General features: G+C 39.7%; 1 protein-coding gene across 5 annotated transcripts; it reads left to right on the top strand.

Annotated features, from left to right (window-relative positions):
- Positions 1 to 1,781: 1,781 nt before the first annotated feature.
- On the top strand, positions 1,782 to 58,965 carry LOC124139825 (protocadherin beta-6-like). Of its 5 annotated transcripts, XM_046507188.2 has the most exons (6): positions 1,782 to 1,848; positions 24,904 to 24,954; positions 46,195 to 48,917; positions 53,481 to 53,603; positions 54,715 to 54,850; positions 56,502 to 58,965. In XM_046507188.2, the coding sequence occupies exons 3-6, from the start codon at positions 46,221 to 46,223 to the stop codon at positions 57,041 to 57,043; spliced, it is 3,498 nt and encodes a 1,165-aa protein (XP_046363144.2). In that variant the 5' UTR covers positions 1,782 to 1,848; positions 24,904 to 24,954; positions 46,195 to 46,220; the 3' UTR covers positions 57,044 to 58,965. The 5 variants fall into 5 exon arrangements, with proteins under 5 accessions (XP_046363144.2, XP_046363147.2, XP_046363143.2 ...); XM_046507191.2 differs by lacking the exons at positions 1,782 to 1,848; positions 24,904 to 24,954 and adding an exon at positions 30,291 to 30,480 and having other exon boundaries at positions 53,484 to 53,603; XM_046507187.2 differs by lacking the exons at positions 1,782 to 1,848; positions 24,904 to 24,954 and adding an exon at positions 30,292 to 30,480.
- Positions 58,966 to 72,089: the final 13,124 nt, after the last annotated feature.

Consider the following 72,089-nt stretch of genomic DNA (forward strand, 5'->3'; position numbering starts at 1 on the left):
CGCACAGCATACGCGGAGAGACATAAACAAAACCAATCAACGCCTTTGATGCGAATTAAGATAACTTTACGATAGGCGACTGGCGGTTTGATAAGCCAGCTTGGAAAACGGCTTCTAATTGCCTCAAATTGCACCATAAAACTGGAGGCTGTGTGTAACACGGAGCGACAACAGACCTCAGTTACACTTTACAGTCTTCAGTGTTGATTGGGAAAGATATAAATTACATGAAAGCAGTAAGGGTGAAGCCATAAAGAATGGCGTGACAATTTCCATGTTGGGAGTTACCGGACCTTATATTTACAGTTATCGTCCTTGATTACATGTGGGCTTTCTTCCGTGCTGGTTATCTGTCCTGACAGCGGTGGGGCTGCTGTAGTTTCAGGCTTAGAGAGAACGACTGAAATTATTTCAGGTTTTATGATTTTCCTCAGATAAAAGGGCATTTTCTTTCTTAGGAGTGAGCAATAAATGTCATGACATATCGAGTGAGAAAGAAAGTTACAAGTGAGAAACATTTGATTGCCGTGTCTAAATCTGATAACCGTGGAGTAATTAGAAGAGGATTTGGGTCTGGTGAAATTAAACAAAACTAAACGTTCTTTGAACGTGCGTTAATGCACTTTAAGCACAATGAGTGCATTGAATATGACGGGCTTGTGACTGGAGGTGAATACCTATTTTGTCCTTCCATCACTTTGGATGCAGCGTATCCAAGGGATACCGACACTGAAGTACTTCAGGCTTATACATTGTAAAATGTATGACGACATTTATGTTGGACTGCAGGATGAATCAAGCAATATACAATATACTGTATCTACTGTATTTACACGTAATGTCTGGGTTAGTTACTTCCTATTTCTATGCAGTTGTGTGGACTGAAGTCATTCATTCGTTCTTAATAAGTTCCAAAACAGTATTTATATCGGAGGGAGGTGTTTCACAGCGGAGAATCCGGTAATGCTGCTTGCCTCCAAGTAAACAAAGGCGACAGTGCTGCGTGTATCACAAACGTGTATACAATTGTTGGTCGCGCAACATCATCGTCAGCAGCTGGTGTTCCTCATCACAAAAACATACATCAACCAACAAAGCCATTCATTCATCCATTCCTCTGTCTGGGTGAACGAACGTGAGTAAACGCTGCCTAGTTACAAAGGCCTCCTGCAATCCTGCAGCTCTACATCTAATCACTAATCAGTGAATTGTGAAATATATGACATACAATACACAGGTTAAAGAGTATTGAGAGAACAATATGTTTTCATTAATGTGAGTAAATCTAAGAACATGTATGTATTAACTCTGGTCTGTTTTGTCGGGGCGGTCGGGTAGCCTGGTGGTTAAAGCGTTGGCTCGTCACGCCGAAGACCCGGGTTCGATTCCCGACATGAGTACAATGTGTGAAGCCCATTTCTGGTGTCCCCCGCCGTGATATTGCTGGAATATTGCTAAAAGCGGCGTAAAACCATACTCACTCACTCACTCACTCTGTTTTGTCATGTCCATGTGAAGACCTAGATTTTAAGATGATTGACAGATTGTGCCTTTGACACAATCTGCAAATCCACCTTTGCACGCACACTTTAAGCCTTGGACATATATGAGACTATGCCGACATTTATCAGTTGAAGCCTGTATACCACGTGCCGTTTGCTTTTCCGTACATTGGTAGCGCAGTGCTGTCGATTTTCCTGCTCGTCAATTCGCGTTGCGTGACAGGAGGCGGGGCTATACCGGGCACGAGGCGAGGATCAAACACGCTCGTAAAGCCATAGCTTGAAATCCACATCTTCGCCGGCTCGTGCATGAGGATAGGAATACGTTCGCTGCTTGCTGATTCAGGTAAGATACACTTGTTGATTTTCAGATTATATGAAATGTACACGCAAGACTTGTGTGATATTCAATCGCCACCTGCGTGGGCCGAGTTGCCTCTGGAGAAATATACACGTTCTCCCAAGAACTTTGGAACCCTTTTAAACTACGTCATATTACAGACTACGGATTTCCTGCGTTAGTTAATTCGATAAATAACAGTTTCGTGTTTTTAATTGGTGTGGTATGAAAAATGCAAATATGATTGTACTCATTCCAGATATCGGTATATGCATATATTTCTTCGTGTGGTTGTACATGTAAATCTATCATGCATTTTGGGATACGTATTTATGACGTACGGAGGAACAATGTTGCCGTCATGTTAAACGTTTGACGTTATTATTTTCTATCTCATATATTATCGTTAAACGTTAATTTCCTACGACTCCGTGAGAGAAAGGGGCTTCATTGTATTTCGTGTCGAGGTCCTGTCACAAGTACAACACCTATACCTGCCTCTAAACATTTGTTGATTTTCTCGTTTTCTGTTTCTTCGAAAAATAATTAACTCTAGCAAATCGTTCCTCCCGGAAACCAGCTGTGTGTCGAATATTGACGAGATAACATGTCACCTCACAGTGGATTTCCAAATCAATTGTAGAAACTGCCAGCCCATTACCTGCTGCCAACCAGTGCGTGGCCAGTTTATCGAGCTGCCATGAATTTCAAAACTGAACTTAAACGAACTCCGATCATACATTTAATCCAAACCACTGCATGCATGGCTTGCACACGCTGGCAACATTTGGGTCTAATAGTCGTACTAATGTTTACATTACAATGCCGGCTAGTATTCCCAACGGGTAAAATACGTTTGCATTGCTCACGGTCGGTTATGTTTCATTATACTCCATGTTTGTATTTTGCCATTGTTTTCTGAAACGCCAGGCCCCTAAATGGATAATTGCGATTAAACAGAAACAACTGTCGTTGCATTGCCAGGACTTTTAATGGGAATATTGGATGTGTAGGCAGACACTGGGGGTAGTTGACGGATACAGCAACAGGAAGGACATGGAAGTTGACAAAGACTTCTCCTTAGGAGCGGATTTATCACTAGTTTCATTCATTCTGTAGCGGGCACCAAAGAAGTAAGAACCAATTTTGTCATATGAATCAAGCTTAGATGCATCAATTTAAACATTCAGACTGACACAGTGTAAAATGGTATGGTAGATTGACGTTGCAGTATTGCACGTTAACATGAAATGGAGATGTACATGTCGGTATACACCTTCGAGTGAAGACCAATGCGTTGTTTCATATTCATGCCATTGTAGATGGGCGTGTGTTTGTATACTACAGCCTTACGTCAATGTCCATCCATCAAGACGAAACTGTCGTCCCGATATGTTGGGACATTTACAGCTCAGTGGCAGCGATACTGTTCACGTTTAGGTAGAGCAGTAGTGAATGAATCGAGTTTTAGGCCGCCTTCCACAACATTCCAGCAACGTCACGGGGACGGACACCCAGTATTCACACAGTGTACATATGTGGAGAATCGGTTCCTGGTGTCGGCGTGACGGGCGAACGCTTTAGCCACTGGGCTACCCTCCGTGTCAACATATCAAACGGTTGCGTGTATGTAAATCCGACTCGAACCCAGTGCCATGTAAACAATTAAATAGACATTAAACAGAATGTCGACACGCGTGAAGATATATTAATATTGGCAATGATTAAGTCGTTTAACGTCCTTTCGATTATGATGTGTGGAGTAAGTAGACTGCATTACTATGTGATGCAAGAACGGCGAGAGACAACGTATTTGTAATGTCAAAGACGGCTAACCCACGAGGAGGTTACTGGTGAGAGTCCCTGCCGCTGTACGTATCTGGTAAAACTATCAAACAAGCCTGTTATTTCAGTATAATTGCGTCCGTAGGTTGTAAGTCTGAGTATTCCATCAATCATCGATGTCAAGTACACGTGTACATTGCTGTCACTCATATACACGGTAGATACAGATTTCGCCTCGACCATGTGCTTTTTCTATATTTTCTCTGCTACGACGATCGCTGTTTTTAAATCAGTCAAGCACATCTGAATACACAAGGGAATTTTGGGGTGACGTGAAAAAAAGACGCTGTAACACGCTTGCTTCAAAACCTCGATGACTGATTGTTTATGTTAACAAAAGAAATTCTAAACAAACATACACATGAACATCTATAGCCTCATCAGTTGTGAAATTAAGCAGCCGGAAGAAAAATCAAGCACCGGAAAAATCTTTAAAGGACTCATTATGTCAGCATAAAATTTGAAAAAGCCTTGTTTAATCGACGCTGGAATGGAAACAATGTGTAGTCTCCGATTAAGATCTCGAGAAAGAAATGTTTGGTGTTGTTACTCATAGACAGATATGTTTATGTAGTCGTCTACAACTGATAAAATATTGTTTTTGTTATACATTGCAAAAGTCGTTGTGGTGTGTTGTACTTTTTTAGAAGGCGATATATACCAATATGGTGACGATTTAGTTCTCTTCAGTCGCGTTCCATTCATTCCAGTGGGAGTATCGTGCACACGTTCATTCTCTTTCCTGGTTGTTACACTTCAAGACATATCATCATATGCGTTGAACGTTGAAACAGTTCAAGCTGAATACAAAACGAAGTAACCTTAAGATAGTTCTCCCAATATCTCAAACTGCCTATTCAATGACACATTTACTGATATTTCATTAAGTATTCATATTACAGTACTAGAGTATTGCTGTGTATTACGTCTTTGAAAAGTCTCAGTATGTGTATAACGTATTTACCAGTATGTCACGAAGATAGGTGCAACCAACGCACGTGCTCTACAGTTATATCAAATAAACAATAAATTTAGCATGAATAAGTCTTCGACATACAAAGCTATTCCTCACAACAGATAGACAATTTAATGACACATATTGTGAATATTCTCACAAAATATCTTAGCCCCTATTGCCACAAACACTCTGAATCTTGTGATGCACCGCAGTGCCACAGTCAACCTGAGCTGACATACCTGCCGACTCCGGCTCGTCCGGCCTTTAACCCTTCCTCTATTCAAAACCATCAACTGCCACCAACACCAAATGCGTAGATCGATGCTCATGATGTTTATCACTGGATTGTCTGGTCCAGACTCGATTATTTACAGACCGCCGTCATATAGCTATATAGCACGAGTGTACCCATCCCCTCCTCAAAACATGAAATAAATAAATACAGGTGATTAAGTTTTCCAAACGAAAACAAAATGTTGGAACAAAAGAAATGAAATTATCCTTTTCTTTTGAAATGTTGATCAAGATTGTAATCTGTTTGTATCAGTGTTATCCTCTTCTGTTTCCAGCACGTCGTCGTTGATCTTGCCTGTATTTAGACGCATCTACCAACACATGCTAGTCTGCCGTGTGGTAAAAAAAGACTACAATAAAACATATCCCTGATTGGATATTAGTGACATTTTAGACGAATTATTAAAAACAAATATTATGTTAATGTTCCGCATGGTGGTGTGTACAGTTACACGCATCCAACTTTCTTCTCTGTGTAAAGACGCCTGTAATGAAAGTGTTTAAATGTACATAACACGAATTCAAATACGTCTTGCGTACGGTGTCGTGTACCTATCACTTGATGAATATTTGATATAACATTCTACCTGTTTCCTCTCTTGTTCACACTGTCTCGATACCTGAGTCAATCGACTTCTATTTAATCTCTGTCGCATTTTATTATTCTGGAAATAAGCGATTAAAAGTACAAATAGACAACGCTCAAATCGGTCTTAGAAGCGAAGTCAAAACATATTTGCTTGATCCCCTCAGTACTCAGGTCACCCACCAGCTCCCGTTTGTAACCCGAGGGTGTAGAATTAAACAACAGATGTATCAAGCTCAACAGATAGTCCGAATTCATCACCGTGATGCGCTGACGCTACGTTATAAATCTCACGTGATAATGACGGAGAATTAAAGGTTTAAGTGGGCTACAAAAGACATGACAAATCAATCAGAAAGAGAGGGAAGGAGAAAGTGCCCTTGTTGTACTCAGTTTTCAAGGGTTAAGCTTTTGGGGTTTGCATCCGCTTTGTGTATACATTCCTTCGTGTCATGAACTTATATCAGTGACAAAAGAATTTAATATTCCGCCACTGTTCAGAATTGATATTATTAATAATTTCAATATTGATCTGACAATGAAGCAAACACCTCTATGTGTTAAGAATAATATATAAGATTATGAATTATTTTGATTTTGAGGATATTGGAAACCTTCGTTGCCTGATAACAAACTGGATAGGGATATAAGACATGTTGTCAGGATTGTCTATCAATGAAATTAGATAATCAGGTAAACATTCAGTTAACCTCATTCACAGATGCGATATCGTATTATTTGACAAATCAGTTAAGTGGCTGACTCACATGTATAGGTACACCAGGATGCAAAGATTCCATATAGCACTGATCCTGATTTCGACTTTTTGGGAGATATAAAAGAAAGTGTATATACTAATAGTATGAAGATGCGTGTAGCTATGGACAATGAGAGCGTTACATTGTAAGGTGTATTGTGGTCTCATTAGACTAACATCTAGTCTCTGATATGAAGATATGTTACAGAAACGAACCAGTTTTTTAAGTACAGTTATAAAATTGAATAAAAAGGACCCCGGAGACTTTCTTCATTTTCAGATACTGCAGTCATCTAAACTTACCAAACAATATAGACTTGCATGGGCTAATTGGCTTTATTTGTTTCCGGGTCTGTATGACAGACTCTGGTCTCATGTACATTATGTTTTGTTCAGTGTTTACGCATATATTTAAAACATGCACCTCGAGGAAATGTTTGACTCGCCTATGTGACGTCTACCATCAGCTGGGACCTCTGTTCCACTTTGTGACGGAGTAAATATGTTTCACACACTCCCACACCTCGCAGGGTGACGGTAAGAAAACATTGCCCGCAAATAATGTATCATCCGGGGATCTTTCTCACGTAAAACTCAATTTCCGATTGCTATCAGATTCCTCTGAAGCAAATGTAAAACAAACATAGTTGATTTTACAGCCATGTACCTCTAATAAGCGGCAACGAAACAGGGGTTTTAACGTCGTTATCATTAGCTCACGTTTCTTTGGGGAGCTATCATTATCTAACACAAATATACACCCTGTTCAAAACAAATAGCTAAGCAGCGTAATTAGAGACCACGTTATGTCACATGTGAAATGTACAAGATGCCCCCTGTGATGCCCAAACAAAGAGGCCTGGGAGTGATGTATGGTGGCCTGTTGGGGCTATAAACTAGACTTATGTGTACCCCTGACATGCACACGTCATGTCATCAGCATAAATAATACCAGTCCTGATGAGTTCATCTTGTAATTATAAATGGACGGAAGGGTCGCGACCTGTTTGAAATAAATTACACTTCTCTTTGGTGTGAACGCAGGCAACATATGGCTGGCCATGAAATAAACATCGGTCGGAATGAAATGGGTGTCGGTTGGAGTGAGATACGTACCAGTTGAGAGGAAATGGGCATGTGGTCATGGCAAATTGATTTATGTGATGTGGATTTCCATGAACCTCCATATAGGGCAGTTGGAAATTGGCTTTACATCATTTGACCTGCCTGTGGAGAGGTGTAATCTCCATAATGGACAAAGGTATTAAACTGTCATAGTAATGGGCGCAGAGTGTTTAGTGCAGTCGATCTGTAATGGCAGCAGTAGGTGACAGCAGGATGCATTAAAATCCATCTGTAAACGATGATCCTCCTACTGTTGAGGTGCATGTAGCTGATCCTTGCTTCGTGTAGGTGGCAACTCCCGGCATGCGGACGGCCCGCGGGGTGCGTTCGTTACCTGGTCATACCACGGGCGCTGAATGCTACGTTGATTCACGGACCTATATAACCGTTATACAAGCCCGTGATTGAATCCATGCGTTAGGTAAACTAAGATTTCCATTACGAGCGCCTGTTTGTGGATCGTGAATGAATAAAATGATGCCGAAGACATCTTTAAATGAAATTGACATCGAAACCGAATGTTACTCAACTTTGTATTGTTTTTTTTCTTGTTTAACGCCGCATTCGGCAATATTCCAGCTATATGACGGCGGTCTGTAAAAAATAATCGAGTCAGTCCAGTGATTGACATCATGAGCATTGGTCTACGCAATTGGGATCGATGACATGTATCAACCAAGTCAGCGAGCATGACCACCCGATCGCGTTAGTCGCCTTTTACGACAAGCATAGTCGCCTTTTACGGCAAGCATGGGTTGCTGAAGACCTATTCTACCCCGGAATCTCCACTGGTCCTCAACTTTGTAAGTCAGTGACAGGAGTGTCAACTATAGATCCACCTGGATATCAGAGTGACGGTCGCTGTCATGGGACCTTAATCAACACAATTCAGAGTGACCGTCATTCCGTGATATCTCCAAATGGATGTTAACTGACTTTGTGAAACATATTACTTTCCCGAGGAGTGTGTCAACATTAGGCGCTTGTGAGTTTTAGGGTTTTAGCGTAAAGATATTTCTTACATTCCATGTTTTATACGAAGTAGGTTGAGAAGGTTGGCGCAACGACATAGATAGCTGTTCATGTAGTAAATCACCACTTTGCGTCGTCCGAACTTAATTGCTTGCACGATCCCGTGAAATAGTTGGTATGTTTGGGCCCGTGGTGTTGAACAACATTCACTCACTCACAAATTTATCACGTTTTTATTTAGTATCTTTGATTAACACATTTTGTATACAGACTAAACTAGAAATGTCGTATTTCCATATTCAGGGTGCGCATCAGGGATGCTAATTGTCATCAGTTAACCAACCTACACTTAGCGTGACAGCCCCTGACCCAGCTACACACACGGCTGAGTTTACTCTGGATGTAATTCTAAAAGCATATGGGTATAAACCTCCTACACATAAGTACCCAAATTGAGTCAATTGAACTTCAACCGCTTGTTGTCACCTCTCTGTAGGACAAAGTGGTGCTTACAGAAGCTTAGATGCCCAGTGGTCAAGCAAAGCGCTGACCATCAAACACAAAGTGGATCCCTTACCTAAACATTGTTCCAGCAGGCGTAAAGAGGGCCAATATTTGATGCTATTATATACAGTGGAGGGACCGGGCTTGTCATGTGATATACGCGTGAGAGAGGCTTATGTCAGTCTGCACAGACTGATGCAGGATAGTCCATGTACCGGCAGCTCGGCTACAGGTAAGTTTATAATCTCTCATTTAAAGTGAAAATACCATATGGTCAAATGCAACGAATGTGGAAGTTGTGATCCATGCCTACAGGAATGCACAGAGTGACATTTAAACTGGTTTGCTGACTATAATTGTGCTTGTCTTCAAATGTGAATGGGGAGATGCCGTTGGAGTTTTGTTTCTAGGGTAGAGGACTTTCAAACCAACATCACTGTATCTCTTCATCATCAATCTCATTCGGTTTATGTCTGACGCTAGTACACGTAGTGCGGTTAGTCACCCCGATGGTGTAGGTGACGGCAGGTTAGATTATGGGCGGTTGATACGATAACTGTACCTCCAACATTGACCTCATCCTGTATTGCATTGCGGAGTTTAAAGTTTAAAAAATAACTTAATTAATTCCCATGTACCTATAGTAGTATATAGTATATACTATCCCTAAATTTAAAAAAAACCAAACTAATTAATATGCATGTACATATTGTAGTATATAGTATATCCTATCCCTAAGTTAAACAAATTGAACTAAATTAATACGCATGTACTTGTATTTCTACAAGATAAGTTCACGAAAAGGCATTTTCATTGTACATGTATATTGACGCTTGCATTTGGCTGAAACATAACACTACCTTATAAAGGTGTGGATAGAATCCTGTAACATTAAAATTCAAATCAATGGCAAATGTCTCTGAATTAACCACATATATGATATTTAGATGTAAGTCATTCTCCGCCAACTATCCGCGAGGATAGGCGGAGTTTCCTGACTAGCCAGGTTGCTGGTGTACAGGTAAACGCATGATCAACTGTAACATGGAAACGTACTCACTGACGATCATACATCGGGTACAGCCATCTGATGTTCTTCTTCTTTATTTTCGGACTGAATCCAATACACTCTCATTTCCTTGACAATGTTGAAAAGGAAGGGGTGAAAACTGTGACATAAACGAAGTTTGAAATTGTCGGAATTATATGAAAAAACTAATAGCGATTTGGACCGAATAAAATAAGTAACATTGAAATGATCTTTAAAGTGTAAATGTGGTTATCTTCAAAGTGGACCTTGACATCGTAAATGTGGACATATTAAAATGGATCTTGACATCGTAAATGTCGACCTCGTCAAAATGATCCTTTAAATTGTAAATGTGGATATCTTCAGAATGGTCCTTTAAATTTAAATGTCAAGATGGTCCATGAAAACTTGAATGCGACCTTCTTTAAAATGTCCACAAAAGTTGGAAATGGACGTAAGTGCTGCCAGAATGACATTGCATCCCGAGACTCTATGTCCACACATAGGTATTATCCGTGATCAAAGCCGGGCCATCTCAGTCTGTGGCACCATTAACAACACTTTGACAACAAACAAACACGACATGACCAATCTCAAGTCAAACATGGTGTCCACGACAGCCTCAATGGACATGTTTGTTCCAAATATTTGAATGTTGTATTTCTCATCGTCAATCAGTGAAAGATGATAATGGGCCAGGGTCATATAGACATATTATGCCATCAAGTGACGTATTAACAAAGGGCGATAATGATCTTTTCGGAAGATTACGACTTGCTTGTATATGTCGGCGTCTTGCGGATGTCAAACGACGGATTAAGCTGCTCTCTCGGGCTGAGGTGGAACACGTACAAACGGGTCTTCGAGTGACGTCCAACACAGGGTATAGTTTACTATAGTATGAGCAGGGGTAGAAGACAGGCGGGGTTGTGGCATTGTGCCTGGGGGTTAGTCTGTTATACAGACCCTGAAACAAATATATCCAATACAGCCCATTCAAGTCTATCATGTTTGGCAAGTCTAGATTACTGCAGTATCAGGAAAATGAAGAGAGTCTCTGGGCTTTTTTTCATATGTTTTATAACTATAATTCAACAACTGTATTTTTCTGTAAAATATGTTCATTTCAGAGACTAGATGTTAGTCTACCTGGGACTGTTGAGTTCACGCAGTGGCTTTGTCGTCCATTTGACATCCAAATAAACAGATACAATGTATGATGATTATAACAGAGTTTATGCGTATTTCACGAAGAGCCCACACTAACCTGTCCGTTGTATCAACGTCAATAAAATTCTATATTTACTGTACACTTGAGATCACACAAGTATAATTTTTGCAATGCAATTAGGAGTAATTAAGTGTAGTGATGGTGTGTCGTGTGGTTATGTCGTTACATGGGTGGTCAAGATGTGACATTCAGATCACAAAACTGTCATATTGAGTCTTCTCTGACAATTCCATTTTAAGACCATATCCAATAAGGATGTCATTTGTAGAACATCTAACATGTCGAATAAGGGACGAACGAAAGGTGTTTAGATCAATGTGTACTGTGTACTGAGATACATTACTGTGCTTCTTTAACTAACATTTACACGTGTTACTACTGCCACTTCTACTACTTTTACAACCGAACTATCAACACTGCCTATAATCCCAATAATACCACTACTACCACTTTTGCCACCACTGCCACAACATCTTCTACTAGTATTAGTACTGGTAATACTGCTTCTATGACTCCTCCCTACTACTTCGACATCTGCTACTGTAGAACCGAGAGAATCAATCACAAAAGGTCCAACTCAAGTCAAGAATGATTTGACAAGTGTAGATTGCCTCAGATCAGCGCAGCCCCGAAATAAGGGATTGCTCTGGGCTCAATTTGGATTGCACTTTTTTATTTTGTAGATATACTTTAATTTCTGGAACTAAATGTTAGTGTACTGCTTCTGCTAGGCTTGTCACTGCTCACAATAGTTTCACATAATACGCTCAGACAGATTTCTTAAAACCAGAAGCCGTTGACTAGAACTGAAATTGTTATTTCAATAACTTTAATGTACAACTTCCGTTGACTGCACAGCCCATGATGTTCAGTGTCTAGCTGACCCCTCGCCACATGCAGTACTGTAATGTTGTATTACGCTAACTGTATGATATACTGACCATTTCTAGGACATCGGACACATCCCTATGTCCACCAGACCGTGCAACAACTGGACACAGTGCCCTAATGTCCGGCTGCTGGTCATATATCAGGCGGCCAGTGATGGACATTTGTTTGGCCGGAGACAGCACTCCGGCAGTGGCCACAGAAAACAAATGTCCGTGCAACATCTTGACTCGATTTGTGGGCTTACTGATGACCCTTGGTCAAGTTCATTGCTTTTAGTGGTCAGCAATAGAAAATCTCTCTTGTTTAATTTGGTCATTTGTAAGCACTGATGTAGTTTTCAGCTTATAATGCTGAAGCTTGGTGGTATTTATTCACTTGTTTCTGGTCATCAGTATAAACACACCTGGCTATTCTGTGGGGATCTGTCAGAGAGGTAGGTCGTATGTTAATACTCTATCTGAGCACAATAAACCTCAATCTCAGGTGATGCCAATCATAATGTTCAAACAAAATACAGATAAGACATCCATCAACTTATATTTTATTATTGTCGTTATATTATGGCGGATTTATTGTGCATGTCATTAATTTCAGATAAGTTAAATAAATATATCTGTACCATAAACCCGTCGTACTGACTCACCTTCATAAATAACTTCAGAGGTAGGGAATGTATTAGTAGCAGTCAACTAATAAAGAAAGAATATATCCATAAGTCTAGTAAAAGAAACGAATATCACACATGAACTTGGGGGACATTCTCAAGACATAACTTGAAATGTACCATATCATTACATCTGCTACAGAAAAGGGGCAGGGTGGCAATTTAATGTGTTTCATTTATAGCGTCTTTGTAGCAAATGTGATTTTAAATAAGTTTTGATCAGTTTTACAGGGTACATTTAGTTAGGTTTTTAGTATATATTTTCTGTGTCTATATTGGGAACGACACGTTCACTTGTTTACATCAGACATAGTTTTCTGAACAGAAACCTTACTGAGAACTTCGAATTACTGCCCGTCCAGGATAAATACTCTATGCAAATAACCGCTTCTGTTGTATAGATCTCGACATGGTTTCTATTTCACAAAAAAACCTAGGAAAACTATAAAGACAAACGTGGTTTTAACATCTGCACAATTAACTCTCGTTACTTCGGATAAACAGATTCTGATTTAAGCAACATCAATTATCAACAATAATTAACGTGTTCCCACTGTGTCGGTGCGGAATGTTAGTTGCCCGGATTAACAATGGTCTGGATTGACGAGGGTCTTGTTTCCCTTAGTGTTCCCCTCAAATATATGACGGACATTTCCCTTTACCCATTACCACAGTAGATGACATCCATTCCGTTTGTCCGACCCACCATGGCTCCAAATTACAGGGAGCACTCTCTACAAACACCAATCTCATATAAAGGACAATCCCCCCTTCACATCAAAGTTCTAAAAGGGGGGATTTACCATACCAGAGACTTGTTTCATAAATCAATTATTTTATTTGCTCCTAACATTCTCGAACTACTGAAGTAGATCTAATGCTGACCCCCTGTTCCATCACTGCCCAGGATGAGCAGTTGCTGACTATACTCCCAAGTTAACCTCGTGTAGGGTAGGAATATTTGGCTAATGACAAGCTTAACACTTCAGTGAGAGTGGAGTCCCACTACTGTCAGGGACAATATGATCCCGTCTTCAAATCTTTAGCATAAACATAACTGCTTTGAAATTGACCCTGGGAGACCTCGAGAAAATTAAAAAAGCATTTTAAAGCGCCATGGCTCTTTGCCTACCACAATGCAAACAAATCACGCCTTTCTCCTTGCGAGCGGAACAAAAGACATCTCGCGATGCTTTTTTCTCTGATCAGTCGTTTGTAGTAAGGTTTGATAGATTCCTGTTCCGAAAGATTGAGTCTGTTTGCATTTGATGTGACGCTCCATGAAATTTACGAGTGGTCGTGTCACCATCACTGTCTCTTCCTCACCTATCTGGCCGGTCCGTGTGGACCATCCACCGTCAACGCAAGTGTACTGCCGTAGTTGAATACTGCCGTAGTATAGCCCACCTCAAACATATGGCAGATAGCTGGGAGCAGGGTCGACGTGAACATGAAAAGAACGCTTCATCACTCAAATCGACTCAAAAATATGTTAATTGGAGTTACTCTTTTCAAGAATTTGAATTAAAGTTTGAAAAAGTCGTTGGATGATTCTATACTTGAAAGGGGTGTTTGGTATCATGTCATTGACTTTATATGTATCAATACACCCTTTTTGAATTTATCTGATCGACAATGTATGTGATCTGATATACACTAAGAATATTTACGTTGGCATTGTTATTATTCTAGAATGAAATATATGATTGAACGAAAGTGTCACCTGCAGGCTACAGCATACTCCAGTGAACAAAGGTATGACATATTTATCTTATAACTTGGATTATTACTACAAATGATATCGTGCTATATATGTGACGTGTGATCCAGTGACATCGTCGTGAGTTCATGAGGCTGGTTGAACCAGATTTGATTTCATAATAGTTTAAAGGGAAAACATAGTCAATATTATTCCCCCTTCCCCGTTTGTGCCTGTTAAGACATACATGTATTTGTAATGGTTAGAGGAACACGAGCCTGATAATATTCGATTAAGAAAGAACACAAACATGTGAGTGTGAGGTGTAGAGGCCATACAACGCAAGTACAATGTTGGTGATATTCGTGTCAAAATCACGTATTACCAATAACACATCACCCTTCCCAACATCTGTCCTCAAAGTACACCCGAAAACACGTATCTAAAGTGTCACATTGCATTAAAAAGCGAAATTGATCCATATTCAAACGACATAAACACGCCACCTATTGGAGTGCGACAGAGAGGCGACTGAATACCCTGTATTTACACGTGTGATGTGTTGAACTATGACAAGACATCAAACATCAACACAAACACCATTTGAAGTACAAGCGTTGTTTCTGATACAGTCTTAAAACTGCATAAAATATATTTATTTTTAAATAAAGTCAAATCAGGTGTCAAAGTAAGACGTTTTATACCTGATGTTTTTATAAAGGACTATTTCAAAATTTTAAATTAAATCAATCATCATAATTTAGTTTTTACATATTTGTTTATATTCGTATAATTACTCGGCATTTGCTTCAAACTGTGATATTACTATCATTCCGTATTTTTAAATTACAACATAATTTTTATTGCATCTGGAAAGACCAGGGACGTATGGCACAAATACCATTAAAAAAAACAAAAGAAGATATGTTTGTGTACTCTATACTGAAGGGTGTGACTTAATAGCGTTATTTAAAAATCTAAATGGCCATTAAATATATCTTGATAACATTAATCATGAGTCAACATATTACCTCAACCGTTCAATAATGAGGTCAGGACTTAAAAGCTGAATAGTTAATAGTCTTGAAAATTAGTCGCTTACAATTAATGGGAAATTAAGTTGACCAAAGTCAAGCCACAAGGTGTGAAAACAAATTACTGAGTTGAATTAATGTACATGGGTATATAAGTATAGCTTAATTCATAAAAAAAGTCATAGAATACGAGATTGAATTTCACGGTCATATTTTGTATTTTGCTGAAAACAGTATGGGTCAGTGATACTAAACAGAGGCCCTATATTGGGACTTAGCCGCTCAATAAAGGGAATTCCGGGGATATTACTTTAACATCATAACCATAAAACAGGTAATACAATCTTCACTGTTTGAAATCTGAAATAGACACGTCAAGCTGTGATATGTACAACAACATCCAGGTAGACGAGTGCTCAGCATATTTTGACTGTGAGGAATAAAAAGCTAGTTGATCCATATAGAATATGATCCATATACACCTAGTTACCGTCTTAGTGCTGTCGTCATGTGACTCAGCTTTCACTGCACATGCGTAGATGCCCGGGTGAGATAGACGAGGTTCGGGAGGGCGTTCCGGTACGGGACAAGCTAATGGCCAATATTACTTCTCGCTTCATGGTCTGTGTGGGCTTTCATACAACCGTGTCCAAGTCAGACACTGACAGTGGGGATTTCTGACAAAGGGTATATTTGTTGTGGTATTAAGACTTGTTAACGAAACCATCACCTGGAAGCAATTTCCGTGTTTTTGATAGACGTGTGATATGTGCAGTGCCCGTGTGTCGTGAAATCAGATCGTGCGTTTGACCGCATGGAAATCTCGTATGGACACTCGGCACGGTCTTTTAAACGCGATAGATCTGATTTCCTCGGCCAGCTAGTCGGACTTGATAGTCTGCTCGTATTTATGTCATGCCTTTTGTGAAATGGGCGCCTTGATGGACAGATATAGGTGTGCTCTTTGATTTCCTGAGCAGGGTCATTAAGCCAGAGAATAGATTCAAAATCGTCTTTCAGCACCTGCAATAGACACTGATTGAAAACCAGTGATAGATTGTTCTGGTAACGGACATAACAGGGCCCAGAACTAGTTTAGGGTAAACGTACAATCGCTGTCACATTCTCAATAACAAGCGTTACAACTTAAACCCAACTCAGAGACAAAATAGTACATATCGCCAAGTAGACTGACATCGAGTCTCTGAAATGAACATATCTTACAGAAAAAAAACAGTTGTTAAATTAGAATATAAAAATATAATAAAAAGGAGCCCAGAGACTCTCTTCATTTACAGATACTGCAGTAATCTAGACTTGCCAAACATTATAGACTTGCATGGGCTGTATTGGATATATTTGTATCAGGGTCTGCAAGACAGACTAATCGCCAAAGTGTAACCGAACTGTAAGTAGAGCGTACCTAAGTATACCTGAAAGGTAAGTAGAGTGTATCTGAAGTATAAACGATGTGTACCTGAAAGGTAAGTAGAGTGTATCTGAAGTATAAACAATGTGTACCTGAAAGGTAAGTAGAGTGTACCTAAAGTATAAACAATGTGTACCTGAAAGGTAAGTAGAGGGTACCTAAAGAATAAACAGTGTGTACCTGAAAGGTAAGTAGAGTGTATCTGAAGTATAAACGATGTGTACCTGAAAGGTAAGTAGAGTGTACCTAAAGTATAAACAGTGTGTACCTAAAAGGTAAGTAGAGTGTACCTAAAGTATAAACAATGTGTACCTGAAAGGTAAGTAGAGGGTACCTAAAGTATAAACAGTGTGTACCTAAAAGGTAAATAGAGTGTACCTAAAGTATAAACAATGTGTACATGAAGGGTAAGTAGAGTGTATCTAAAGTATAAACAGTGTGTACCTGAAAAGTAAGTAGAGTGTATCTAAAGTATAAACAATGTGTACCTGAAAAGTAAGTAGGGTGTATCTAAAGTATAAACAGTGTGTACCTGAAAGGTAAGTAGAGTGTGTCTGCAGTGTAAGCTAGGTGTATTTTGTCAGCTGTATAAATGACAGGTAAAGAAACAGCGGTAAGGACAACATACGTCAACACCAATCTGTATGTCCAGAATCCTCACCAAATACACGCGCTAGTTGCAGGGAGGGAGTCAGTTTGAACGCAGCTTTGAACTGTATTTCGGTGTCGGTGACCATAAACCCTTACCGGTGAAACCCAATAGCACTGTGGGTGCTAACAAATTTGGTAATCTGGACGAATCTAGGATTCGAACCCCCGACTAGCAGATCCTATTACGACTTAAGGCTCAACGATTTGAGACCACTAGGCCACCTGTTCACCCCCGCCACACCCCTCACCACCCCACCCATACGTTACGGATACAGATTCCTGTTAAATGATACCCGACAGCCAAGCAACGCCAAGCTAGTGTGCTGTCGGTGGCCACACATGTGTTTATGGCAGACACACACGTAGTTACAGACAACTTGCTGGTGGGTCACAAACAGTAATGGGTAATAACTAGCTATGCTTGACTTATCTCGGGGGGTGCTTTGACATCATCGCCACACCAGGCACACGGGCACACTTGGCACCCTGTTATAATGCAATGTAGAAGAGTTATACCCCGTTTATTCATGAGTGAGTTAAACGCCGCTTTGAACAGGATTTTAGTTCTTGAATTTATCTTCGTTCCCAATCATCAAAATGGGGCACAGGTGGCCCAATCGTCTGAGGCGCCGCACTTCGCTGTGCAGAGTTGCGTCCCTTGGGCACGCCAGAAACCTGGGATCGAGGGTTAGAATCGGTTCGCCTCAATTATATTTTCTTGGTTTCTCAGCACCATACCCGTGCGCGTGGGTTTCACCAAAGTGGTAAGAGACCTGCTTTCTTCCTACCACACCAAGCTATCACGACGGATTATAACCGGAATACTGCTAAAAGCGGCGTTACAAACAACTCACTTTCATCAATATGAGTTGAGATGATGCTAATGTATTTGTATTCGTTACATCTTTGTCTGTGGCCAGGAAATATGTATGTTGTTACTATTCCGTGTTTTCTGTTTAAATAAGCCTGCTGACAAATATTCGCATTCAACAATGAGTTATGAATGATGATGAATGTATACACCCCAAAGTGAGATTGTTTCTGAGAATCAGCAACATATTCACTATTTTTCATATAAAATGTTGTCAGGCTTTCCAAATATACAATCATGATTTTAATGAGGAAATATCCAAATCGGTCCGAAGATATCCTGCTTGACGTCTATTAATCAGTCAAAGCAGTTGAAATATATTGCAACATATCGTATTTCGTACATCTCGGATAATGTGTATGTTGTTATCAATTACTGATGTTTCTGCGGGAAAGTACTACAAGGTTAGACAAACAGGACCAGTTTTCCGTCCGTCCATATCTCACGTTCTGCCTGAATGGCAAGCTTAGCTAAGCCTGGCGTTGTTTGAACACATGGCACAGGTGATCGTCCGTCAATAACCTGTCTCCATCCATCATAATCTATAACAGAGACAGGGGTGTCAATATCGGGGAGAGCACTCAAGTCTTCCCCCGTAGTTGCACGTTGTACGCGTGTGTATGATAGTGTATGCCGATAGACCGAGGAACTGATATGTTTCTGGGCTGTTTTGTGAAATATATGTTCTTGCTTCGAAATACACCTTCACCTTTTATGTTTACTTACTGAATCAATAGAATGAATACATTGTTTTCTTTATTCTTTTGTTTAACAAATATGGCTTTGTATGATGGTAATTTGATTTGAACATGTGATTTACATGCACCGTTTTCTGTAAAAAGTGCATACATAAATGATCTGCATCTAAACTAAAATAAATATACATATAGCATATCAAATTTCAGCAAGTAAAGTTTTAAAATTATTCGAGTGCGTTAGTTCGTCAGTAAAACGGTCAGTGTTGACACTAGGGATCTCGATGTCCGCTACGATTGATTGTTTTTGGCTTTAAGTCTTAAATCAATGATGAACTTCCCCAAGAATTCCCCCAAGTTTGGGGGAACGGATTAACGCGGCAGGTAAAGGTCACCTGTATGTGTTGACTAAACTTGACATTAGGCGCAGAGCCCATCCCTGCAAACACTGGGGTAAGGCAGGAGGAGTCTCGGGGGACGGGAAACATCACCCGAGGGTCTGGCGTTGAGAACGGACCGGGGGATAAGTAAAAGAACACTAGTATATTACACATGGGGTAACTAAATAACTCAAGATCCAAAGAAAAGTTATCGTATGGAAACGTTATTCATCCATATCATAAATACAGTTCTTACTTTTACAATGGTCTGAGCTCTGGAACTAGTTTCATGAACAGTAGTCTTCACTCATGTTCGTGTTGCGACCACCCGACAGTGTTTTATACGTACTAGATATCAGACGTGTTGCGACAACCCGACAGTGTTTGATACGTACTAGATATCAGACGTGTTGCGACCACCCGACAGTGTTTTATACGTACTAGATATCAGACGTGTTGCGACCACCCGACAGTGTTTTATACGTACTAGATATCAGACGTGTTGCGACCACCCGACAGTGTTTTATACGTACTAGATATCAGACGTGTTGCGACCACCCGACAGTGTTTTATACGTACTAGATATCAGACGTGTTGGAGTACACCACTCGGTAGGTGGAAAGGGATGGCACTATCACGGTAAAGGTTGTTGTACGGGATGTCACTGTCACTGTGACGTCGCAGACAGCGCTGATCTGCCAGACTGCTGGTGTAGTGACTTGTCTCCTTCAACCGGGATGTTTTCATATGTTCGGGTTAACATCTAGATGTTAGTGGGCCATCTTCGGCCATAAAGCCCTCTAAATCGCGACAATATGTATGCTGTTTAAATTTTGTGATCGTATCTTGATCCTAAATCAAATATCATCGCAATAGATACGTGTGGTCTATAGCCTCATACTATATACAGTTCATCTCCGACACAAAGGTATCTCAGTACAGACACAGGCCTCTCCGTCGTGTGTAGTTCCGTCCCTGATTCCCCTGTTTCTAGCGCCTGGCAGAGGGGGAATGTTCCTCATCGGTGGGTCATTACCCGTGTATATTGCCACCCTAGATTACACCGCTACAGATAGTGCAGGATACACTGTGGGCATGGTCATGTCATCACGGTATGGCCAAACAAGGCACAGATACCGCCGTCATTTACAACGTTTTTATCAGGCAAGATGTATCACACATTTCACTAATTGTGTTTGCAAGAATGAAATATCACTTCCCCCTGTCGCCCTTTCCCATTATAGTGCGATGTACAAATTAGCTTGTCTCTATAATGTGGATCTTACCCTTATATATATCATACACAGTTGCGGGTGTATTTACAAACATGGGTAGCTCGGGTACCAGATGACGTCGGCCGTTCGGTAGTAAATTGTCACGCGTTGAGTTCATCAGATTCATGGCAAATAGAGTAATCTCCCCTTGGAGGGTGGAGCTAAAGAGAAAGCCGAGATAGATGCTTTCAGTACTTCGGGTTGAGCACCCTGGGTAGAATGAAGGTATTAACTCGGGTGGCCGGGACGTTCATTTAGGTTTATGGGAAACAATGGCGACACGGGCTTGGAGACAAGGTGTTATATTATAGAGGACCCCTAGAATTTACCCCATTATGAGATTCCACCCGGAATATAACGCGACTCGGGGCTGTTTTATGGGGTCATGTCTATTTCATGTTGAGATTCTGAATACATTGAAAGTTAAACACAGTCACGTGCCCCTACATTAATCGGCAATAAATACCGTGTGATGGGGGAATGTTACAACAGTCTCAAACAACAAACACTTTAAAGGGAAGAGCTTGGTACGTGGTTAGAACAGTTGTGTGATTTTCATTTGACATGCGCAGTAGGGCATTGTTTATTTCTCTAATGACCCATGTCACGATGTAGACAAGAATTTGTCAATTTCTAGTTACCAAACGCCCTGCAGTGTATGCGGTTATTGCAGTCCTTGTGGGTAGATAATGAAACGGCAATGAGGCCGTGTTAATATCAATCAATCAAAATGTCAAACACTGAAATCAAACACGAAGTTCTGAGGAGATGGGCTGGGATATTTCAATTTATGAAGTATTGAAGTTTTAATAGATTTCTAGTGTAATATTTTCAGCATTAATGGTATTTAGCGACACAATCTGTTTGAAATTTACATGGTATTGGGAATGTCAATGACTTGAGTGGCAGTTTGTGGTCTGGAGTGGGGTAAAGTCTGTGTGACTGAGTGTGGTTGAGACACTGGAAGGATTAGCCAGCGAACGCAAAATCAGGTAAGACGCTTTAGGGATTAGCTTCCAGGTTTGTCCGTATCAATATGTCGTCAGTTCAACTTGGAACAAGAAGCGATCAGCTGTTCTTGATTGACCAAATTATTGCATCACGTACCATTTAGTAAGCAAAAAGACATGAAAATATCACCAAACTATGTGCTTATGTGAAATAGCTGGAGAGTTATGTCCAGGACGTCACCAGGTGTCCCACAGCTTGTGTTGATATCGGAACAATTATTGTCACTGAAGGGCTCGCTTTAATATTGTGTAAAAAAGGAGGAAGAATTCTGGATATGCCCTTCATTCACAGGTAAAACAGATTTATGTTATAATTTCTTACTTCTTTTTAAAAACATCTTTATTTAGATGGGGGAAAATACAACTATAAGCTTGAGTAGCGAAACGTGTAAATATATTTTCCCTTCTCGAAATGTCTAACTTTCCAACTATGCATATATTATCCGTTAAATCTTCCATTGTTACTAATGGTAGCTATACGTATTCAACACAATGTGTTATTGCGCGACTACCTTCAAGTTGCACCTACTTACCTGTTGCCCACATATCTGTATGTTATGTTATCTGTCACAGACTCTATGAAGACTAGTTTACGGTTATCTTGAATATAACCAACATCATATTATAAAAGACAACAATTGTAAAATATTTTCCGAGAATGATTACAGCAGATATACGATGTTGTTTGTCGGTAGTATTGTCGCCTTGTCTTACACATTAACTTGACACGTGGCAATTTAGAAGTGAAAATACGTGAAGATATTGAATATTCCATCAATCTGCAGTTGAAAGTGTTTAATACCCACCATGGGTCGACAATGATAGTACCTACCTGACTGATTGCTCGGAATCTTGTGTGAAATATACATGCGTCTACCCGGAGGTCTGACGGTGTGTGACACATGAACCACAATGACGGGTCTGTGTCACTAGAACCTACACTGACGAGGAGCTCAAGTATAACACGACACTATACTTAGTATATCCGAACATTTAGCTTTCCCCTGGTAGTATAGGTGATGCAAACCTAGCGTATGGTATAGGCGGATCGGTGACAGACAAATAGTTTAGAGGAAAGATCTACCGTTGATGAAATTGACATGTGTAGATTGCAAAACCTGATGCACATCAGGGAAAAGTTTGTTTGCTTTGAAACCGACCATGTCAATTGCAGTGGTGATCGTGAAATGCATGCCTGTCCGTCAGCTGAGTGAGTGTAATTAACAAGGTCCATTGGCATTCCTTGTGTAATTAGATGCAGTGACGGGGCGCTAACTACCACTACGTAATTAGTGAGCGACTCACGATGTGTTCTGTAGATGAAATGTACAAACGAAATTGACATGCGGAGGCAGGTTGCTACCCACTGGAGACGTCGCATTCTTGGTATGTTCTACTTGCTGCAGTTTACAAGACTCGTTTATACAGAGCGAGGCATCGTCCGTAAAAGTTATCAAGCAGCGTTGGGGGTTAAGTAAACGTGCACGTTATAACATCCCAGTGTTATGTGTTCTGTATGTCCAGGGGGAAAAACCTGTATCGTATGTTCTTAACATCAAAGTGGATTTCAGTCTTTACATCGTCAGTACTGCTTATTTTGTATTTTGTTTTGGCCTTTTAGTGCAGCATGTGAAGGATATGACGCTGGGGACATCCAAAATCAACTTTACGATTTGTAGCCGTCGTCGGATTCGAACCACAGTGTTCTTAGAGAAGGGCGAACACTATAATTTAAGCAGTAGACCAGTAGATATACCCAACCGCATTGTTAGTCGAGGTAATCTAACATAAGTGACGCCAGGTCACCTGACAATATACACACGTTTCTGCATCATCACTTGCAAATATGGATAGTCAATGGCCTCAGTTACATTGCGATTTTGTGAAAGTACGAATCCCTGCGACTCCACTGCCCAGTTACCATGCTGGTAATTTATGCATCTTCCACTCTGACCTTGACAGGAGCACCATATGGTTGTGAATACATAGGCGAGAGAAGACACGATTATACCCGTGTTAATTATCTGCACTAGTTTCAGACCATACACCTGATATTTAATGTTGCTTGACAATCGGGGGTTTATAGATGCAATTACTGCCAACAATTGGTGTACTTTCTTCAGATTTCTCTATTGCGGATTAACAGCCTTTGATGTTGGCCACTACCCGTCTCTGCGGGTAACCGTAAGCGGGGAAGGATGTGCGTTTCACCAGCTGGGGATATTCAATAGCAGCAATTATTGAAATTAGTTTCTAAAACGTGCATGAAAATATTCTACCCGGGTGGTACTTTTCACAAACGAGTTTGTTTTCATATCTAATTTACTGTTCATATTTCTCACTCTATAAGTTCGCCTTTCCGATGACTGAAGCCCTATTTCTACCAAAGTCGATCTAATAAGCATTTCGGTGGTTGATTTCTGACAATGTGTCTATTTCACGCCAATCCGTGCCGCCGGGGAGACAGACTGTACATTTCATCTTGTTCATTTCCTCTTATCATAGCGTCATAGAGAATCTACAATGGGACGCGCGCCTGGTTTAACACGATGAGTACTGAAATAATTTTAGTAACAAATCTCAAAGTCGGTCTCTACGGATAGACACGAGTAGACACAGGCAGTCTGATCGGTACCCCCGAGTAAATCAGCTGGAATAACGCGGAAATCAGGTGGAAAGATAGAAATCTTTGCCGTCGTCATTCCAAATAATGATTTCAGGGTAGGGATCAATGGCATTACTTGCTTGGGGAAACGTTTTGTCCCGCCTTGTTCACTTTCACCTCAGCTCTGTCCCGGGAATGAAAGAAGTTCCATTTGAGGTGAAAAAATCTTGCCTTGCTGTTGTTTATTTCATCAGCTGGCTGATTGGCAGGTGGTCACTTTCAGGTGCTGTAGATGTCTAACTCGCGAGTAATTACTCCGGACAGGGTAGCTCAGGTGGAAGGGTTCTCTCTTTGTGTCAACCCCGTCCCGACTTTGTCCAGTCGGACAGTATAGGGCTACCCGGGAAACATGCCAATCAATGCGATACTGCATTATTTTACTGGCCAGTTAGAAACTGACCCATTAGAGTGTTACTCCCTAGCCTGTCATTGTACCAATATGCCGCCGTTACCAGTGCTCATTTACAGAGATTAAAATGTCCTGCACTTTTCTCAGATTTCGGATTGGAGAAGATTTGTTGCTTTGAAGATACTTTTGAGGAAATCGGTAAGTTTTATTTTAAAGAAATGAACCATATGTTTTACGAAATACGAACCATACTCAAAAAGGTTTAATAGTGAAAGAAAAGTAAGAACGGACGCGACGTTTAACTCTCTGTGGGTTATGTAGGATAACATGTGTTGGTGTTTTGTAACCAAACATAAGATTTCTTCCCAAAGTTCAATATAGGTTTCCAACTGGATAACTCATTATGTTTAATTAATAGCCAAAAAATATGTCTAGAATCGTCTAAGTGATGACATTCCTCCAGAGATTTCTGAAAAATAGACATACATCTATTATTTGCTCAGGACTTGGTACAGTGTGGGTGATGTTCATCGCATTACCGTCAATATCTCCTACACGTCAAAGGCGAACATGGGAGATATACTCTATCGTGCGTAGCCTTTGTGTGCAGGTTTGTATAACGCTCCCCGTGTGACGTGCGTCCGTGGTACATCCTCTAACTTAATGAGGTTACGTCGTTCTCAACTCTGATTTTTACACCACACCAGAGACAGAACAGAGTGCTCGACACACTTAGAAACACCAGATGTTGATTTAATTGGCTTCTTATAACACAAGTACTTGGATCGTGCATATGCTTGTTTCAAAGCTCGAATATTTTTTGAAAATGCTACGTTTGAACCCAAAGAATTCTATGTTCACTCCATTATCTATATCTAACGAATATTGATCTTTTATCTTGCTTCTTTATGCTAATTGAAAAACATTCCCTGGATCTTCCTCGTCGACGCTGGATTTCGGTAGAGATTATTTTACGGTATTTGTTGCTAACAACTGTTGGAATAACTTAGTGAACATCCTTTGATGAGGGACAATCTTGCGAGTTTCCAATTCTTTTTGGAGATAATTAGCATTAGAGTATTTAAGAAAAACTACCATTCTTGGATTTGGATTTAGAACAAGTTTAAAAACAACAGGTTTTAAATCCTCAGACATATCCGATTGAGCTGACGTTCTTCCCAACACCACCTCCGTGTGAGATAAGAGACGTGTTATATGGCGGGGTGATTTATATGCAAGTAGACAGTCGTGTCGCGTGAAACTTTACAATGCAAATCTATATCTACCCAGAGAATCCAGTTCTGAAATAGACAATAGTCAGTTTCGTCCGTCCGTTGTTTGCTGTGCAATAAAGGACAGCGGAACGTGTTTGGCTGTCAGTGCCAGTTTCACATAGGTCAGGCTCGGGGGTTTATTACATACAGTCTTTATTCTCGGGCCAGGTGGACACTTCGCCCAACTTTGTTGTTCATTTCAGGTGTGAGCTTGTCAACTTGCTACAGAGCGTTGTCTCTGTGATAAAGACCCGTGTGCTGGGGCGACTTTTGTGTGTGGAGTGGTATGGCTACGTTATGGGATTTTTATAAGGTTTTCATTTCATGCCACCATCGGGCCTTCTAATTACCCAAGGCAAAGCTGACCCTAGTTGGTCGGATGACCGACCCGGACCTCACAGTCCCCTTCTGACCTCTAGCTCTAATTGGATTAGTTTACAAATTTGCAACATGCTGGACTAAACTTTGTAGTCAGATGTGGCAATAAAATAGGTTTTATTTGTAAAAGAGTCTCATATTTCTCACGACAACACCCAGTCGAGGTACTGCCACGGAGGTTCACCGTAGCCAGATATGGATGTGAAAAAAAATGATTAAGATCCAAGAATCAAAAATTCACTATTACGAAAAAAAACTATACGATACAAAATAAGTACTAACTCTTGCCCCAGTTGTTGACGTGGGAAGTGGCCTACCACGGTGCCCGCCCTGGGAGTCATGTTTCTGACACTAGAGCCTGTTCATGTTTCAGTTGTCGATTTCATGTTAATGTCACTTGCTGATGCCTATTTAAGCCTGTATCACAGTCGGGTGTCGGTATTGTTTCAGCAAGGGGTTGTAACTGGCTACTTGTAGCTTCAACAGTATCGGGTTCTGGGGGGCATCAGCCAGAAGGGTGGATGTAGTCACTGCGTGTCGGGGTGTTCCTCTACTAGGTACTACAGCCAGAGGATTCGGCGTGATTGGCAGCTAATGGTGGAGATTTCTGTTGTCCATTTCAGTAGCATCCGCAACCGATTCTGAATTAACTGAGTATGTGTTGTTGGGTGGTCCTGTTTCAACCTGCCTGTTGTCACGCATACAGTAGCTGATCTGTCGACTTCATAACTACACATTTGTAGGCATGTTGAGAGTCGACTCCGGTCTGATCTGCCATAGCGAACACATGACCCACGTCCCCAACAGCAGAACGTAACAGAGGTGGAACACAGGTGTACACCTTCGCAGATATGATATAAAATTCAGAAATACCCGGATGAGAAGAGCTGAATTAGGAACAGCATGTTTGAGTTTATACCGTCTGTAACATGACCTTTTCTTTTGTGTTCTTAATGCGAATATTGCGATAACAGTGATGAACAGCTCGTATGGGACAATTGTCTGCGAGCATGTCGGGTAATTAATCATGTCTCATTTACCGCCAGGTGAACATAGGAAATATACATGACATGGATGATGACTTGACAGCAATACATGCTAGCTGTCACTCAAACACTGGCTAATAAATTCACCGAGTCTTATGATTGATGTAATGGTAGCATGTTTGAAGACCAACACCACGCATATCTGATCAACTTGCAATGCTTTGATTGGAATTGATTAAGAGATTTTCTTGGACAATGACATTGACAAAAAAACACACATTAACCATGGTTTTAGGAGATGAAAGGATTGAAGTTGTCGATTCTGCTCCTGATCATATGGACTTCATGTAGCCGATCGTTCGTGTTTTTCACGATTCTTTGATTGACAGTTGATACACCACAGACCTGTTACACATGACCTGATAATCTTTGACCATTTTGAAATATATTTCTGGGTCATTTGGCAGCAAACTAGGCACACAGACGAACGGAATTATCACCAAATTGTGATCAATTTCAACAGCAGAAGATCGTTAGGATGTGAGTTTCGTTATTGTAATTGACGCCAGTGTTATACAAGACGTGAAAGGGAAGTGCAGGGATTTTCTAACTTAACAAACACATCAAAGGTCGTTCATGGTTTGCTTGCTTCAGTCATACGCCGGGTGACTTCGGGACCCCATGGGAGCTGTGCTGTTATATACCGAATCACAGTTAACCGATTCATTATCCCGAATCAGAGTGTCACATGACTGATTTCCAATATCTTTATCATATATCGATTAGAGTCGTGGGGTGTCTGTGTCGTGGTATGAAACCTGTCTGAACTCTCAATTTGTACACTATAGACATATCGAGAACGTTTGTCTGACGGAGTATTCATAAACAAAACACATTCTCTATGCTTAGCGCCGTAAAGCGAGACCACATACCTGAAGGCAGATACCTTTGTGGAGAGACCCTTTCATCTTGGCCGACCTGACAGTCAACGAGCCAGTGACATGTGCTGCTTACACTAAAGTAGTATTAAACACTCTTGGTGTGTTTTTCGTAAATATTGTAAGAATATTATTTGTAGAAATGCACTTGACATTGGCCGTAGAGTGTTCAAGAGTTTATGACAGCTGATGGCTATGACTAACGGTAGGGTCCGCTTATGACCTGACGACCACCAGTGTGTAGGGTTGTGACGGGTGTTGGGGAGGACAAAATGGACAAAGTTATGTATTGCCGCCACTGAATACAGGGAGGGACCAGTTGTTTGATGCTAACTGGCGACTTGACAGCAAGTGACATGTGTTTTGTGCCAAATATTTTAATGAAAAATTCCAATTACATTATTGCGGTGGGGCAGTTTAGTGTGGGTCGTACCCTCGGGTCTCGGGTTCAGTTTCCAAACACACAGTAAATACAATACAATATGTGAAGGCCATTCTGCCTCTCTCTGTTACCTCACTCACTGTGTTGTAGAGCATATTTGACCATCCCAAACAGATAAAGATGACTCCATATACTTTTCTTGCTTCGCTTACTAAACCTGACATAACTGTTGTACAGGATATGTTTCAACCACAGTAAAGTGGGATTCCTGTGTGACGTGAAATATTGTGCTACATGTCAACGTGACGGTTATACAGATATGGACATCCCTGACACCAATTTAAATCTGGTATGCTGAGCTACCGGTCTGCTATAGTACCAGGAAAATGTACCTCTACCTTAACAGCAATATATCAAATAACAGTGACAAAAAATCACAAGGACTGCCACTTTAAATGGCTCCATTTCTTTCAAAGTAGCTCTGGGTAACCTTGGCCTATTTAATAATTGGCAATCCCAAAATACTCTTTCACCTACATGGTTTAAACATGTTGATCATTTACGAATGTCGGACCAGTCTATGAATGACAACGTGGTATTTTCCTCTGAAGGTTTCACTTATAAGTATATACAACTTCCAACTATAACTTATCAATTCAAACTGACCGCTGGGAAAATATTCCTCATAACCAAATATATTAGCAATTCGGTAACGAATTCCACTACATGTTTTAATGTAATAATTTTAAGAATGAAAGAAATGTGTATTTGAAAAGATATTTTGTTACCATTGCGGATATATACTACTCAAAAGAAGTTATGGATCACCCGATTCATTCATAATGGTAAAGTTAATCTGTCATGACATGAGAGATTAACTATAGTAATATGAAAGAATCAGGTGTCAACTATGCCAATCCAATGAAATATAGTAGGAATAACAAGATATATACACACACACATTCACAGGCTGGACTGTAACCGTTGACTGCCCGTGCCTCTCCACTCCTTATCTCTACATGTATTTCCATAATGTAAATATAAGATGTATATGTAAACTTATGTGTAATAAAAACGATTGATTTTGGCCACTTTGACACAGACGCGTTATATTCAATTCCAGACAAACATAACAGTGTAGGGCTTTTGTATCAATCAGTGTTTTACACTCGCACCGTGGTGAATAAGATGTCACACAATGAGTTGAAGTGGGATTAGCTAGGCAGTTATAGGAAAATAGAAACACACTTCCGTGACCGCACAGAGAGCTCCACCCCAAAACACTCCCTCACCTCATTTCCAGGCGACCCAACATTATATACGTACGGTGGATACGTCGTTTTTTATGGCTTGTCGATTTCATTCAAAGGAGTTTCTATTCAGTGTCCTATCCCGACTATATTGAACAAAATTATGCCATTCCATGAATATGACGAACACTATAGAATAGCACCATGTGTTGAGCTTTTGTCTATGTTATGGCCGGCATACCACGTTCTCGCTGTCTGACATAGTGTCGTTACTGGGATTTTATGCTTTGGCTTCATGTGGTCAGTAGAGCGTGAAAACTGTTCACGACCAGCAATCCGGCTTCTGAAGAGTCGTTTAGGCGTACCAAGTCAGGCCGTGGTGTTTTGCAGGCCTTCCTTGGCGTGGACTGACGTTTCACGGTTACTGATCGGATGTACGCAGTGAGCGTGTTTATACAGTGAAATATACATGTGTGTCATCGGCGTGACTGAAACGGACCTGCCTAGTACAACATGGTGAGTAGATACATACAGTCTATATTGTATATTTCCCTTGACATAACTGCCCGTGGAAATGGTGCTCTTTAAGTGTATACAAACTTAAAGGTACTCTATCATTGTTTACGATGTTATTCTGAATATCCTATCTTTTAGATACGTATGCATGAAACAGACACGCGATGTACAAGGTGGTGTGGATGTACGTGTAGTTCCTAAACATTGAACTGTGGATATATACACATTTATCCAACCAGTCACCTTACTTTTTGTCTGTGCAAGTGACAGTATTTTGTCAAAATTGCTATTATCGCGTCTGATTTATAACAGGTTGCAAATATCAACTGTGATTGACATATTGACTTGCAAAATGGTGTGAGCGTAATGTGGTGTATTGAATATGCCTGTATCGAGCGACGTCAATATGCGATCTCACCTACGCCATAAACATTTCATCGCGCAACGATACTAGAGAACTATAGAGCATGGCTTTGCTTTTGTAAGTTGTTTGTTTCAAAACGGTATACATCATTTCATGCAATTAAAACATCAACATTTTGACGGTAGTCCATGACAAGTCGATATTCCTCTTTAAAGTCTATACAGGGAAACTACAATGCGGAAGTGTTTTTTTTCTTTTGAATGCCCCAATACAATTACTTAATCATCCAAAACAGAAGTTGATAAACGTATTTATGATATTTCAGCCCCTGTATTGAGGGCGACTCGTAATAGTTAGGAAGGCCGTTGAGCGTGACAATTATTTTCCTCGCTTTGATTTATGGTGCATAATTGATTCGTTGCGCCAATACATCTTTATTTCAGGCTGCAATTCTCAAGTACAAAACTGTCATTAATATCTGTTATGGCTGAATTCTATTCAGGCTGAATATTGATTAAGTTATAAATAATAAAAAAGCTTTCATAATTACTTAGATTAAAACATGAGCATTCTTTCAATCTTGACTTTTTCTGCACTTGAAATGTTGTTTTTTTCCATACTGTTATCATCTATATTCAGATGCGGCAAGCGAATCGCCAGTGGATCATGACAGAGTTCAGACTAAATACACATTATATCCCAGACGTAGTATTAATGCTTGGCATAGAACAGGACAAAACGTATCAATTTCTTTTCCGATGAAATCGACATATTTTGCGATGCATATCAGAATCTACAATGCTTGGCGAATAGGTGTCTGTCACTGGGTACTCGTGCTTATTTCAGTCAGTAATGATAACGGGAACTAGCACGTGTTCCATTGTGACAATTGTCAATGAAATGTACAAGACATTGTGTAAATTTCAGTTGTCGTATATTGGTGGATACATAGTTATTAGCTTTCTCCTACACTAAAGAATACAATTAATTTGAAGCTTGACTGATATTACCACGGTAACAAAAGGTCCAGTCGATACAATTCATGAAAATATGTCAATCACTTTTCAAAACTAACAAATTGTTGAGATCGGATATGACAAGCAGTCGTTCAGCACATACATATTGCGTTCTCCATACTCTCATGCTCTATATATGTCACCGACAAGATTGATTCCGAAATGATTCGACAAAATGATGCAGCATTTTATTTCAAATCTGTGTACAAAGAAGACGAAACCATGTGTATTTTATTTACAAAACGGACACATTAAGTATCATCGCTTCTTTAACTAAACTGACAAAACCCACACGCAGTGAAGCGGGAGCTGTTCTTCGAGAGCTATGAGTCATCTAACTCACTTTGTGGATTTCGAAGCTGTATATTTTTGTACAGAGTGTCTTGAACGTGCTTCGTCTTCCTATTCAATATGATGACAAAAAGTAAAATAGTTCACAATGATGTTCTCCATGCTATCAAAATAGGAGTAATTTTGTTGCTATATATATATATGAATACATCTTTAGAATGATTGAATTCCTGGCGCTCTAGTCATCACGTGAGATCAAGCTGATTATAGGTTTTGGGGTTATTCGTCCCAAGGCTTCAGAAGCTGAGTCCCGCCATTGAATTCTACAAGCTTGACAGTTTCATGTGTGTGTTTGTGATCATCCTCGCGTGTCGGGGCTTTGTAGGGATGGGTGGGGTACAACATGTGTTTCGCTGCACATCAGTGTTTGACATATGCACCTTTTGAAAGGTATTTTGCAACAGATGCAATAAATATAATTGGTCGTGACATTTTTATATTAGATACGCTATTGCTTTGACTGCATGAGTAAGTACTATTAGTTTAGTCGACTGCATTATGTCACGACGGTATTAACCACATATTACCTGTAAGGAATATATTTTCTGTAAATTTACTTATTAAAATATTCATAAACTACGTTCTCTCTTTCCTATGAGTCAACAAAAAGACACATTATCGGCCAAGTAACACCAATCATTAAAGGTTTTATTTAATTAATATTTTTTGTACTGGGACATCTCGCTTCCACAGAGTGCTGTACTAAACCTCATTTGGGGCTCCCCACACATAAGTAGATTAATGGAATAATTGCATAGTATTTCCCAGTGTAGGTGCTGACTAGATGGTGAGGTGGGGTGACAGCTTGCTATGCGGTTACTGTTATCACAAAGCCAAGTCATGGAGTTGCGTCAGAGAAGCATGACATGTTCATGTCATGCCTGCAAATCAAACATTTTGCACATGATAAACGTCGTGCAAACGTGCTCTACCGGCATACGTGTAAATATGGATTAACCATTATCACAAATGGTATTTCCGACTTTTTTCTGTGAATACGAACTGAGTTCATGGACAAGGCGGTGCTCAACATGACATTTGTCTTCGATGTAATTATCAACAGTGTGGTACTCTTGCTTTCCACCCTTTTAACATAATCATCGTTCCGCTGCCTCGTCGGGTGATTGACAGCATCAGTGTCGCTGTTGAGACTTCTACGATTATGAAATAATCTTGGTCGCGTCAGAGTGTACAGGATTATCAATTAGTTACCTCAGTAACCGAGTCAATAATAATCTATACCAGATTTCTCTGAGTTTGAATCAAATAGAATTAATTGAAAACAGACAGTTGTATTTTGAAATGTCTGGTGTGAGATTACAATCAGTAAACCAATCTATTTGTAGACTGGTGAATTACGACGACAACAGCAAATCCTGTTTCTGTCTGGTGGTGGAATTAATCTTTTAGCAATGGCTCAAACGGTTCCCGATCAGTGAGCAAGGTCGGTTGATTAATTTCAGTATTTCACCTGTAATCTTGAAATGCACAGGCTTATTGACCAAACCAACATAGAGAAGGCTCGTTAACCCACTGTATTTAGTTGTGTCTACATTGCGATAGAGATTAGGATTAAGTGGTTAATCTCAGGTAAGCCTGGATAAAAAAATCACTCCTGCGTTATCAGCGTCGAATATGGCACCGAGGTTTAACAGACGTTCTTTCCGCGAAGGGGAAGCGTGGGGTGTAAGAGGATAAATGTCATCGGTGTGTCAAAATGCATTCCATGCTGAAATGTAGAAAATGTGTCAAAAGTTGAATAACAGGAATTAGGAATTTCATAATGAACTCGATGAGGCAATGGTAAATCATCAGCAAGAAAATATACCATACACACAGTTCGTATCACAATATATTCAATCAGTAAGAAAAAGACTAATTTCATCTGTTTCACATATACTTATGCTGATAATTTATTTCCTGTTTGTTTCCGTTTGTTTAAAAGTCACCCACATTAACCATATGCTGATAAAGATCGTAGAATTTCTGCTCCAGTGTGACGCTGTGAGGTCAGGGGCGGTAACTCCCCCGGGAAACACACATTCCCTGAAGGTATCCTCTGCTGCTAGGTCAAGGGAATAAAGGTTTATCTTGTGGAAATACAGTTCACTGGCTCACGTTATCTCCCAATCTCGCCCCACAGAAATCGAAAGGAAAATGCCAATTATATTAAACTCAAAGGCAAACTTGATGATCATATTTATTGATAACGGAAAAGTATTATGTATGTCCTTTTTACAGATGATCTATCTCCTCACTGTGGACATAACAAGCCACGGCCAACAGACGGGTAGCTTGATGTCGTTTAATGCCTGCCTGGATAACATGAAACTCACACCTCTTTTCTTTCCCTTTCAAATTGCTGTAAAACGGGGAATGAAAATAATCCTTATTTGGACACTAAAACTTGTGAAAACAAAAACAAAATGTTTAGATTGCCAATTTGCTCCATCTACAATCCCCCAAAACATCAGTTACCTGTGATACTTCCAAGATAAAGAACAAGATTCAAGATACTTTTGTCTTTATTTGTTGGAATCTTACAAGTCACAAGTAACTGAATGTTTGAAGTGATACCTTTAAATTTAGTCTTCCCGCATTTGCTCACAATTTGCTCGTCGATATATTAGTACCTTTTCTCCCAATACCGATTGTCATAGATGGTATGCGATCGTTCGGCCATTGCGTTTATCTACGTTGCCCAGCTACATCTATGGGGAACAACTCATCAGACTCTTAAGTAACGTCGCCCAGTTAACGACATCATCAAGTTGTAAGCACATATTCGTATCACCAGTAATGACGTTATGATAGAACTAGTTATTTATCGTGAAATAAACAACCCTTCCTTCTTCACTGTTATTTACGATTTATCGCGTAGCTGTCCTATTTTTGTGAGTTACATTGCTTACACTGGATAATAGAATTGGTAAAAATAATTTTGTAAAGATTACATTTGGTCTTTTTTCAAATTAAGAGTTGTGTTTTCTTCCATGGACGGTAAGTGGTAACACATGTGAGGAGATGACCAGTGGTCACACTTCAAGGTGGTGTCAGCTGGTCCTACTGCTGAAGCCCTGGCCGTCACAATATCACTCATCGATTACAACGTCCATCTGTGAATGTAGGACGTCAAGTAGGTAGTGATATGTCTACACAACACCCTGCTGTACCTTACCTGTGTACCTGACCACTGGTCAGTAGCACATTCACAATAGGCCCACGTCTTACTGTGAAGGACGAGTATGCTTTCACTCCTAATGAGTACACCAAACATGCCATTATATCAGTAAATATACACACTGAAATTAGACACTGCTGTTAACTGCGGGCAAATATGATCCCTTAAAATACCGAACTGACAATGGGGAACTAAATATGATAAAATGCTTTTCGCTGCAAAAATGTACAGTACTTTCCATTCGTTGCACCCTGGTTCACGATTAGCCTAATTCTACATTATTGAATAAATTATCAAAATATAGTATTCACCCTTCCCATAGAAGACTAATGATAGTAGGATACAAAAATTGTATCTCGTTAATATGAATACATAGTTTAATATTAATTCCAACAACTGTGTACAATATGAAAATGTTAAAGCTGTATTAGTTTACATTATAAAACCAGGCAATCCTCAACCATTAACCAGCTACATGGCATGAAAATTGGCCTCTTTTTCGTTGTAAGTTTACAACTGTTATTAAGTTTTCATGATCAGATGATTCTATTATGATAAGGTCTACACGTTGCTATTTTAACCACAATTACACTTGCCAGCGGAGTTACATTTCGCTACATAATGTTCCAGTGGTTACCTGTCATGCATGGGCGGTAGTCTTGAATACAGGTGCAGAGGAATCAGATGGGAAGCAGCTCTGTCGACATCACTGGGAACATCCCCCGTGTATATAGGTATAGATGCAACCCTGGACGTGTTGAAACTAACCATAGGCTCTGCTGTCAGTCAGCTGTGTGGGAAACGAGTACAATGGTACGTGATATAGTATGTAATGTATGTAATTATAGAGGGGAAAAAGTGGGTACTACAAACTATTTGCATGTATTGATTTGATGGAACTGTGTGGTTTTAAGTTACCCATTAACTTTCGTGTTCTGTGAAGCAAAACCACAACAAACTACAAACCTTTATGTTTAGAAAGCAGTCTGATTTATTCGCTTGAAATAAATGGCCTCTCACATTGCATTAATATGTCAAGATTGACAAAACAGTGAAACAACAAGATTGTGTGACGAGATCGTTCTTCACAGTGAGACACAGGTAGTTTCGATTCTGAGATCTGATTTAGATATACTATCTGATGTAATTTATGATGTGTCTAAAAGTGATTTTGCTCTGTCTGTCTCAAAATACTCCTAATTTTAAAAATATTAAAACCAAGTATATATTTAGAAATTAGAATACAACGAATCTATATTTGACCGTGGATGCAAGTGTTGTACAGTCAATTTATTCAAATAATACTTTTTAATCCGATAGCCCAAAGGTACATGAAATATAGTTGTATGGTTAATAGTATGCCATTACCACCATAAGTTCTGTACAATGAGAGGTTGGCCGATGGCCCGAACATTCACTACGCGAGAGTGGTCAGCTCTAGAAATGACCACCGCCCAGACAAATGACCATTGATTGATTACTAATTGCTTGCCATTGTCACCTCCAACAATGCATGCAACATGTCCTAGACCATGAAAAGGGGAGGTAACTGTCAATATTTTCCCAGAGTGTGAATTTAATTAAAGGTTTTACAGCTACGTGTTGGAACTAGACCTTAGATCAATATGTTCACTCACAAAGGAGATTAGCAAGAAGCAGAAGCATTAATTACGAGTATGTTCTATAAATATTAGACAATATTTGAAGTTAGCATAACATAATATACTTGATTTACTGGAAATTGTGACTATATTAAGCTTCAAGAGATGCAATGCTACAGGCAAGGGTTTCAAGAAAAATTAAGGATAATTATGATATCAATAATGATAATAGATAATGATCATTAAAAACAGGATATGGATAATAATTATAAAGACTTTAAAAATAATATAATGTTATGCAAATGTATTACTTGTGTAATAGGGTACTCTACCAAACTTTCACCCCTACTTTTAAAGCACTGTGCAGTGTGCCCATGGCGCGATGCAACTCCTGTTTACCACACACCATAGATAATGCAATTGTCATGATTTTCTTATAAAATCCACAGAGCCTCAGAGTATACTTTGCCCGGAATGTAACGCCTATCCCAGCACCAACCAGTGATGCTATCTGTGTCCCTCTGCCACCAGCCACACGGGCTCTCTCAAGTAGCTGCACTGTTGTGAGGTGTTGCATTATCCATGAAGAATATCTCACTTATCCCCGACAGACAGGGGCAACTAAAAAAGATGTTCCTAGGAGGATAAGGGGGTGTTAAAACATCCCCCAGGGTCGAACAGAGTGTCAACAGTCCTCCCCGCTCTCATTCCGTGGTGTTCTCCCTGTTTACCTGTGCACACCTGTAGCAATAACGACCCCCGGGATCATCCTGCTATGCACACTGCTGCATTTTCAGTCATAAAAAATATAGTAAAAAAACAAAGGCTTTAGGGTGTTTTCTGTCCTTGGTGGCTGGTTGAGAGGGGTGACATCTTCTTTGGCTCAGACTCTGCCTGGTGTAGAACATTTGGGGTGTACCATTGGATTGGCAAATTAATAAAATAATTTCTTTTTAGATGATGCCATTTGTTATTATAGATAAACTGGTAAGGGAAAAGATTAACCTTAATGCTTTTGCAAGGCACATCTGATTTATAACCTACAACATGTACATTTATTTCCCATTTTAATTTACATATAACAAACTTTTAGAAATGTCTATCTTACTGCACACTTAATACTCTGTTTATATCTGTCTGAATCACAACCAACTAGCCACAATTATTATTATTATTGTCCTTTTTTAAAATCCATAAAATGAATACTGAGTTTTTTTACAACAGGATTATTCTGGATTAATAATATAATATAATATAATATGATATGATATGATATGATATGATATTCTATTCTATTCTATTCTATTCTATTCTATTCTATTCTATTCTATTCTATTCTATTCTATTCTATTCTATTCTATTCTATTCTATTCTATAATCCAGCAACTAACTAATTAATTGTCAGTTATGGAAACATGTTCACAGTCATCCAGATTAAATTGAGTTTTAATTAGTTGATCTTTACACCTACAGTGTATTTTGGTTTTGTTTACCTGTTTGTTGACACAGGTGAGGTCACAGGTAGGCAGGTGATGGACAGGCCATCAGCTAATCAAGGGGATATTGACAGTTCTGAGGCAATGATGAATAGATGGACTTGTATTATTTTTACAGATCAATTTCATCATTATTTTATTGATGAGATTAATGGAATCAGCATTGTTAAGTGAGCCTCCTCTGAAAAAACAACCTCTCACTTTGAGAGATTATATACATATTTTTATTCCTTTCATTGTATTTTGTATCATGTTTATTTTGTGTTCATTAGAAGCCTAATGTCTGGTAACACGGGACAACATATTGATATGAACTGTAGAACTTGATTGTCAGGGTACTTTCATGGAAGTGGGCCTCATTTGTCTTTAAACAATTATTAAAAATTGACCAAAACAAAAGAGCAATATTTTCCTTCTCAAGATAATATGTGACTTCAGGTAACAGGACATGCTACAATACAGCATGTAACACATCTACGGTATGTCCCAGGCCTGCAGTGATTTGCCAGCATTTGACTACAGTGTTCTCCTGTGAAGTAAAACAACAAACATTGTCTGTGTAATGAGATTTCATTAGCTTGTATATTATAAACAAGGCAATCATGATGTTTTCATTATCACAGCTGATAGAATAAACATCTCTTGAATTAGTAAATTACTTGATCTATTGTGTACATTGTTGGTGAGCAATACTCATTAAGCCTCATAGTTAGGATATTTCTCCGTCATTTGTCTGTGAAATTCAATTCTTTATATGGAAGTTAACATTTATTGTAAAAAAGGTATTGGATAATTCATCAAGAATGAGCCATTTGAATCTCATTGTCATAAAACTCTAATTACCAACTCACATGGATCAAAAGAATTTTGTTTGTGAAGAAATTGATTACCTTCAATTATGAAACTATATTTGAACATTTTTGTAGAAACAAATTACACAACAGGCGAAAAGTTGATAAGAGTGTTGGTTCATTTTGAATATGATGTTAGTAATGAGATTTATTAACTACAATGAATACTTTAAGAATAATCCTTTGTTTACTGTTTACTTTCTGCAATCAATAGTACACAACATGTGGCTGAATTAATTCACTCAAAACATTGCCAGCAGTTCAAATATTGAGGTGGCAAAACTTAGTAATCCTCAGAATACAATAAATATCATCCCCAATAAAAATGTACTGTGCACACTTTGATCAAAATCCTCTTTAACACCCATTCACCAATCTCATTGTTTGCATAAATGCTTTCCTCAAAATTTCCCATCTACCCTTCATTCTTAATTAGCTTGCAGAGTCACAATAACAGTAAATTACCTGGATTTTAATACAGGTGATTCTGCATCCTCATTACATCAAAGGATACAGGTGAGAAAAGACAATAGGCTTAATTGCTTGCTTGAGTGAGCAGAGTTCACAAGCTTGAGGGGGCAGTTAATGAAGACCCCCTCAGGGGGGAATAAAACTGATATAGGTTCCTATCTGAAGTTTGCCATTTAGATGCACATTTCACTGCTGTACCTGGGGGTGTAGTGTACAGTGTTCTTACTGAGTTGTAGATTACAGGTGTATATTTCAAGTGGTCAGACTTGTTTCACCTGTCATTTTTGACATATCTGGATCATATAGCAGGAGTTTTGGAGCTTCCATCCTGGGCTCTGTTGGAGTAATACTTCATTCTTATTACTGAGTAAGTATGTAAGATAAGTTCCTTGAAGTATATTTGAAGTTTTATTATGTGAAACATGTATCAAATGCAGAAAATACTTAGGTCGGTAAGAAAGAACAATTTGCATCCTTTGCAGGTTAAGTAGATATCTAACTATGCCTTTTAAAAGATATTCCTTAAATGAATTCATAAACAAAACAATTCTTATTCATTGTAATTGAGGTATTTGACAGTGGGGGGTGATTAGGACTTTCTGGAATATACAGATCTCTGAAATGATTTAGCATTTAATAATAATGGCATCCCTAACCGTTTATGCTAAGTTGTTTACCAAATATCAATAGCACACCTGTTTAGCTGTTAGTTCATATGAATAGCCAGGATAGATGCTTTCTGCAGATGCTATTCCTACCACCAATCTGTTGTGGATTACCACTTCTCATCATAGCATGGGTCTGACTTATCATTTCTATATCCTTGTCAATTTCAAACAAGATATTTCTGTATCCATGTCAGTATCAAATGGGACAGAGTACCCATTTAGTTCCAACTGTCATAAAACTTTGCAGGGGTCATCACTAAAGTGACCATTGTGATTTAGCGGTCAGACCTGGGACACCTGACCCTTAGTGGCTCATTGTGAAAATCCCCATGGGTCAGTCTGTAAATATTGCCTCCATTGGTACCCATGTATGCTTGTTGATTTCATATTGTCTGCAAATTGCAACGAAAACTTTAGCTCAGATAAGGGACATTGAATTTCACATGTAGTCCATGATTTTCTCTTGTGAGGACACTACACTTGACTAGTTTTTCTCAGGTATGGAACATTAACTCCTCTGCTTGACTTGATCAGCTGAAACATGAAGGTTACAGTTTAATGAGAAACATGAAAGAATGCTTCTGGGTAGTTATTTTGAAGAATGGTTGTACAAAGCTGCTTGATCATAGAAACAGATCTCCTAAGTCATAAGAACATTTGATACACCTACTGAAACTTACCCAAACTCACTCACTCACTCACTGAAACTTACAGTAAATAACCAACTTCTAAGTAACAATCAAACAATTCATTACAAATCCTGTTATAAACAAATATGGATATCACTGTTTATTGTTGTCCTGTCCTAGCTGGCATAGTTTGACTTAAGATATAATTTTGTATATTGAATGCCTAGCATTGTTCTCTTTCCGACAATTTTAATGAAAATGTACCATCATAATATAAATATTGGGTTTCCAATTTCCGTTTGAAAATAATATAGTTATTAACATTTTTTGGTGAAGTGAGGATTTTATTTGATGTATTCTGACAAAAAAAGGAAGTTAAGATGTAGTCTTCATCTACTGTGCACCCTGTGAACTGATGCTACCCCCACCCACAGAACAGGGGGTTTGTGATCGGTGAGCGTAGCGCCTTGTTTCCCCATCAATCACACAGCCTTTCAAAACCTGTAGTGGAAGGTTTATCCTCAGATGCATGAGTGCAGGAAGCTGATAGTCCTTGTATACGTCTATTGAAACAAAAATTGGCAATCACTGCTGGAGAATTAACACTACATCAGTAAAGAGAATTATGAAATCAAATTAAAAATTGTAAATCAAAATGAAAAGTTTTTAAAATTTCTCTGTTCTAGTTCACTACAATGTTTTGCATAACAGTATTTTTTACCTGAAGTAGAGTGACTATACTGAGGAGCTTAACAGTGATGTGATGTGTGTTGCAGTCCAGGTGTTCATGGCCCCCATGTCTTCCAGGCTAAACACATTACACGGGGCTACAGATGTTTGCCTTCAAGTTTACTTATTTCATTTGAATGTAATCAGATTTTACTAAGAATTAAAATTCTGTCTGTGCTCCTTGTTAATCTGTTCCTGATCTGCCAGCACTCCCTGTGTGGTTGTCCAGGCCTAGCTACTGGTGGAGTCTCATTCTCTAACAGTGAGGACTTTGTGACACCAGCCCAACCCACCACTGTTAGAAAGTAGATCAGTGTCACTGCTTGGCTTAATTGTTATTTAAGTAGATCTTGCACTCTGATGAATTCACACTATTTGTGTTATCTAACGTGTAGTTGTTCACCCATAGAAATATAATTCGTAATTTTAAATTTCTGTTTCCGTTTGGAGAGTTTATTCTAGTGATGTAAAGCCATTTTTTTCTCACTTTTGTTAGGTAGGTAATTTACAAAGGTGATACATGATGTAAATATTTTCTGCCAGATGATATGACAAGCAGAATAACATCCTGTGAGCTCTATGTCACTTGGATGGATGTCCATAAAACGGTAACCATAAAACACTTAACCCTTAGAGTGGGAAGACGTAAGTAATTAACTTAAAATAAACATTGAATAGTCTCACCACTGTGTGTATAATTACCCTAAACATGTCAATTTCATTGTATATTTCTTTGTGTGATTGACACTAGGTGTCAGCCACTGTGCAGCTTGGCTGTGTCTGGCAATGTGTGAAGTCTATTGTCTCCCCCTCAACTGCAGTGTTGCTGCACACCACAGCACCAGGCAATAGCTTGTGTCAGTCGCAAACAGCCAAGGTCATCAATGTTTGGATGACATTGGTTTGTTGGTGCAAAAATGTCAAAATAAACACGGCTTGGGTTTTCCTTAAAATATTTTCCAGCTAATTAACTGTTGTATTTTTTTAAAGAGGTGATGGCATGAAACTTGCAACACTTCTGGTGTGTAAATATGTGTCTTCATTTCTGACTTTAGTGTTTGCATTATTGACTCAACAAGTTTGTACATGAGTTAATTACTTTAGTAAAAGATCAATATTTGCAATTGTGTGATTTTTATGTGGAACATGTATATTTATTCTGAATTTTTACTTTCTGTTTCTGAAAAAACAATCTTTATGACACAGTTATGAAATATTTCTAGGGGTATGAAAGTACAAAATTAGCAGTACTATTGAACAAAGGCTGTCAAGGTATGTAGAATCAATTTTCCGGTGTGTGCAACATGATTGACAGCTATGTACAATATGAATGTCTGTAATGTTTATTTCCCACCATTATCAGTGTCAGGGCTTCACTAATTACACCAGCATCTTCAAGACAAGAACATTGCATCATTTTAGTAGAGGGAAAGCAATTACAACACCATAAAGCTGACACCTCAGGTATCTATGGCTGAGAGAGGGCATGTACACCAGTGGCCGAGTGTGTCAGTGATATATACAACAGTTGAGGGCACTTGAAGCACTACAATCTGATAGGGACGAGGGCAATAGACATGGCTGTAAACTGATGGCACTGATACTGTCATCTATGGGGCTTTGTTGCTTCATCTGTTTGTTTGGCTTGTGAGGAATTATGAATTTATGAGTGTTTTATGTTGTAATTGGCTCTTTTAGGGGTCTTATTGCAGTAATGTAAATTTGAAGTGTTTGACAACACTGAGCATGGCATCACAATGGGGAATGGAAATCTTAAGGAAACTGACCTATATCTTCAAATGGTGTGATTTTCATGGAAATTAATATAAGAAGTATCAAAATTGTATTCAAAATGGTTGATTCTATTTTTGAAAGAATATATATTCCATCAGCTGAAAGTGATAACATGAACACTTGAAAAAAGGTACATTCGTACATTTTCTAGTGCAAGTTGAAGTTTAAATGTAGGTGGCAGCTGAATGTTGTCAGGATTTGATAGTGCAATAGACGCTGATGGATGATCTCTGGTGCCCTGCCTATCAGTTCTGGTGGGGCAGCTTATCAGGTGAAATTGACTGTAGAATCCCGCCAACACCCCTGCCGAACCTGTCTGTTTCTCTGATATGAACAAGGTCACTGCAACTTCGCCCCTTGTTATCCAGCTAATGACAGATTTAATTAACATTATCACGAATGTCTGCATAAGTAAGGCAGCGTGCATATTAAGTGAAATGTACATGCAGAGTGTGATGACTTCAATTGACAAATTTACTCCTTGCCACAAACAGTGACAGTCATGTCAATTTTGAAATTGACAACAAACTGTTATTTACGGAGTCCTCCCATCCAGGCAGATGTCTCATAAATACTGGAGATTCTTAAATCATTGGTGTGTAAATTCCGGGATGGAATTTTAACCGATAAACCACTTGAAGTTCTTCCACCAGGGTCCAGCACAAACTTAACAACCTCTGATGTTATTGTCGCTTGGACAGTGATTTGTGAACTAAATCAGGGAAGTTCCCATTTTCTGATACAGATTCTAGTAACCTGATAATCTCCATAACCAGGCACTGTGGTCACAGATTAGGTGTTGGGTTCAGATTAGTATGAAACATTCACCTCTTTGCTCAGACAGGTAAACTGTGACTTGCTATCAAGGGCCAGGATTATATGAAATAAGCGTTATCTAAATGACATACCTTTCAGTGATTAGCATGAAGGGGTGATACGGAATTATCAGGTGTGTGCAACTGTGTGTGCTTTATGAGGTAATAGACATGCCAGGTATTATATTGACATGATATGTACATAATAATGATAAGGCCTCCTTTGAGGTGAGGAAGGATTTGGATGTAGAAGATGCCTCATTAGCTTGTGTGATCTATCCCTGGGATTATGGGCTGTGATATGTGTGTCATATAGATAGTGGATAGTCATAAATATCAGGTCCAGTGTGTGATTGACAGGGAGCTGGGCTATATTGACATAGATCCTACTATGCTGAACAGAAATAGTTCTATGATGATTTGAACTGAAGCTTCATCACCTGATACATCCAATTTAGAATAGTACATCCAAGTTGAATAAGAGTGCCTACATATATTATAAGTAACTACTTCATACAAACAAATAATGATAAAATATTATAACAAATATTCAAATCTTGGACACACAACATCTTTGAGACTAAATAGCTGATTTTGTGAAAAGTATAGCTATGAGTTGAGATAAGATTTGTGTTGTTTTTTTTGTTTTTTTTCAAATGACAGGTGCTTCTGGAAATGTAACATTATTTTATGACACTCAATCTTTGATAATTGAAACTGTATATAAATAAATTCACATTTCAACACCAACAGGTTCTGCTTAGCTATTATGTCACAGGAAGTGAGTCTGAGATTTAAATGTGTGAAAGATACTGACATGTATCCACACCTATAATTTTCACTTTTCAATCTGTGTAAGTAAATCTCTCTTTATACAAGGAAGGTCCTGGTGCTGCAATCAATACCTCCCCCATCACAGTGACTGGCTGCTGAAGCTGATCACTGCCAGCTAAACATCTTCCTCTTTACTAACATTACCTAACACAGGCACATGTTGAAAGACAAGGAAATGAGAGGGAGGGGCGAGGGAGAAAAAATGATCCTCATTTTGTCATTAAGCAGAAACCACCACTGTGCAGTCTCTGGCCAAACAGTGCAGTAGGTATACTATTTGTATAGGAGCACCATTTGAACTGCTGGGGGCAGGGAAAGAAAGAAAAATGCCTATATCGACCCAGAGGCAGTAAGAAATTTGTAAAGATCGCAGTGGGATCTGTCTCAGCTATTAAGGCTTATCTTCTAACGCTTTAATGCCTTCTGATTTTGACCCAGGCTGTCGTTATCGAGGTAATTGACGCCCCCTGTCAATCAAACAGCTGCTTGCTTCTGATTGGTTGGGGGCGGAGCTTAGGTGGTAGGCAGGCCCAGTGTAAAGCCTTGCTTCCCGTGCAGTGCATTATTGGTGTTAGGAGATTGGAGAGTGGTGGTGTGTTAGGCTGGCTGCTGGATGGGGATTTTTTTATTTATCAAGGTAATATTTGACACTGGTTTATGATGTATTGAGGACCTTTCAGCTTGACTGTAGCTAGGTCTCAACCCTACACTATAGTTCACCTACAATTGCCTCATGCAGGATTTTACCCACAGTCACAAAACATCATTTGCCTCAGGTGACACATTCAGCTTACAAATGGGATTTTATGGATGGTTCAATATGAGATATGTTATATTGAATGATTTCTACATCTGTATTGTGTGTTTTGACTATTGATGTTTCTTTGGATTAATTTTCTTTTCTTCATTTGCAGCTTGCGGCTAAGATGAACTAGGGAATATGATGGTTGGAACCAGACACAAGATGGAAGTGTGCCTACCTTTTGTGATTGGTTTGTGTTTCATCACAATGTGTGGATGTGCAGAATTTACGTACTATTACAACATATATGAAGAAGTGCCCCCTGCACACTCCACATTTATAGGAAATATCCCAAATGACACCAACCTGAAATCGATGGTCAGTGAAGCAGACTTTTCAAACTTGCAGTACAGTTTTCTGACAGAGGGAGATTATGAGACAACCAAATATTTCAGTCTGGATGAAAATACTGGGAATCTGCGTACATCGTCTGATGATGTGTTAGACAGGGAAACTCTCTGCCCATTTGCATCAACCTGTGTTTTGTCTTTGGAGATTGCCATCAAGTCAAAGTTAACCCAGTTCTTCAGGACGGTTGCCTTGGAAATATCCATAGCTGATGTCAATGACAATGCTCCTAAGTTTCCAACCAACAAGAAGACACTGAACATATCTGAGGAAGTGGTGACTGGAGCCTCCTTCGCTCTGGACGGAGCTGTGGATCGGGATACTGGAGCCAATAATTCTCTACAAACCTACACCATTCAGCCAGAAGATGGACCTTTTGAGCTTCAGTTTAGCAAGAACATTGATGGAACGTCCTATCTGAATCTGGTGGTGCGGGAGAAGCTGAACCATGAAGAGAGAAACTTGTACAATGTGCAGGTCATCGCTGTGGATGGCGGGGTGCCGCCCAACCAGGGCGTCCTCAGTGTGGAAATCAATGTGATTGATATGAATGACAATCGACCCAGGTTTACACAAGATTCCTACAGTGTTGTTGTGGAAGAGAATGTGGCGCAGAACTTTGTAATCCTGGTGGTGAATGCAACTGATGCAGATTCTGGTGCCAATGGTGAGGTGAGATACAGTCTCAGCTCCCATCAAGCTGTGAAGAATCAGAAACTGTTTGCAATTAACCCCCAGACAGGTGAGCTAAGTGTGACAGGTGAGCTTCAGAGTGAGCCGGAGGAGAAGTATGACATCATTGTAGAAGCGAGTGACATGGGGGTGCAGCCATTCACGACCCAAACGGTGGTCACTGTGGAAGTCCTTGACACCATCAACAACCCACCGAGAATCAGAGTCAACTTACTCACCAGTCAGGTCCTGAACTTCTCCCTCATATCCGAGTATGCCAACCTGGGTGTAGTGGTTGCACATATCCGGGTGTATGAGTCGGACAGAGGGAGGAATGGTATTGTTAAATGTGAGCTTATACAGCATAACTATTTCGAACTCCAGGGCTTTGATGTTAATGAGTATAAAGTCATTGTAGCTAAACCACTTGACCGGGAGTCCAAGGCTGAACATACCTTGACCGTTCAGTGTGAGGATGCAGGAACACCCCCACTTAGTGTAAACGCAAGTTTCATTGTGAAAGTCACAGACGAGAATGACAATGCCCCACAGTTTAGCCGTGCCGTCTATTCAGCTACCATCAGGGAAAACAACAAGATAGGGGACAGTGTTCTTACAGTGGTGGCCCAGGATGTGGATGAAGGCATCAACAGTGACATCAGGTACTCCCTCTCACCGATGTACAACCGGGAGGAGTTTATAATTTCTCCAGAGTCTGGTCTCATTCTAGCCAATACACGGTTTGATTATGAAACAAAATCAGTCATGAATTTCTCTGTGATTGCTGTCGATAGTGGAAATCCTCCTAAAACCTCAACTGCCAAAGTGACAGTGCGTGTGATCGATGTTAATGATCAGAAACCTACATTTTCCCATTCTGTTTTCCATTTTAATGTCTCTGAGAGTGCTAAACTAGGGCAAAATGTTGGGCAAATTATTGCTTTTGATTTTGAAACTGGTGGCAATGGAGAGGTGTACATTTCACTTTCACCTGAAATTGACAATATTTCACCTTTCGCTCTTTTCCAAAATGGGACAATTATTTTGAATGGAAGTATAGACCATGAAGCAAGAAATCAGTATGAATTCAGAGTTTCGGCTATTGATAGAGGTACCCCACCTCTAAATGCAACTACTTATGTCAGAATTTCAATCCTGGATGAAAATGACAACATGCCCGTCATCACCTACCCCAACATCACCCATCACTCAACTCAGATATCTACTGACTATCAAATAGACAGCATCATCACATCAGTCCAAGCCAAAGATGCCGACTTTGGTGTCAATGCTCAGCTGAAATATGTGATCACATCAAGAAATGACAGTGGTCGATTTGAAATTGATGCCAAAACAGGTGAAATTTCCGTGACAAAGCACCTGTCCAAGAATGACATTAACATGTATAAGTTTATGATCATGGTCCAAGATGGAGGTGTTCCTCCCCATGCATCCCACACCATCCTCTTCGTCAACATTGTTGCTGGCAATGGTTCCGCCATGCTGGGTACTCATGGACACAATGACCAGAATGTCCTCATCACTGTGACGATCATCTGCGTCACTGCGATCGTCTCGGCAATAATTGTGTTAGTTATTATTGTAATGAAGAGGAAAGACAAGCAGAGGACTAAGACACCGGAGGGATCGATGTATCTCCAGCCTCCAAGTTCTCTCACTCAGTATGTTGACAAGGTAAAGGTAGATAATGTCAGGACCAGTAAAGGAGTGGAAAATCACACTGATGAAGAATTTGGATTTTCCGGGCGAAAAGAAAAGGATGCTGAGAATATGAAAAATGACTCCAACTCACAGGTAAGAGCACTTGATTTGAAAAATGATGATTTTAAAAATAATATTAAGTCATTAAGTGTACTCAGTAGAATCCTATATGATCTAAATAAGCAATTAACGCTCCTGCTGAAGGCAGTGTTGACGCACACATCCGTCTTCAAATGTTGAAATACAAGTATTTATTTCTCGTTTTGTTTTCAAAGTTGGGTGATTTCTTCAAATGTAACAACATTTAATGAAAAAACATCACTTTCCTTCAGTAATTACACACTCCGAGAACTGAGATTACACTTTGGAGTGGTGTTAGGGATGCAACTGACATGGAAATCTACGACTGTGTTGTTTTAATGAGGCCCGAGCGATGCTGGCCAACTGCAGTTATTGGTTGTTAGTTTCATCTATATACTCTCCACACCTCAAAGAGAGACACGCAAATAGTTTACAGTGGCTGCAAATAAATGTCTGTCAGACGCACAATAAAACCGTGACGGAGTAATGACATAGCATCCTGCTCCCAAACACTTGACATGGAACTGTCTGGTCTGCCTTACAGTGACGGAGTAATGACATAGCATCCTGCTCCCAAACACTTGACATGGAACTGTCTCGTCTGCCTTACAGTGACGGAGTAATGACATAGCATCCTGCTCCCAAACACTTGACATGGAACTGTCCGGTCTGCCTTACAGTGACGGAGTAATGACATAGCATTTGATAGGCACGCAGTTCTGCAGTCACTGTGTACAACTTGGATCAATTTATGACTAGAGTTTCAAAGAAACCTCAACAATCTCACTGACAGTGAAAATCATAAGCATATACTCATGTGTGAAGAGAATTGGAAACTAAATGCACGAATGAAATAGCATGCCCTAATTTATGGAAGCATATGAGTCAAGGTAGATATAAAAATACAGTTCAGATACATTTTTATTTATCAAGCAAAGAGAAATTTGAACTCCATTTGAACCTCTCTTTTTATTCTTATGAATTTGATGCTTTAGACATCAGAGCTTAGCTACTATTTGGGCCAAATCAGCCACAGCAAGTCAGTACAGATCAAATATTTACTAAGAAAGTGGAATTATTGCAATTAACCCCTCCAGTAAGCTGATTACTGAGCCTTTAATAGTATCAGATTAACGAAAAGTCCACTCTTGAAGTGAATTAGTCATTAATCATAATCAGACTTAATCAGGAGACGGCTGCTCAAGGGTTAATTGTGGAAGACCATGGTACAGCTCAAGGAAGGGTTACACTGGGAAATCTAAATTACAATTGTACGTGTAAGGGTTAATTTTGAGAATTTGGTTTTAAATTTGATCAAGGCGATTTGGTAGCAAAGTAAATGATTCTTAATTATCATTGAATTAATTCCTACTTTAGGTCTCTGACATAAAATCTTTTTTCTATTGTGTCTGGATGTTGAAGTTAACTTGTTAATTATTTAGGACCATGGAAATGTTAGAGTTAAACACCACTTCTCATCTCAGTCAAACAGTTTCTTTTAGTATTTGCATCTTAAGACAAAATTTGGAAAGCAATCATATTGAAATTACTCAAATATATATGTTGTGGCAGAATTTGATTGAATATCCATGATTTTAAAAGAAAATCTTGAAAAGTGAATATTACTCATTTGCAGTTTTACAGTTATACAAATGTATTTCTTCTGTTTGCCTGTCTGGCATGCATGATCACTTTGGACATTGATTGGAAACACACAAACATAAGCCAACTGCACTGGGAATTATCAGCTGGATTACAAACCAACACCTAAAAAACTACTGGTCAGCCAAGTGTCAAGGAACGACTAGGAAACCCGGCTGAAACGAGTGACTGACATGCACAAGCACTGAGTCACTTGGAAATTGGCCATAATGTACAAGGCTTTTGACATGAACACCTATTGTATATAACAAAGCATGGGTCTGTAATCTGCAGTGTTACCTGAGTTTATTGTTTACCTGTGCGCTGATCTGTGCCCCTCCCAATCATACCTGCCACTCCATCCCCCTAATCCTTCACACCAAACTGCTAATCACCAGCGTGACTTATTGCTGCAATGTACTTGAAATTAGTGACTCCAGCTAGGGGGATCAGCAGACAAGTTTATTACCCTGAACTAAATTGCCAACTGTGTTTTACACCTGTTGTGTTGTTGATTTCACAGGGACATGTAAATAAAGATGATATGTTGACATGGAGCACAGGAGTTGACAGAAATATTATCCTGTCATATTTTCCCCCACCGACTGTTTGCATAATGAGTGTGAGTTACATTCAAGAGATTGGGTAAATTAAGAAAAGGGTTCTGTCATCATTGAAGGGTTTTCAAGTATGATGTGTGTCAATATTGGAAATTTGTGAGCAACTTGGACCCGATTGACAGCAGTGTTGACGTTGACATTTCACAGAAGTGACTTATGACTAGGATGTGCTATGTCTAGTTATTTCTGTGCTTGTCTTTATAATTTGGGAACACACTGCCTCTAAGTGTTAAGGAGAAGTATTTCAATGTCTGGTGCAGCTATATTTGTAAAGATCACAAACTGAATGTCACGTGTCGTGGTTCAGCATGCATTGTTTGGACATAGTATTTACCTTATTGAAAATAGCAGTTAGTTTCTAACAGATAGAGCAATACAATACAATATCAAACACTGAAAAACGCATCATATTCAGCTGATATTCCAAGCTGTCAAAAAGGTAAATTTGTCTTTTTTAATACTGAATTTGGAATCAGTTTATGGTTTTCCCAAGCTAATATTTGTTGCAAATTTTTAGATATGAAACACTGAATACCCTTCTTTCTTCTGACAGCTTATTTCAGTGTCAAGTATGTTTTTCATTGTTTGATTGACATCTCCGTGAAGAAATGTACAAGTGACATGAATGTAGTGACCTCAGACTTTGTGCCAGTCAAGGGGGGACTCAGTGGTCAGGGGGAAGGAATGCCAGGGTTGGGTGGCCAGGCACTTGAGTGGTGGAGGGTGGAATTATCACCAGTAGGGGAGGTACAATTACATCCCACCCTGCTGGCTTTGATTGTTCAGCAGATAAAACAGGTACAAATTGAGTCCAAGCGTGGTTATTATCATTTAGTGCAATAATTGCCCTGTGTGACTACTAAGGTGGTTCCAGGGTTGGGCCTGTTGTATGACCAGGGATAAAGACATGTCATGTAAGGCTGATACCTAGCAGGAAGAAGGTGCCAACTTGTCAACACCACTCAAATGGACAAAAGTAAATGTACACCACTTCTCTCAGAATGGTCTAAATTGGATATTTTAATAGACATTTCATAAGATATACCTTTTTTTATAAGTTAAAGCAGTAAAATAATTTTAGTATATTGAACATTTATTCAGATTTGCTTACTTGATTTATTATATATTCAACATAATACCATTTTAGAAACTTCTTCAGGTACACTTTGGAAAGTGTATAAGTACACTTTATGAGTTATTAAATCAGCTATAAAACCCTGAAACCTGCAGAATCCTGTAATGTAATCCTGCTATTATATGAGATAGCTGGCCCTGTGTTTGCTGTAGAACAACAAATTTGCAAAGCGCGGCAATATTTCAGTGTCCGTGTAACTGAATCGTGTCCCAATATTCCCTGTTCCCCAGTGGTATTGGCTTTCTATCACCTGAATTTACACCTGTTTGATTCGTTATCAAAGTCGTCTTTATCCAACTCTCACTAGCTCCCAGAGCATTTATGACATGAAACTATCAAATGACAGCAACAGTAAATGCATACATTGCTTGACAATAACTCTATTTGGAGATGAGCCCCACACAATGGCTTTTTATTTTGCAAAGACATACAACACATGGTCCAATTTGTTCCACAAATATGTGAAATACCCATAATTCTTTGTTCATGATGGCCATGCAGAACTGCCAGGCGCCAACTTGGACATGATAGCAATTGAGAAATTGAACTTGTCAATAGCTGATCTGAAACCAGGAGTCTGTGAGATCCCTATGTCTTTTGTAGCATAAAGTAATTGTAAATCTTGTAACTTACAGAATAAAGAATATGTTTCTCATACCTAAAAGCTGTGGAGGATTATACTTCCCGTACTGGAGAAAACCATTTGAAGGGAAGCTTATCAGTGATAGACTGACACTCAGGATTTCATTTTCTCAAAACAATTTCACCTCACCTGGCAATTCAGTCAGGGAGAATTATCTGGCTATAATAAATCCAGGCTTGTTGGCAACTTTTATTACTGTGTGAGATTTGTAGCTGCCCATTAAATAAATCCAATTGCACCCAGTTGTCACTTGTAGTGCACTGTGGAAGTTCACAGCATAGCTGCTCCACATGCTATACAGATAAGGTTAAAAAAGGTAAAAAGAAATGTATTTTGATAGAATATGAAAGGTCAAAATTATTTTTAAATTTTATGATTCAAATCACCAAAGAAATTTAAGATTAAACAGCACTTATGTAATCACTGGAATTGTTTGTTTTTACATAAAAACAAAAACAACAGCAAGAAGCATTCATTATGTTTATTTGCCTTAGCTGGCTGTATATGGAATATTTACATGTTTGCTTCTTTTCCAGCAGTACAGTTTGTCGAAAGAGACTCGGGATGAGAGTGACGGGCGGCTGGACCAGCTGGCGGTGTTGCAACTGCACCAGGCCTTGCTGCAGACATACCAGGGCCATCAGCTCTCTAACACACAGGTACATACCACACAGCATAGCAGCTCACACACTATGCACTCATGTGCCATCCCACTAGTGCTATCAGTATGCTGTATTGTTTATTGCACTTTGGGCATGACAGCCAGATAACAGTGTATAGATATTGCATTTGTAATGAAAACAAGCAGTAAAACAGGCGACAGGAATGTTTCATAGACTATTAATATCACATACATTTCTCCATTCTAATATTACTGGCTATTTTTATTATTTCTATTTCTATCTCTAATTTACTATGCTATTAATAAAAGATTTAAGATGATAATTCATCTTCAGTCTGATTATCAAAAATAGTGTCAATCTGATCTGCCACATATAGATTTCCTGGTGATTAATAGATATTTCCTGTCTCCCTGTTGACTGAGCTCATGGCATATGAGGCTTAATACTGTAAGCTTATCACTGACTGTATGTTTCAGGGGTGAAAGGTTTTTCATTTGTGATTGGTGTTAACATTACTGTCTTGGTGGTATTCTCCCCAGGGAGCTGAGCTGTAATGATTTATGTCCAATAGCCAGTCTTAGGATGGTAGTCATGTGTGACGTCATGCCGTGAAACTGATCACATTAGCTGACAGTGTGCATTCAGCCCAACAGCTGACTGAGTGCTGCAACAACGGCAATCATTTCATTTCATGGCACAAAACATCTGTTCAAATGCAAGCTTCTGAAATAATTTTATGCAAAAAATATGGTGATGGTAATGTCCCAACAGATTTGAAATTCCAATCTATGATAGATTATTTTTGTGTGTAATGAAGATTTGAGTATCTTGAGAAAATTCAGAATCCAGCTGATGTTTTTGATGGCATAATAACCCCACATGTGGGTTCCGCATTTATTCCTCTGTTATGATGGCAGGTATAAAATTGCCACCCAGAGATTTTAATCAACTCCGCCCATCTCCCTGGTGGTTCCCCCCAAACCCTGGGAATCCCATCTGTGTACACTGCGTGAACATCAGTAAACGCTGAATCTGATGCTTAATTTCACAGTGGGACAGGGTTATCAGGTAAGTAGTTGACAGTGTACCTGATTGTGTGGAATAGGATTTTATAAGCAAGTGATGTAATACGTTTTTGATCTTTCAGAAAATTGCAGCTTGGCAGCGTGGTCAAGACGACGTTCACAGTGATGCATCCGGTGAGACGACAACCAGTGACAGCGGCCGTGGCGGCAGTGAAGAGGACATCTGCAGTCACAGCGGTGCTTCAGCATCACAGATTGGTAAGTTTCCAGCTTGTGAAGTATATTAGTTGCAACAAATCCAGACCAGTGTGTACTTTCACCTCCTCATCTTCCTGTCCTCCATATTTTGGAGCATTTAAAAACACAGCCTGTATGGAATATCATGACATTTATTCAAAGATTTATTTGAAAAAGCTTTTTCATATAAACCTCAAAATAAACCATGACATTTAATGACCTTTATGTTTCAACCTAGACGTTTGGATGTTGGCAGAACAAATCTCTTAAAACAAATGACATGAGCCTGGAGGCATAAAGCTTTCCTGCATCTCCCCATATCTTATAGTTCCTGTGTGGAGTCATTAATCAAGGGTTATAATGCTGTGCTGAGATATTCATAATGAGATTATAATATTTAGCATTGGCATGTTATGGTCAATAAAGCAAATCAAGGACTGAAAGGGAATTCTTCAGTGAATAATGAATAAGGAAGAATGTCTTTGGGTACTGTTACAGTTACAGAAATGGTACCAATGAGCATGGTCATGGGAAGAGCAATGTTTACCTAAACAGGATGATAACCATCACAGATACACAATACACATCTTTCTTCTTGAAGATGGCAGACCATATAAATATATATGTATATAAAGCATTCATTAAAGATATATTGGATACATGAGAGAATGCCAGATCTGAAACCACACCATAATATACTTGAGAAACAATCTGAGTAACAAAAGACTAGCTTCAGTAAAGGAAATGTATCTAGTATGGGCTGTGTTGAGTAACACGTTATAAACAATTACAACTGGAATCTCACAGAACATCATGCTAAAACTGACAAGTGAATGTACATTACACATCTTTCAACATGCAAGTCTCCGGACAAATAAAATGATGTTTGTGTGTTGGGGGAGCTCAACCACCAGCACATCACCATACTGTTCTAAATTCTAAGATTTCAAGAAAATGTTAAAAATGGAGAAACACTGTAATTAAACATTTTTCTGGAAACAATGATCAGACATTAGACATGAGTAGAAAAACAAGACTGTATTGTCTTTTTCTGGACCCTTTTGTAAGCATTCTTTTGGTTCTAAGATTGACAGTGTCATGATGAATGAAATGCACTGCGGGTGCTAAGAAACAGAGGGGAATGTCTTACACAGTGCTGTGTAGCAAGATGGCCATTGGTGATGTACTAATAATAGGCCTACACCAACACTCCCCAAATACTGCACTGCTCTGGCAGGGGATTACTGTTTGGCTACACTTCTCCCGGGGAACAAAACATGTCCCCTGTCCCCCAACTGCCCCTCCAGGCTGCTCTGTGAGGGGAGCTGGGAAACACAAACATGGCTGACTAAATATCGTATTGATTTTATAGTGAAAGTTAAAAAGAAGTTGAAAGATCTATTGTAGGGATTCCACTTGGAGAGAACATGAAATATGGATATGTATTTGTTTGTTGTTTTAAATGGGTTTATTTCAGTGAATATTTATTTATTATGAAAAAGTGTTAATTGCAAATATGGAAAGAGGGTTCTAGCTATAGATTATGACAATGATGATATATGATTGAGAGGTGTTAATAATCGAGTTATTGATTACAATTATGACATGTATGGATGATGTTGATGATTTCTTTCTATAGCATCAATATTAAGTTTTGTTTCTTGTTTTCCAGAAGACCTCCATGAGATGTCCCGGGATACATTGCTCAACAACACAAGCTTCCAGTCAAGTCAGACCATACCAAGTTCTCTTAAGTCAGGACTTAAAGACAATGTTCGAGCCAGTGTCAGGAAGCATGTGACCTTCAGAGACTTGTCTGACAAAGGCCACCATGACATTTACCCAGAACCCTCTCAACATCATCAAGTGCCACCTTCAAAACATCACCCTGTGAGAAACATGGACAAAACATATCCACAGAACCCACCCCTGAAACCTCCCTCTCGGGGCCCTCAAAATTGTGGTTTCACTGTGAGAAATCCCACTTTTACCAGTGACAATTTTTACCATGGTGGGTGCAAGAAATCTGTTGGGGATTTCCATTTACCAGTGCAAGATCATATCTCGCATGTGAGAGACTGGAGGAACGACAGTATTGCAACGACAGATGATGGGGACGACAGGTCCACCACGACCTCAGGGAGCTATACTATTGACAATGATGAATCCTGTGTTAATTTAGACTTCAATGACTTCAAGGATGTTGTGGTGTGACATCAGTCATCTACATGTCATTGTTCACATCAGTTGCAAGTGTGCTAAACTCCGCAGCATCATCCATGACGTTCCACAGTTCCATGTTCCTTCCAACATGGAATATCCCAAAGACAGTAGTTTCACCTGGTTTATGTGTTGACTTAAAGTCAGTGAATGTATGTTACATTTGTGTTGTTGAAAATGGATTGAATTAAGAGCAATTAAGACTTCCATATTTAGAAAAATAGCTGAAATATAACAATTTGAGTATAGATATTTTTGTACACACTTGTATAATCTTTATACAGATTATGATCAAATCATGGTCATAAGGATATAAGTTAGGGACAAAACTTAAAAAAGCAGTATTGATATTGTTTAAAGTACAAATACTTTCATAACACTGGGAATGTGAGTGATCATTACTCTCGTTATGTGGTCTTTATTCTCATATATTTCACTCACACCAAGGGCAATTTAGAGACAATATTCTGAGCATCTTCTGAAAAATATGTCACCTTTGCACAAATGTGAGAAATATGTTGGACACATGAGCTAGAGTAGAAAATAATTGATGAGATTCCCCTGGCTTCATTTGCCAGCTGAGTGTCATGCTTATTATTGGAGCTGACACAATGTAAAATATTAATGAAGTAAGACCTAGCAAATATGATGATTAATTTAATAGCATGAGAAAATATTTTTTCTCATCGTTAATATGATTGGAATTTCATGCGTCAACAGAAATGATAGAACTACTGATCTCACAAGATGTTTTTCCTGAGCACAAATCACAGAAAGTGTTAGGACCTGAATGTTTGGTGTCATTATTGACATGAACTGGTTTTGGAGTCATTAGAAATTTTTCTTGTTATAGTATTGTTGCAATCTCAATAATGATATATGACCAATCAGCATTATTTGATTATGTATGTGTTAATTAGTACAGTGGGTATTTTGGAACCAATATCTGTCAATATCTTGCCAAAGGTATCATAAAGTTGTCAGTTTCACATATGCAACAACTGTTGTCATGCACAGGAGATGTCAGTGTTTGATGTCTGGCTGACAAAAGCTGGTAATTGATGCAAACTATTTCTTTATGAGGAGCAGGTCGGGTAATTATGTCCCAAGCAATAAGCACATAGTGTGTCTGGCATCAGGGCTGGTGGTAGGGGCGACACAATTGGCTACTGCTATTGATTCATGTCAATGTGAAATTAACATTTCTCATCTCCGCCTGCTTTCATTAGTTGCCAGTCAGTGGAAGGGGGAACAATGTGATGAAGTTAACACGTTTTGATTGCAAATATGACACTGACATTTCCTGAACATTAAATGAATTTTATAGGTTTTTAACTCATATACATGTGTTACTGTGAACCAAAGTAGAATATCATTGTTTATAATACTGTTATTTAAACTGTACAATAATGAATTAACTAGACTACAATATTAGGAGAAAATTGATAAAGCGTTCAGATAGCTTATGACAAATTGTTAAGAAAGTTAGTAACTGGTAGTCACAATTCTAAAGGTTTTTTCTTTAATTTTGTTGTTACGGATATTTATGTGGTGCTTTGTTGAACAAGACCCAACAGTTGTGAGGATTGTAATCCACCTATGTTGCTAATGTGTTGATTGGTGAAGTACTTTGTACACAATCAGGTAGATACATACCGAATCAAATTTGTAGATATCTGTCAATCAAAATGATCCAAATGTTGTTGCCATGATTATTTATTATGTCATTGAATTTCCACCGAATGCTATGTTGAATGAGTGAATGTGAGACTGACTGTTTTTGTTATATTTGTTACATGAATGGTATCTGTATATTGAATGACTTGTATATAGCAATGAACCACCATGTGTTCTGTTATCGGCATGACAAACATGTACATTTCTCTCCCGCTGCAAATAAATGTGGGAAAATATAATACAATCCAACTCTGTTTTGATTTTCACTGAGATGCACCATCAGACTTTCATGGCTTGAATTGACCCCGAGCTACCTGACCGTGAAGGAACTGTTACCCCCGTGTACTGGAGTATATAGGTACTGTCTAACAATGCAATGGCCTGTCGGCCATACAGGTTGCAATAGTGGCAATGTGAGTTAATCCTCCTCAAATTTACATTACTGCAGCTTTAACACCTACGACCTAATATGAAGTTTTCATAGTAAATCATATATTTTTCAAATTCAATTCCAATATTTATTTAAAAAATCCCACTATCATGAGAGCTGTGACATTTCTTCCCGGACTGAAAAGGACTGTATTGTGTATTAACACGGCTCGTGGAAGGTATAAATAGACGTGAACGCATGATAAGAAGTTGACGTGTGTATTGGCGTTCAGACAGAGGTAATCACAATAACATGTACCCTAGCCCTGAGTGGCAGCTCTGTCTCAAACTGAAACACTGCTAATGGCGGTTTAATGACATCACCCTGGTCTGTGATATGAGTCTCATACATTCGTGAACACTAACACAGAAAACAATACTAGCTTACACTGCATCAGGTGTAGGACTCCACAGTATTACACAACCAGACTTGTACCACAGATCAAATTCTCGTCACGCTGCCAGAATCCGAATGCACCATCTGGATTTTCATCAAATATTATAGTTGTATCTTTTTATTTCATATCTAGCTCTCACTTTAAAACATCTTTACCACGATTGATACATAACACAGACGTAGGCCGGTGTCTCTGCCCAGGGTGGTTCAACGGTATCCAGTATAAATGTTCATCGGTGTTCAACGGTGTTCAGTATAACTACCTATCGGTGTTCAGCAGCGATCAGTGATGTTCAGAATACATCTTCAGTCGTGTTCAGTCGGAAAACACGTCCAGTGACGCCAGGTAGCAGTATCTAGGACAGTGCCTGCAGTTATCGTGGGACTCGAGTTCAGAAACCTGTTCCACGAGGCACTTACCAGTTGCAACCCCTTGTCGCCCGCCATGTCGGTGTGGGGGAGTCATCACGTTGTTGCTGACAGTCGGAGATGTTTTCTTGTTTGAATTCATGACACAGGGTAATCGACTGTGACATCGTGTTACTACAGGTGTATGTGGCCATTCGTGTCACATGCTCCCATATCAACATTCTTGAAAAACTGTATTTTGTGATATATTGAGACATTGTCACCTCATTGCTCCGATTTCTTCAGTCAGTCGCTTCTCACCATAAGTTACATCAGGAATAATGATGAACATTTTTTTATATAAGAAGGCTATATCTGTTCACACGGGCTACATTTGTTTTGTTTAGAACTGTGTCTTCCAAGTGTAACCTAAGGCCTTATAAATGAGTATGAGACACTTAAACTCTCCACGGCAAAACGAGCATATGCATGTGAAGACAACGTTATGACATTTGGATTCACTTCTGCATTTTTTACATATATACATATATATTGATATAATTCTACGTCTGTTTTGTCCACGGCTTCACAATCACTAGTAAACTGTCAACACGAAAAGCTCAACATCTGCCAACATCATGTCGACCAGTATGCAACCAGGTAAGCCACGGAATTTAATGTTTACAAACTAATGTTTTTTGTTTTGTTTTGTTTGTCGTTTAACGCCGCACTTCTCGATATTCCAGCTCTATGACGGCGGTCTGTAAATAATCGAGTCTGGACCAGACAATCCAGTGATTGACATCACGAGCATCGATCCACGCAATTGGGATACAATGACATGCATCAACCAAGTCAGCGAGCCTGACCACCCGATCCCGTTAGTCGCCTCTTACCACAAGCAGAGTCGCCTTTTACGGCAAGCATGGGTTGCTGAAGACCTATTCTACCCCAGATCTTCACGGGGATACAAACTAGTGAATTAAGTACGTTTAGATGGCTAAAACCTTGTATTGTCGCTCCATGTAGCAACGTCTGATGGCTCGGTCTCTGTCAAGTCAGACGAATTTATTACCTGTCTTAGTGTTCCCCAAATTAGGAAGGAGCGAAATCTACGGTACAAATATATGGTAAAAATAATCTTGGGTCACAAACGTGCTCTTTGTTTGATTTTCTCTTAAATTTCTCCAAAATCAGCCTTCATTTTAGCCAGTGTACACTTGAACATACCAGCAGTGAAAAAGCTTGCAAGTGTAAGATAGAAAAAAAGGTTATGTGAAACATTTGAATATGTATCATAATTTTCATACCGTCATAGCACAGTTGCTTACAATTTGACGTTTCATGTGGGCCAAAACGAACTCTTATGCTACCCCCTCCTTTAAAGATAAACGGTTGCATGACACGATTGTGTCCCGTTACAGATATATGTTTTGAAACTGGCTAAAATGGGAAGGCGGTCTGTAAAACAAGTAATTACATTGGTCTTGTCTCGGTATATAATACAACTTTATAGTAAGGAAACTAAACACTCATACTGAACAAGCAGTGAGGCTATTGTATTTGTTTTTCGTTTAGGACATTGTTCTACAGCCATCGTGTAGCGTCACAATCACCATATATATGGCGAATCAAGGTTAAAACAGCGCACCCTATTCCTCATGACAGATAATTATATTTAATGGATTACGAGAAGACCAGCGTCTCTTTTCCCCTACATCGAACTCTTTATCGCCATGCCACGTATCTGTATAATAGCATCCTCACATATCACTGAAGCTGCTATCACACGATGTATCTAGGCTTAGTCTATGACAGAATGTGGATATTTATGTAATGTGTTCAGTGAGATTACGTTCGCACTATTTTCGTATTGCCTCAGGAGCGGTTATTAACTGTAATAAAGATAACCCGTAGAAGCTACTGGGGAATTAGATACTGATCTTAACGCCTGTGGAGAAATGCTACTACCACCGAGATCCGCTGGGTCTGGGTCAGGCAAACCGGGGTTAGACTCAACCAACACCGCCCCGCGCCACTGGGCAGGGTGACACACAGTCAGTCAGTTACACACGGTAACCACACAGTCCTCATTAGAAAGGTCAAGACAAGTGTGGTACTACGAGCCTATTCTGTCCAGGATACCACAGTGTTATTGTACTTGTACAAATAAAGTAAAACCTGTTACGTTGAGTTTTTTTTTCTTTGTTTAGAAACAAATACTGGAGGATTATAAATATAAAAGCAAACAACATTTTAACGATGTATCCAGTTAAACAGGAAAATTACCAGCATAGAACAAACACAGAACATGACGTCATTGTTTGAGAGGGTCCGTGTCGCGGCGTCGCTGAGAACTAAGAAGGACGGGGTGGAACCTGTTCTGCCGTGTGAAGACGTTGCAGACGCCGGTCTGAGTCAGCCTCTGTGACTCTGCTGGTATGTCAGCTTCAGAGTCTGCCCAGATCGCCATCCATCAAGGCCACTTTGGCTCACTGATGTAACATGCTGGCTGCATCTTGACGCTGAGCAGGAGGAACAGATACACGACTCTAGTGGCTGCTAGCCGTGGCAGGAAGCGGACCAGCTGGTTACGCCAGCCACTGCGGGGCTTAACTCACTCATTGTCACTCATTTTGTCGTTAAGGTTATTCTGATGTAGAAACTAATGTTTGTGTGTTGTCCTTCTTGAAAATCATGAAAATATGTCTTCTGTCGAAGCTTAGGTTTAGTTAAATGAATTATATCATTTTCATTCCCGACCGCCTTATCTGAAAACTCTCGTCCTCGCTTGAATTATTTAGTCTTGGTGGCGAATTGTTTTTAACATAATAAGAATAGTTGTTCCGCCAACGGATTTGCTATCAAGTCACTCATGGCCTACGTTTAAGTTCACAAGCACGACGGTACTTTGTCAGATTGAACCCTCTCTGTGACCCCCCAAACTTCGTGGCCCCGGTACGTGCAGCTGGGTGTTAATGTCCACGTGGGCTCAAGTTAAGTGTGTTGCATATGTAGAGGATCGCTAGTCCTGTATCTTTCAAAACTGACCAACTCTCCCAACAATACGTTAAATGTGTAGAATAATTATAGTGGGTAATTATGATAATGACTAAAACTGAAACTCAAATTACATCATTATATGGCCGGTGGGGTGGCCTCGTGGTTCAATCGTTGGTTCGTCACACCAACCGACCGGGTTCGACAAGTAATGCGTGAAGCCTATTCTTGATGTCCCATACGTGGTATGACTGGATAATGCGGGGTAAAGCCAACAGCGGCATAAAGCCAACTCATTCACTCATTTATATCACACACTATCTTGAAAACCAGTGACATGATCCCATAGTGTAACATTCACCACTCCCTCACTAACTAGCCAGCTCATTACGGCGCTACCTGACGCGTCCCCCTCACCCCAGCTGCCCTGAACTAATCCAGGTATACAGACAGGTAGATCTCCCGCTCCCCTAGTGTTAGCGCGTTATCAGCCCTCAAACAACCAGCTTACCCTTCTCCTACCAGCACTCGCTCGTCTAGAGGGTCAATATTTGCTGGCTAGTCCGAATTTTGCTGTTCGGAAGAGAGCAATTTGGTCGGCGATTTAGTTGTATCCTGCAGCTAACTGAATGTGTTGTGAAGGAGGACAGAAGACACTTGTTAGATGGGGTTGTGGGTTTAAGTACATTGCACCTACAGAAACATACACCTTCTCCACTCTGGCATTTACAAACACTTGACCAGCTTGGACCTCTCGCTATTGGAATTCTGTCCCCAAGAGGAGTCACAATCGACCTGTATGCCAGTTTAAGTAACCATTTATGGCCATAACGTCCCGGCATCTTCAAATCAACAAAGCTCTCAAAGAACGCGACCTCCAAATCTCTGGCTTTGGAGCTGATCTATAACGTTAAATAACGTCTATATTTACTATTTGCCTGTTGACAAAACATAAGGCGAAGAGGCAAACCAATAATGTTCAATAACAAGCAAGTATAAGTACGATTATGAACCATTTCATTCTGAATTTGTTAGGACTGCTGAAAATACCACTATTTTGTTGTCCAGAAAACGTTGACATTGATACAGAGCACCCTGCAGGGTGTACTGGGTACAGGGGGTCAGGTTACAACGTTACGTGGGGGTGGGGCAGGTAATGGGTGGAAAGCTATTCAGTGTAGGTGACGTGTTCACTGCCCGTTAGCCTGAGACAGATTAGTACATGTAGATGTGGTCATGTATATCCTGTTGTCAGCTTCCGGTAATTAGTGTCTAACTGCCTATTACAAGGGGCGGTAACTCTGCTGCTGTCGTGACCTTTGTTTCACACCAATATAGGAATATGTTTGTGCAGTTAAGTTGATAAGAAATCTTGTTTCTGACAAAAACAGTTTCTTTATGATCTGTACCTGTTCTTTCGTTTCGTATAGAGACAATGTCTTTTATCTAGGTAATGTCCTCAGGCATGATTCTAAAGGATAAGTAAACCAGACCCTGATTTGTGTCCTACATGACATCTCCGTTTGAACATTACATTTGTTGGCCTACTATTGCCCTACTATTGCTGGTATTGTCCGGGTTTCCTCGTCGCCATGATGGGCGAATGTGATGTTTCAGCGGTTCGTGGAAATGGCGTTAGAGATCAAACCCGCCTGTCAATACTCTTAGAAATATTGAAAGGACGATGAATGATAACGGTTATTATGTTGTCAAATTAAGAAAACAAAAGCCATAAAACCCTTTCCATATTCATAAGAAGTCTCTGCCAAAAACAGTCGACTGGACGATCCCGTCTATACCATGAGCATGTGTTTATGAATAACTATCAACTAGTGATGACACCAGGTGTTCGCGAAGAGGTGAGCGTGTCCTGCTCCATCGGTGGCAACCTTTCGGTAATGTAATGAGAGTTACTAGAAATGTTCATACGGTTGGGGACTAACAATTCCATTCTTTTTGGAATGTAAATAAATGAGTCTGTAACAGACAATCCAGCGATTGACAAAGATGGCACACAATCCCCAGGTTACTGGAAAGGAAAGGTGAGGTGAGGTGAGGTGAGGTGAGGTGAGGTGAGGTGAGGTGAGGTGAGGTGAGGTGAGGCCGATTTATAGTGCTATCCAACTGAGATACCATGCCGCAGTTTCACATGAATACCCTCCTCAGACGGAGTATACTCCGAGCCTACCTCTCCTTGTTTTAGCCCCTTATTATCGGGCACCAGGCAGGATAACAACAAGTACCATCTTTTGACCTTCTTTTGGTATGACGTGGCCGGGGATCGAACCCCCGATCTTCACGCCGTGCGGACGCTCTACCTCTAGACCACGAAGGCGGTTTAAGAAGGCATTAATTATTTTATTCATTCCGGTTATGAAAACAGGCCAATAAACGATAAGAGTGAACGGTCTGTATTTTTTTAGCACATCAGGGCTACCTTTATTTTTGTAAATCGGTCTTATAATCTGCTGTAGCCACTGGTCACCCACAAGCTTATAACTCGTTAAACAAAGTCACATATACATTTGTTGTGAAGTCAATGGAATGTTTTATATACTCATTTATAATATTATCTCCACCACAAGCCTCAATGTTCTTTAATTATTTAACATTCACAGATATTTCTTCTTGAGTGATTGATCTATTTCAGTTCATTACAATCACCAGTCATTACAGGTGATTGGCTCTTCAGTAGCATCATTGGGAACATATTCTTGGTAAAGTGGTTTTAATCAGGGGAGGGGCGGGGGTTAGTCCGTCATTATTTTCTTTTTTTCAAAATCGTCCTAATAGGGTTTACCATCACTAGTATTCACATTGTCCAGTTTTTACTTCACCGTGAAGATTATTGTATGTCACAAATTTTTTGCTATACTTCCTTCTTGAATTTAGAAGTCGCATTTTATTTTCCAGATTTCTTCTCTTATTAAATACAATTATAGCTTGGTGGTATTAAACCCGAGCTATCTTGCATAACAAATATGGTCTATGTTTCTTGGCTCTTTTCGTTTTAAGTTTGAAACTTTATATGTTTCAAACGTATCTCTGCGTTGACAATATAGAATTGATGTCTTCAGCAATCTCATTCATCGCTGAGTCATTATTTTCGTTTGGTGGTAAGTTACTGATATTGTTACGTATGTCATCGATGTTATGAATTACTATAGTAAACTTGAAATCCTGGAAAAGTCGTTTGTCCCATTTTCTAACTACTTCTCTGTCCATATATGACACTACACTGTTGAATAACACGTAGTCTTGCCTACTGTAGTACCATGGACTAGTCTACCGTTCAGTATGTAGAAAATATTATTTTTACACATATGCAACAGTTTATTGCCATGGCCGTTTAGTGGTCCTTTATGTTGGGAGCTTCTTGTCGAAGACACATGTATATCAGATTGTTGTTGCTCACTGAGTTCCCTAGTAAATCTGTAGAGCTATCAAAGTACTAATCAAAGTCACTGAACACCTTGAAGTTTGCTTTCTTACAAGTTCCAGCATTCATGTCTCCAAGTAATATTATTTTGGCATTATTTGTTTTGTACGGGATGACAGTACCTTCCACGGTATCAAACGCTGTATCTGTGTAGTAAGGTGTTACAGTCTGACCAGTCTGTGTATTACCGAGATGCAAAGTTCTGTACACCTACATGTACACAGGATTCAGCTACGGTTAAAGCCATAAAATGATGTGCACATGCTGGATAGCCTTGATCACCCAGTCCAATGTCTCATGATAAATACCCTGCACCCATTCGGTAACATAGCTTCGTTTTCAGCCCAAGATGAACGGCACATCGATAAGATTGTGGCTCAATAAAAAATCCTCATATACGAGAGAAATTCTGTGCGACGTTACTGATTGGAGAGATGCAAATACTGACGTCACTTCCGAAGCTATGGTGGCGAGCGGGTCCAGGGTCCAGGGTCCAGGGTGTGTGTCGTAATGGAATGGAGATACAATAGCCTGGATAACCGAGGACGGATCTGACAAGGTCATTGGTGTATGGTTTTTCGCTAACCCAACTTATTGATGTGTATGTATTCTGTGGTTCTGCTCTAACCTTGAAAGACCGCCTCCGTGGTCTAGTGGTAGAGCGTCCGCCAGGGGAGCGGTAGGTCCGGGGTTCGATCCCCGGCCGCGTCATACCAAAAGACGTTAAATAGCGGTATGTGTTGTAACCCTGTATGGCATTAAGAGAATAAAACAAGGACTGGTCGGCTCGGAGTCAGAATACGGTGTCTGAGTGGGGATATTCATGTTAAGATGCGGCATGGCATCTCAGTGGCCACACACACACACACACACACGCACACGCACACGCACACGCACACGCACACACACACAATATAAGTGAAATAATCTTGGACGCGACGTTTAACCGCATTTCACCTCACCACTTCACCTCTAACCTTGTGTTAACCTTCTTGTTTGTTACGAGGTGTAAGTGAGCTTACATCAGCTCTTGGCGGACAAGGTGACGTCTTCATAGCGCAATTGGTTAAGATCAGTACTGATCCGTTCATAAGTGGTGTGCAAGGAGTAACATTTGGACAGTTGCTATCTTATTTCACATTGCCATTACTACATCGTAAAAGTAAATGGACTTCGTTTTTCATTCAAATTACCCCGATTTGTTAGATTTTATTTTATTTGTATTTTGTTTGTAGGAAGGCCACTACAGACACTTCTTAGCGAGTTATAGGTACTAAATCTACGACCCTCCATTGCTGGATCAGACATGATTATTTACAAGCAGTCTTGATGTGGTTTGAACAGTGCAGACGATAGTGTGGAACAACATTGATTCACTATCTTTAGACATAGAAAACCGGTGATTGAAGATATACTAGACATCGCAGATACGGCAAAACACGACAACTTGGATGGCTTTATATCCGACGCAAGGACACATTTGTAGTTTGACAAGTGTTAAGTTAGTGCAGTTTGTGACCTACCAAATTAAACAAAAGGTTTTAGATCCTGGCTCACTGTTTGCACCCAAGTTGCCCATGGCTTCTGTTTGCTTTCAGTCACACCTGTAACATCAACCCCGTTCTCCAAATCTATTTCAACCACCAATACCTAATGGCCCCGTCAAACGACAATGCAACACTTAATTTTCCACACCCAAATTATCCCTGCACACGCAAACTATGCATGTTTAACATATTGGAATAGGTGACCGCACATAGACAAATGAACGATTCTTTCTAATCTTGATCGCAACGCCATGATAAAGTTTCCACTATTAGCACAAATTGGGCAGACGAGATTCTTGAAGGGTCATCATCCATCGTCTGCTTGCGTCACGTGGAGCAAGACTGTCCTGCCTCCCCTGACAAGCGAGCTCGACATTTTTACCTTCACTGTCGAATGAGGTGAATCGATCCACGCTCGGAATACCCTTTGAAAAGCACCTTCCCGTCACAAGATGGCATGGCTTGAAACCAAACATACACGGCGCTGACATGCTTGTGGCGGCCCAGACCTTCTTGAAGGCGGGATTTGTCGGCCGTGTGTTGTGCGAGTCGGCTCAAAGTCAATATTGTCAACCTGCAGAGTCTTAAAGGGGTGGTAGGGGCACACACATTCTGCCGACAGGGAGACCGACGTTACAAACTTGCAGCTAGTTGTCCTTAGAAGCCTCTTGAGTTCAGTCCTTTATACGCCAAAACACTCTTCTCGTCAAGGGCCCTTGATGCTTTGCGGCCATACGTCTTTGAGGGCAGCTTGAATAGACAGTATACGCTGTCCAGTATTGTGAACAGTGCGAGTCTGCTTTCAATACAATAGAGTCAATAAATTGTTATTAGTCTTATTGAATTTGAAAAAAAATCACTTTTATTGTGAGCATTATTAACTGAGGTCAGCGGCGAATGAATAGACACAACGATTTGCGTGGACCCGGAGCCAACCGCTACTGTAGAGAAGAATTTGATAAATTAATTTGGTGTGTGCTACAAATATGGGTACTATGGTCCTAGATTCTGAACAAACTCACGAGGAAAACAATATATTCCTCACCGGGAATAATGTTTTTCTCCTTGGTATAAAGAAACAAATATCTCAACAGTGATTACATTCCATATGTTTCGAGTTTTGATTGATCGGATATTTGACCATATGCCAGCAGTTATAGATACGTATCAGTGGAAAGCAAAGATATAGGAAATAAACACAACTGTGAGTTTATGTTGAAGTAATGTATTTTGAAATAGTATCTTTTAATGTTTCATTTTGTTGCATGATATTCATTTTACAATAATAGAAACATGAACTACATGCTACTTTAAACAAAGACAAAGATTTTTGAGTGTGTCTAAATCTTTACTGTATATTAGAAATTAAGATTTAGAGGTAAATAATATACACATGTCATGATGTCGAGGTGCACATAAAGAATTGTGGAGGCAGGTTGCAGGTGTCCATGTTTTATCTACTTATTTGTTTCCTTGGCAGAAATTCAGCAGGCCGTGAACTAACAACACACTCTGTTACACTTGCAGAGACATACTTGTACAGTAATTGAACTATGACGTCAGGCTGCAACGAATTGAATTTGTTATCTCCGGCCTCTAAAATCCTTGATATCCATAATTTATTTGGTGTATGAAAGTTTTAAATCAAATTCGCTATTTATGGTTTAATGTAGAAGAATTGATAATAAACCCAAAATAAGTTGTTATCTAAACACTAAAACATAAAGATGTAAAAACATTCACACAAAACAATTGGTTCATAAAAGCGGAACGAGAAACAAAACTTTTATGCGGCCATTTCCTTGAAAACGTCAGCGGTGTAAATATTTACCGTTATTGACATCAACCCAACTTCACTCGGTATGGGGTATACGTTATCCTCTAACCGCAGTTGAACAAAAGATTCAACTAAATTGACCATTCTAAGTAGGAAAGATCGCCGAGGTGTGACAATGTTACCAGCATTGAGCAGGTGCCGCCATATCGATGACAGCTAGCACAGCCTGTTACAGTAGCTTGTTGCGCCAACCATGACTGGTGTATGTGAATGCTCTGTGTATGACAACTCATGGGTGTGTGCTGGGATTGTCCATCACGTGTATGCAATGAAGATTACTTCTCCCTCGCTTTTCTCTGTTAATCGAGTGTGACCACACATCCGCTTTAATTCGTGAAACAGAAGGCATGATTTCACTTTTCTGAAAGCAGATTTGATGATACGTATGCGCAATGGGAAGCCCATGCCGTGTTGGTTGTGTCTGGCCGAGGTACAATGCTGTGTTGATGGTGGACGTTGTCCTTGGGTATTTAATACCACTAGTAGCAGTTTCTGTCAGACATGTTGACTGACAAGTTGCTGGCAGGTCCTGCTCGCCACGGGTGTGGTCATTGTGATCATTGATCTGTAAGCATATAATGTCTTTGTGAATTATCCTAGAAACCTTTCTTTTGTGGTAATGCAATGTTCAAATTGACCAATAGCAAGTCCACACTTTCAGACATCATTGACACCGGACTACAAGGCGCCGTTTGCGACACACGAATAGGCGAATCTCCACAGACCTATACCAGGAAGTAGAGACAGGTATAGGCGATCCTCCACATACATATACCAAGTTATACTCTTGACACAGTCAGCAGAGACAGGTATAGGAGATCCCCCACTTACATATACCAAGTTATACTCTTGACACAGTCAGTAGAGATAGGTATAGGAGATCCCCCACATACATATACCAAGTTATACTCTTGACACAGTCAGCAGAGACAGGTAAAGGAGATCCCCCACATACATATACATGTACCAAGTTATACTCTTCACACAGTCAGTAGAGACAGGTATTGGAGATCCCCCACATACATATACCAAGTTATACTCTTGACACAGTCGGTAGAGACAGGTATAGGAGATCCCCCACATACATATACCAAGTTATACCCTTGACACAGTCAGTAGAGACAGGTATAGGAGATCCACCACATACATATACCAAGTTATACTCTTGACACAGTCAGTAGAGACAGGTATAGGAGATCCACCACATACATATACCAAGTTATACTCTTCACAAAGTCAGTAGAGACAGGTATAGGAGATCCCCCACATACATATACCAAATTATACTCTTGACACAGTCAGTAGAGACAGGTATAGGAGATCCCCCACTTACATATACCAAGTTATACTCTTGACACAGTAAGTAGAGACAGGTATAGGAGATCCCCCACATACATTTACCAAGTTATACTCTTGACACAGTCAGTAGAGACAGGTATAGGAGATCCCCCACATACATATACCAAGTTATACCCTTAACAGAATCAGTAGAGACAGGTATAGGAGATCCCCAACATACATATACCAAGTTATACTCTTGACACAGTCAGTAGAGACAGGTATAGGAGATCCCCCACATACATATACCAAGTAATACTCTTGACACAGTCAGTAGAGACAGGTATAGGAGATCCCCAACATACATATACCAAGTTATACTCTTGACACAGTCAGTAGAGACAGGTATAGGAGATCCCCCACATACATATACCAAGTTATACTCTTGACACAGTCAGTAGAGACAGGTAAAGGGAGATCCCCCACATACATATACCAAGTTATACTCTTGACACAGTCGGTAGAGACAGGTATAGGAGATCCACCACATATATATACCAAGTTATACTCTTCACACAGTCGGTAGAGACAGGTATAGGAGATCCACCACATACATATATCAAGTTATACTCTTGACACAGTCAGTAGAGACAGGTATAGGAGATCCCCCACATACATATACCAAGTTATACTCTTGACACAGTCAGTAGAGACAGGTATAGGAGATCCCCCACATACATATACCAAGTTATACTCTTGACACTGTCGGTAGAGACAGGTATAGGAGATCCCCCACGTACATATACATATGCCAAGTTATACTCTTCACACAGTCAGACGAGACAGGTATAGGAGATCCCCCACATACATATATCAAGTTATACTCTTGACACAGTCAGTAGAGACAGGTATAGGAGATCCCCCACATACATAAACCAAGTTATACTCTTGACACAGTCAGTAGAGACAGGTATAGGAGATCCCCCACATACATATACCAAGTTATACTCTTGACACAGTCAGCAGAGACAGGTAAAGGAGATCCCCCACATACATATAAATGTACCAAATTATACTCTTGACACAGT

The sequence above is a fragment of the Haliotis rufescens genome, unplaced genomic scaffold (assembly GCF_023055435.1).
Source record: "Haliotis rufescens isolate VD_foot unplaced genomic scaffold, xgHalRufe1.0.p SCAF_7, whole genome shotgun sequence".
NCBI lineage: Eukaryota > Metazoa > Mollusca > Gastropoda > Lepetellida > Haliotidae > Haliotis > Haliotis rufescens.

What these genes read in the sequence shown, in the direction of transcription:
- LOC124139825 (XM_046507188.2), top strand. Translation starts at nt 46,221, where the DNA reads ATGATGGTTGGAACCAGACACAAGATGGAAGTGTGCCTACCTTTTGTG. An exon ending in ATCAGCTCTCTAACACACAG is followed by an intron (nt 53,604 to 54,714) that starts GTACATACCACA and finishes TTGATCTTTCAG; the next exon opens with AAAATTGCAGCTTGGCAGCG. An exon ending in TGCTTCAGCATCACAGATTG is followed by an intron (nt 54,851 to 56,501) that starts GTAAGTTTCCAG and finishes CTTGTTTTCCAG; the next exon opens with AAGACCTCCATGAGATGTCC.